Here is a 54,691-nt window from a genome sequence, read left to right on the forward strand (position 1 = left end):
ATTAGTATAGATATTCTAAATGTTAAAAAAAAATTGGTTGTTTGTAAAGTAGGTTTACGATCGAGATGTTTACGTGATAACATAATGCAGTGGCTGCGCTCGAGATGAGACGGGAGATCGGTCCGTCTCTCTCTCGTTATACCTGCGATCGCGCTCGTGAGGTTTTGGTGTGACACAAGTTTCTGAACATGTCACCCGACTAAAACGATTTTAAAAACGTTATCACGTTAATATTGAAAGAGTTGGTTGATAGACAGCCTTATTTCAGTACGTGGAAAATATTTTTCATTTAATGTGACACATGAAAGAGTAAATAAAGTACCTATCGATAATAGTTACTTGATTTGTCATTTTACTGATCATTTTTTATTATTTATTTGATAACCTTGGAATTTAATGAGCGAAACCTATCTATTCATATCTTCTACAGATCTCGTAAATAAAACACATCATAACAAAAATACGTATATTCCATACAATACAAACATCAGGTCACAGTTTCGATTTCATTTGCTTCACGTATATAACAGAGTGTCCGGGTGGGTGTCGTTGCGTTGGCCTCACATTCCTCTCAATGGGTGTACTGTCGTTGCCCTCCAATTGCCTCAAAAGACCCAGCTGCGAACAAATTGTATGGAAAGCAGTCAATCAGCAGTTAATCTAGGTATACTAATATTATAACGATTTGATTATTTGTTTGCTAAGAATAGGCTCCGAAACTACAGGGTGAATTAAAATATTCTTTCAACATCTGAAAGCTACATTATATATTTTTAAATAACAAATATTATAATTTATAAACACTAAAAAACACGCTTTAATAAGATAAACTCATAAAGTTATTTTAGGTACTGTCACCAAACCTTGATGAGTGTACAAAGTTTGAGTTAAATGTAAGTCAAAATCGAGTCTAAAGAAGTCGGTTGTATATTGTGTTCGCTGTTCGTTGTTCGTGTTTGTGTTTGTGTTTGTGTTTTGTGTTTGTGTTTGTGTTTGTGTTTGTTTTTGTGTTCGTGTTTGTGTTTGTGTTTGTGTTCGAATTAAAATTCGAGTTTGTGTTCGTGTTCGCTGTTCGCTGTTCGCTGTTCGCTGTTCGCTGTTCGCTGTTCGCTGTTCGCTGTTCGCTGTTCGCTGTTCGCTGTTCGCTGTTCGCTGTTCGCTGTTCGCTGTTCGCTGTTCGCTGTTCGCTGTTCGCTGTTCGCTGTTCGCTGTTCGCTGTTCGCTGTTCGCTGTTCGCTGTTCGCTGTTCGCTGTTCGCTGTTCGCTGTTCGCTGTTCGCTGTTCGCTGTTCGCTGTTCGCTGTTCGTGTTTGTGTTTGTGTTTGTGTTTGTGTTTGTGTTTGTTTTTGTGTTCATGTTTGTGTTTGTGTTTGTGTTCGAATTAAAATTCGAGTTTGTGTTTGTGTTCGTGTTCGTGTTCGCTGTTCGCTGTTCGCTGTTCGCTGTTCGCTGTTCGCTGTTCGCTGTTCGCTGTTCGCTGTTCGCTGTTCGCTGTTCGCTGTTCGCTGTTCGCTGTTCGCTGTTCGCTGTTCGCTGTTCGCTGTTCGCTGTTCGCTGTTCGCTGTTCGCTGTTCGCTGTTCGCTGTTCGCTGTTCGCTGTTCGTTGTTCGTTTTCATGTTCGTGTTTGTGTTTGTGTTTGTGTTTGTGTATGTTCACATTCACATTCACATTGTTCGTTGTTCGTTGTTCGTTGTTCGTTGTTCGCTGTTCGCTGTTCGCTGTTCGCTGTTCGCTGTTCGCTGTTCGCTGTTCGCTGTTCGCTGTTCGCTGTTCGCTGTTCGCTGTTCGCTGTTCGCTGTTCGCTGTTCGCTGTTCGCTGTTCGCTGTTCGCTGTTCGCTGTTCGCTGTTCGCTGTTCGCTGTTCGCTGTTCGCTGTTCGCTGTTCGCTGTTCGCTGTTCGCTGTTCGCTGTTCGCTGTTCGCTGTTCGCTGTTCGCTGTTCGCTGTTCGCTGTTCGCTGTTCGCTGTTCGCTGTTCGCTGTTCGCTGTTCGCTGTTCGCTGTTCGCTGTTCGCTGTTCGCTGTTCGCTGTTCGCTGTTCGCTGTTCGCTGTTCGCTGTTCGCTGTTCGCTGTTCGCTGTTCGCTGTTCGCTGTTCGCTGTTCGCTGTTCGCTGTTCGCTGTTCGCTGTTCGCTGTTCGCTGTTCGCTGTTCGCTGTTCGCTGTTCGCTGTTCGCTGTTCGCTGTTCGCTGTTCGCTGTTCGCTGTTCGCTGTTCGTTGTTCGTTGTTCGTTGTTCGATGTTCGTGTTTGTGTTTGTGTTTGTGTTTGTGTTTGTGTTTGTGTTCGAATTAAAATTCGAGTTTGTGTTTGTGTTTGTGTTCGTGTTCGCTGTTCGCTGTTCGCTGTTCGCTGTTCGCTGTTCGCTGTTCGCTGTTCGCTGTTCGCTGTTCGCTGTTCGCTGTTCGCTGTTCGCTGTTCGCTGTTCGCTGTTCGCTGTTCGCTGTTCGCTGTTCGCTGTTCGCTGTTCGCTGTTCGCTGTTCGCTGTTCGCTGTTCGCTGTTCGCTGTTCGCTGTTCGCTGTTCGCTGTTCGCTGTTCGCTGTTCGCTGTTCGCTGTTCGCTGTTCGCTGTTCGCTGTTCGCTGTTCGCTGTTCGCTGTTCGCTGTTCGCTGTTCGCTGTTCGCTGTTCGCTGTTCGCTGTTCGCTGTTCGCTGTTCGCTGTTCGCTGTTCGCTGTTCGCTGTTCGCTGTTCGCTGTTCGCTGTTCGCTGTTCGCTGTTCGCTGCTCGCTGTTCGCTGTTCGCTGTTCGCTGTTCGCTGTTCGCTGTTCGCTGTTCGCTGTTCGCTGTTCGCTGTTCGCTGTTCGCTGTTCGCTGTTCGTTGTTCGTTGTTCGTTGTTCGTTGTTCGATGTTCGTGTTTGTGTTTGTGTTTGTGTTTGTGTTCGAATTAAAATTCGAGTTTGTGTTTGTGTTTGTGTTCGTGTTCGCTGTTCGCTGTTCGCTGTTCGCTGTTCGCTGTTCGCTGTTCGCTGTTCGCTGTTCGCTGTTCGCTGTTCGCTGTTCGCTGTTCGCTGTTCGCTGTTCGCTGTTCGCTGTTCGCTGTTCGCTGTTCGCTGTTCGCTGTTCGCTGTTCGCTGTTCGCTGTTCGCTGTTCGCTGTTCGCTGTTCGCTGTTCGCTGTTCGCTGTTCGCTGTTCGCTGTTCGCTGTTCGCTGTTCGCTGTTCGCTGTTCGCTGTTCGCTGTTCGCTGTTCGCTGTTCGTTGTTCGTTGTTCGTTGTTCGTTGTTCGATGTTCGTGTTTGTGTTTGTGTTTGTGTTTGTGTTTGTGTTCGAATTAAAATTCGAGTTTGTGTTTGTGTTTGTGTTCGTGTTCGCTGTTCGCTGTTCGCTGTTCGCTGTTCGCTGTTCGCTGTTCGCTGTTCGCTGTTCGCTGTTCGCTGTTCGCTGTTCGCTGTTCGCTGTTCGCTGTTCGCTGTTCGCTGTTCGCTGTTCGCTGTTCGCTGTTCGCTGTTCGCTGTTCGCTGTTCGCTGTTCGCTGTTCGCTGTTCGCTGTTCGCTGTTCGCTGTTCGCTGTTCGCTGTTCGCTGTTCGCTGTTCGCTGTTCGCTGTTCGCTGTTCGCTGTTCGCTGTTCGCTGTTCGCTGTTCGCTGTTCGCTGTTCGCTGTTCGCTGTTCGCTGTTCGCTGTTCGCTGTTCGCTGTTCGCTGTTCGCTGTTCGCTGTTCGCTGTTCGCTGTTCGCTGTTCGCTGTTCGCTGTTCGCTGTTCGCTGTTCGCTGTTCGCTGTTCGCTGTTCGCTGTTCGCTGTTCGCTGTTCGCTGTTCGCTGTTCGCTGTTCGCTGTTCGCTGTTCGCTGTTCGCTGTTCGCTGTTCGCTGTTCGCTGTTCGCTGTTCGCTGTTCGCTGTTCGCTGTTCGCTGTTCGCTGTTCGCTGTTCGCTGTTCGCTGTTCGCTGTTCGCTGTTCGCTGTTCGCTGTTCGCTGTTCGCTGTTCGCTGTTCGCTGTTCGCTGTTCGCTGTTCGCTGTTCGCTGTTCGCTGTTCGCTGTTCGCTGTTACTTCGTCACAAATAATAAGTTTTTGATCCCATGGAATTTGGATCCAATGTGGTGCCTTCGATGGCGCCCAGTGTAAGCTATTGTGGTGGTAAATTATTATTTTTCTGTATTTTGACGATTGAAAAACGCTTCTAAGCGAAGTCCAGTTGAATAAATCAATATTTGAGTTTGAGTTCATCGTGTGGATGTGATGGTGTTCTATAAGGTCAGTTTGGCCGAGCGGTTATGTTTGTGTTATAATACATTGTGTTTTGACATCACGAGATAAATTACCGTACTCATTTCAAATGAACGTACGAGGACGTTTTGTGTTATTGTTTTACTATGGCCAAGCCGGATATAACTTGTGTTTTAACTTTTAATTATGTTCCAGGACTTATGGTTATCACTTGAGAGTTGAGATACAGATGAGATACAGAAGCCGCTGTTCGTAGCTGGAAAAACTCGTTGAGCTATCGAATCCTATGTAAATCACAATAATACTCGACAATGATTGCTATGAAGCGAAAAGTACAAGCAATTGCTAGACTACTATTGTGTCCTATGTACGTGTAAGAATAGTACCAAAGCCAAATTTAGATGACCGTGTTAGCGGTAATGGAAACTAATTATGATAATCGACTGCCACTTGTCTGTACGGGTCTTCTGTGACTTAGTCTGACAACTGGGCAGATAATAATACAATCGAATGCCACTTGTCTGTACGGGTCTTCTGTGACTTAGTCTTACAACTGGGCAAATAATATAATCGGATGCCACTTGTATGTACGGGTCTTCTGTGACTTAGTCTGACAACTGGGCAGATAATAATACAAATCGAATGCCACTTGTCTGTACGGGTTTTCTGTGACTTAGTCTTACAACTGGGCGGGAAATAATAATAACCTGATTGTCACTTGTCAGTATGGATCCAGACAGTGGTTTAGTCTGACAACTGAACAAAGAAACAAATAATTTGAATATTATGTACTTAAAACAAGTCTGAATGTCACCAGCTGAAGTGAATTATATCATTGATATTTTGAGTTTTGAATTACCGCTCAGAGCGCGAGCTTTTTTTCAGAATGGCCGTGTTAGCGCGTTTAATTTAATGATAAAATTATATTTTAAAAGTAATTCAATTGATTAACTTATTAATTATTTTAATAATAATTAAATGGATAAAAGTATTAATGATCATTTAATTATCAAATAATAATAATATTACATGTCATATTCAAAATAACGATCAAAACAACACAAATAACACCTGCGCTGACTCACACAGTCACACCACTCGAATAGTTGTTTTGATCGTCCTATAAATAACGGTCGTCTGCAGTTGCGAGTCATTCTTGTACCGACTTTGGTCGAGTGAAGATGTCTAAGAAATATTATACCAGTATTTAATTACGTAATACAACCACGCTCTAACATATATGTATATTTTTTTTTATCAATGTTACTCTGATCGGTATTTAAGTATTGTATTAACTATTTAAATTAGTAATGGATCTTTTAATGTACTATCAAAACGTGAATAGAATAAGAAGTAAAACTAACGAGATTTTCTCTCAAATTTTAATAGAGAACTATGATGTTATATGCTTTTGTGAAACAAATCTAAATGAAGGTATTTGCGATAGTGAGTTGTTTGACAATAGGTATACCGTCTTCCGTAGAGATCGCTATACGTCACAATGTAGAAAGGTAGACGGCGGTGGGGTTTTAATAGCGGTTAAAAAAGAGATACCCGCTGTGCGTCACCAGACCTGGGAGAGCTCTGCAGAGGACATTTGGCTATCTCTTAGAATAGGTAATGTTACTGAAATCATTATTGGTTTAGTTTATCTCCCACCTGATATACCTAAGCAAATCTATGAACACTATTTTGAAACATGTACACAGGTACTCACTGAAAATGATAAGCAGGTTATAATTATTGGTGATTTTAATATTCCAGAAATAGACTGGAGTCACGATTTAAATTTTATGCAAGGATCTCTATCTCATAAGGCTAAGGCTCTTGTTGATATAATGTCTATAGGCAGCTTACATCAATTAAACAAAATAGTTAACGTAAATAATAGAGTACTATGTAGATCTTTTCCTTACGAATATTATGGGATTAAAAACAGAAAATGTAGATCCTTTAATAAACGAAGATAGACATCATCCTCCTTTTAAGGTATATATTTCTACACCTAAAAACGTAAGTCTAATTACAAGATATCTGATTCTTTTAATTTTAGAAAGTGTAAGGCCCTTCGCTCATGGAGCTACTCAAAAAGAACTAGTCACAAACTCAAATTACTAACGAGTTGCCTGAGCGTCACAGCCCATACATGTTCTATGGAGTTTCGCACACGACGCGACTAGTTACTAAGGTCAGTAACGCGTTAGCAACCAATCACGCGCGACGCGTCGTGCCGGTCTCCACGCTACTGGTTTCCCGAGTTTCTTTGTTTTTTATGATAAAAATGAACGAGCAAACATTGACAAGTGACTGAAACCTTATAACTTGAGTAGCGTTGTATGCGAGATACAATTTGTAACTGGTTTGTAATCGTAATTACTGATTAGTTCAGTCATTTTTGAGTAGCTCCATGAGCGACGGGCCTAATTTTACAGAATGCAAGAAATTTTTGAATAATATAAATTGGAATAATGAATTTAAAGGCTTTATCGATGTGGACGAATATGTAAATAAATTTTATGAGCTACTTTATATTGTAATTAAAAATAATACACCTTATAAAAGATGCAATGTTCACGGAAACGCACAAACTCCTGTTTGGTTCAGTAACGCCCTTAAGAAATGTCTGAGAGAAAAAGAAAAATATCACACAAAACTTAGAATATTCGGTAATCCACGGGACTATGATACTTTTTCTCTTTTACGCAAGCGAGCAAAACGCCTTATCAAAACGTGTGAACGTAACTATAAGAAATCAATAGAAGAATCTTTACCCCAATCTACAAAACTTTTTTGGTCTTACATTAAAAACAAAAAACGCGCTTCGTCCGTTCCTCCCACGCTTACTCTGGGTAATCGTTCAGCACGTACAGATATTGAAATAAGTAATATGTTCGCAGAGTTCTTTTCATCTGTCTGGGAAAAAGACTCATCAGGTAATCACATTTTATATGGTATACTAGACTATATTATAAAATGGCGTGAAAAAAACAACATTGCAATAATAATACACATTCGTATAAGTGATAATTGTTTACCAAAAGTTTTATTCATTTTCATTGACATGAAACTTACTGCATGGTTTCAAGTTGAACTAATCAACGTTTTCTTTTTCTTTCGGCAGCATGTATGAGTTCTGTGGGGGTAGCATCCAAGGATGGGCCATGTATTCCGGCGACAAAACAGATATCGAATCTTCTGGCACCCTTGGTATAGGTAGTAGAGAGTTATATTGATTCCAATGAGGATTAATAAATAGTACGTGTCGATCGTTTCGTTCTTGCAGCGGTCTAAAGTTGCGGAGATTAGGTTCATCCCATGAGTCCCATAGTTTTCTAAATTGCTTCATCTGAAAACCAATCAGACAGAATTTATTCTCGTACTTACGTAAAAATAATTAATTTGTATTTGAACTCTTGATTAGATAGTTAAAACGCGATTTGATTGTAAGGAAATAACTCTGCTCTGTATCCGATAACAGATTCTTGCGGCCAATTTCTTACAGACAATCTATTGATAATAATATAATCAATTATTGCATACCTCTGCATTCATTCCAAATTAATTTCATAAAAAAAAAAACAGAAAGCTGAAGAATCGAGCAGTTGGATTGTTGTACTATTAAGTTGATGTAATATCAAAATTAATTAATAATAAAAATATATAGGTACATTATACACCTAGAAGTCTGGCCAGCCAAAGCTGAACCCAGTAAAGGGCGGCAAATTTAAAAAATATGGACCTGGTAACATCGGTTAAACATTTTGATACTTTTAATATTCATAAAGGTGATCATAGTATATGTATGTCGTGGCCATATCGTAGATTTGCTCATTTCATGAAATGGCCAACATAGTTTGATCAGATCGTTAAATCGTCAACGTTTCACGATTTGGTCATCGACATTTGGCCAGATATAGGTTAGGTTAGGTTAGGTTAGACTTTAATGAGATGAGGTGAGCAAGCTCTTTGAGCGCGTTTTCGCAGCTCGCCTCATCGACCATCTGGAGGGAGTGGGGCCGGACCTGAGCGAAAACCAATTTGGATTCCGCCGGGGACGGTCCACCATTGATGCGATTGCGGCGCTACGTGACCTCGCAGACAATGCAGCCGATGAAGGGGGAGTGCTTTTGGCGGTGTCTCTTGACATCGCCAACGCCTTCAACACGCTGCCATGGAGTTGCGTAATTGAGGCGCTCCGCTACCACAACGTGCCCGAGTACATGATGCGTTTGATGCAGTCCTACCTGTCAGAGAGGGCTGTGGCGTACCCGGCTCGCCGTGGATGGACGGAAAAGAAGATGTTTTGCGGTGTTCCACAGGGCTCGGTTCTTGGGCCCCTCCTGTGGAACATCGGCTATGACTGGGTCCTGCGCGCCACTTATATCCCGGGTGTTAGCGTGCTTTGCTACGCGGATGACACCCTGGTGACTGCGCGCGGGGCCTCGTATAGGGAGGCAGCCCACCTTGCGACAGCTGGTGTGGCGGAAGTTGTGCGCCGGATCAGAAGACTTGGCCTAGAGGTAGCCTTGGACAAGTCAGAGGCGATTATGTTTCGCGGCCGTCGGAGGGCGCATCCCGCTGGATCAGCCATCCAGGTGGGTGGTGCGTCCATCGGCGTCAGTTCCACGTTGCGCTATTTGGGCATCGTGTTGGACACTAGTTGGACATTCGTGGAGCACTTCCGTCGCCTCGCCCCCCGTCTTGTTGGGGCGGCCGGGGCACTTGGAAGTCTGCTCCCGAATCTTAGAGGGGCTGGGGGTGCGTGCCGTCGTCTTTACACCGGCGTCATTCGCTCCATGGCCCTCTACGGTGCGCCCATTTGGGCCGACTCTTTGAGCGCCCGTAACAGACCCTTCTTGCGTAGACCGCAGCGGGTCATGGCGCTCAGAGTCGTGAGGGCATATCGCACGGTGTCCTTCGAGGCCGCGTGCGTAATGGCCGGGACGCCCCCGTGGGACCTGGACGCCGAAATGCTGGCGGACGTTTATCACCGCGTCGCCGCGTCCAGATCGCATGGGATCAACCCATACCAGGAACAAGTCCGGCGATGGAGGGTTGATGCTCTCGAGCGGCGATTCAGGGAGTGGAAACGTCGGCTCGAAGAGCCCAGCGCAGGAGCAAGGACGGTCGAAGCCATCCGACCGGTCCTACGCGAGTGGTGCGACAGGCGGCATGGGGCTACCACCTTCCGCCTGACACAGGTGCTGTCCGGACATGGCTGTTTCGGGCGGTATCTGTGCAAAGTCGCCAGACGGGAGCCGCAAATGGCTTGTCATTGGTGCGACTGTCCGGAGGACACGGCAGACCACACTCTCGCCGTGTGCCCCGCATGGTCCGAGCCCCGTGCTCGCCTAGTCGCAGTCGTCGGCCCTGATCTCTCCCTGCCTTCCATAGCTCGTGAGATGGTTGGCAGCGACAGATCGTGGTGCGCGGCGGTCACATTCTGCGAGGATGTGATGTCGCAGAAGGAGGAGGCAGAGCGGGTCCGCGAGAGAAATCCCACCGCGGACCCGATTCGGCGTCAACGTCCTATTGGGCGTCGTCGCCGTGTTGCGGCCGCTTTACACGGTCGCAACTTGCCTCCTTGATGATGGGCGCCGGATGATGGAACGGGGACATAATCCATCATCCGGTGCGGAGAGGCGGCGTGAGAAGTGTTCCGTTCACGCCGCCCCCCAGGAAGGTAGAGCTTGCGGCCTCCCGCCACAGCTCTAAGACGCGTTGGGCCTAGAGATAGGCTGCCGCTGACGGGTCTGCGGATGCGTTCTAACGAATACCCGCGGCTCCGTCAATACAGCGGCACGGTGGAACACAGTGGAGTTTAGTCGGTAGGTCCCTGCATTCTGCAGGGTGAGTCCGACATAACCCAGGGCCCTTTCCCCGAGCGCTCTGGGTATGCCTAAATGCATTCTCCACTTAAAAAAAAAAAAAAAAAAAAGGTTAGACTTTAATAAACAACGCACGAGCCGAGCGAGCAAAGCGAGCGTGAGCGAATCTCTTTTTAAAAAAGAAACAAAAATGGTCGCATTTCGTGAAATGGCCATCCATGTTTGGCCAGATCGACGATCTGGCCAAATGTGGATGACCAAATCGTGAAACGTTGACGATTTAACGATCTGGCTAAACTAAATTGGCCATTTCATGAAATGAGCAAATCTACGATATGACCACGACATGTATATAGGTACATTAAGTACACATCACAGCAAGATTTAAACGTTATTAAAGCAAATCATTTGAACCGTTTTCAACAAAACTGACAACTAACTACGCAGAAACGCCATGATGACATTCCAGATACTGTGGCCGCTACAAAAAACACTGGGTTCAGCTTTGGCTGGCCAGAATCCACCCTTCGAAAAAATTGAATTGAAACTCTATCAACACATGAGAATTGAGAACAAAAACAAAGCTCAAAAGCTGTACAAATTATTTTGCGTCCGAGGGATGCGAGCGGATTAATAATTTTGATAGGGATTATATTATAAATAGCCCAACATTAGTAAAGAGTGGTAAGTAGGTAGGTACTTATATGAATACCAAAAAAAATATTACTTGAATGACGTATAATCACTACATAGTATAAAACAAAGTCGCTTTTTCTGTCCCTATGTCCCTATGTATGCTTAAATCTTTAAAACTACGCAACGGATTTTGATGCGGTTTTTTGTAATAGATAGAGTCGTTCAAGAGGAAGGTTTTAGTATATAATTTATTAGGTTTTAGACAAAGCGGGCGAAGCCGCGGGCGGAAAGCTAGTTATTTATATTTTTAAGGTTGTGATTTCATTTAGCTTTTCAACTAGCCACAAATATTTATAATTTTTTAAATACCTTCATAATATGAGACTCTATCTACACTCTACAGAGATAAACAAAAATTATGCATATATCACCCAGGCTAGGGCGATTATATTCCATTTTAAGATTATAAGTATTTAATGAAAGTATCCATATTCATGTATATTGTACATATCAAAGGCTGATTTATTTGCGTATTATCCCGTTTACTTGTGCGTAAGGACATTGCGGCCTTGAATCGGGTATGCTCATAATAATAACCAACATGTGTAATTTCTATGCTGAAATTTTTTGTAATTCAAGAGTTTATTCGCATATAAAATTGAAACCAAGCCAGAGCTTTCGAGCGTGACTTATTCATATGATAGGCACGTGAATCAATTACTTACACCACAACCTTTTTTGTTATTCGTGAACAAAAAATATAATTTCTATTAAGGATTTTTTTTTCGGGATGAACCAATATGATTGAATAGAGTTCCACGGGAGGCGGTGTTAAAATTAGTTTCATTGTAATTATTATGGATTAGGCCGGCAACAGTTTCAACAAACAACAACTAAAGGATATTAAAATAATTCATAATCATACTTTAACTTTAATAATAATAAAAGGGAAACTAATAAACAAACTTTTCTAGCGCTGATGAAATAATTTTAAACACAAACATTTATTTATTAACCCTACAATGTAGTCGGTCTACATGTGTAATCCAGTGATACAAAATTGCTAATTTCTAAAAATCTAATCGCTCCAGTTATTTCATTCTTCGTGTACTCTAAGTTGAATAATTGCCGTATGCACTAGTGCAGCGCAGAGCGCGTCAGGTGCGCGTGGTTGTGCAACAGGAGCTCCGCAAAATTCGCGGTCTACGTACATATGCCGCGCGACCAACAACGTAAGTTTTTTGTTGTGACTGTTTCATTTATTTTTAAAAAATGTTATATTGTGATTTTAAAAATAATGTTACAGACTTATAAATTATTAATTTTATAACGTATTTATTTATATTTGCAGGTAAAAACAGAGTTATTTAGATAATTATGGACAACAGACGAAAGAGACTGATCGAGGCTTGGTTGGCCGAAGACAATTAGACGTGATGATCTTGGTGGCGACTAGTCAAGTTCAGATAAAATTATGTGATATTACGACTGAAAAAGAGGTATTTTTTATTGTAGTTGTTTTTTCTAATCATAAAAGATATGGTTGTATGTTTTGTTGATTATTTTAGAATTGAAATTGAAATAAATAAACAGGCATTTTTATTTATTTGTGTACTTTTTCTTGTTTTAAAAATGGTATACCCTTGTAAACCACGCGACTCACACGTCACTTTTAGATACGCGACTACTGTAGGGTTAAGACATTGATGATTATAAATTTTTAGAGAATAGAAAAAAATTCGATCACGAGGCGGGACTCAAACCCGCATCCTTTCACGCCAATCCGGGGCACAAATGCATTAAAGCATGCATTTGAATGTCATAAAACCAAAAATATCAAATTCAACATTGATTATTATTAATTAGACTTCTTCTAGAAACACTTTTGAATCATCCTAACATAGTTTGACCATTTACCACCCGTTCGTAAAGCAGTTTCGGAGACGATCGACGACGGAGACGATCTAAGATTTAAGATTCTAAAAGCAACGTTACTTGAATCATTAAAACGTGCATCATGAATTACCTGATCTAAAGAAGCGAACAAAGATTTCCTCGGCACCAACCATCTGACTACAAAATTTTCGCCTCGTACTGTGTGCAAACTGCCCCAATATAGAAAATAATCTTCGTAAAACATTGGAAGCAAGTGCGACATGGGGTACGGGCCTACACGCGTGTGGGTTTGAGCTTCTTGGATCCTTGGGAAGCCTTCTATAATCCAACTGAGGCGTTCATCAGGGTTTACACCATACTGAAAGTATTATTATTCGTTAGCTAGTAATCCATGGCACCCATTAGCCACGCTTCGTACTCACAACTGGATACCGTTTAATTTTTATTCATCTAATAAGATTATTTGTCCAATCCTGGAAGGATTAGAGTTTAGATAAAGATAAGAGTTGCATACCTACAGCATTCATATAACTGTCCCTTAAGTGGTTTGACGTTTTTCTTTGTAAAATTTCAAATTATTAATGTAAATATCATTTTGATAAATCCAAAAACAATTACTGGTAATAAAGACGATGTAGTAAAAATAAAAAGTCATTCTTACTTTGATCATATAACAGACCATAACTACTCCGTCAGGATGTAGGAACGCCTCGTCCTGCGTCATATAGTCGGCTTTGAAAAACGTAACCTAAAATATATTATTATTTCAGATACTTTACTTCAATATTGTATTATTATTATTTACATTAGAGCATTACTTGGCTTAGATCGCCGTTTATAATTAATTTTAATGACATAATTGGCAATATTAATTATACCTGCATTTCACCTGGATACCGTCTCTTATCAACTGTGTGTTCACTGCCTTCCATCATATGAGCACCCCAATGAAAGTGAATTTGGGATAATACATGTTTCTCGAGGAAAGGGCCACCTTCTAGATATGGCCTTTCTGTTCGCCATTTTGCACCCAACAATACTTTAAAATTTTAAAATAACGGTAGATTATTAACCTCAGCCCAATTTCAACTTGTAAGGTGTGAATACATTAATTACTAGCTCATCAAAATCCGTTGCGTAGTTTTAAAGATTTAAGCATACACATATTACATAGTGACAGAGAAAGCGACTTTCTTTTATACTATGTAGTGATATCTTATAATCTTTTCTACCCATATCGGAGTACCCATTAGTAGCTGTTATGATGTTACGGGCGGGAACCAAAGCTAAAAATATTTTAAATGCAGAATTTTTTTTCATATTCATGAAAGAAAAGAGTCCTTTGACTGTCACAGACCTTTATCACAACCACCACGTGAAACTTAGGTAAGTTTGTTAATAGATATGTACTACAAAATAAAGTTCACGTGGTTTACATATTATTATAATAAACCTTACAAATTTTGACCTCACCGTGTACAAATAAATAAATAAATAAATAAATATTATAGGACAATTATTACACAAATCGACCTAGTACTGTACCTAGTAAATAGGGGTAAGAAATTGGTTGACTACAAAGTCTGGCCATCAGAAACAAAGGAAATTAGAGCAAGGGGCTCTTCAGCAGTGATATTATGTATTAATGAATAGAGTTCCACTGGGGGTCGTTTTAAAGTTAATCTCATTGTCGTAATTATTTTAGATTAAGGCGACAAAGAGGAGTTCAACATGATAATATGTATTTACATGCCAAAGCTTAGAAAATCTTATCATTATCATTATAGCTAATAAAAATGAACCGACAAATGTGATGCTGACCATAAAACTCGAGAACGGTTCGACCAATTTGGATATTTTTTTAATGCTTTAACGCTTTGTTAAGGCGCAAGGAAGGCTCATAAGTAGAGAATATTCGAAAAAACGGGCAATAGCGCAGAACAACATAATATGCTGGGACAGCTAGTACTATACTATATACTACTAGTACTACTACTATTATATTACCCGTATATCCAGTATTGGTAATTTTGATCTTATGCGGGTAAACGTCAAAGTTGTACCACTTCAGTTCGGGACACGTGTATCTGAGTGAGTCTGTAATAGAAACTTCGATAGGAGTTGGTAGGTTGCCTTCAAATTCACTTAAGTAATAAATCCATTCCACTGAACCAAGTGGAGGGATTACTTTTTCATCCTTTACAGGTGCAACTTCTTCCTCTTCTATAGGAAAAAGTCTATTTTAATCTTATTAATATTATGTTTGAATTTTTGAAGGTTTGTGGTAAAAATGTTTGTGGTCCTATAAGCCAAAATATTTACAGAAATAGGATAGTATGTATTATATTTACTAATTATTTACATTCTTATGTAAATAATTTGTAAATATTCGTTCGTTTACAAATTATTTACAATCTAATGTAAATAATTTGTAAATATAGATACTTCATAATATTACTTTTAAATAACAAGATCAATAATTAATTTTGTTAAAAATATTATGAAAACAAACGTAATGATTGATACCTTTTGGTATTACTACTTTGATCATAATTCACTTAAAATTTAATCAATTTTTTATAAAAAAATTTGTATTATTTATACATTTTTTGATTTTGTTTAATGTTTTGACAGTTTATTTATCAAAAATGAATAACGACTTTGAAGACATATACACACAGGTTAAATAAAGTCTGTGAATAAAGTAATAATTATTAATACTGTGTACACACAGTGTGTACACACTACACATGACACAATGGTATGCACACAGGGTATGCACTATATTACATGCATTGTGTAATTAATAAAAAAATACCGATGTTTTATTTTATTATACTGAAAATGTTCTGACGTTGCAGGCGTAGGGTTGTAGCGTGAAATAGCTGATAGACTTGTTGAAGCATTAAACTATTGAATATTATTGCAAAACCAACTGATAATAATCTAGAATTAGATCAATCCGAAAAGAAAAGCTTATGTTTGTACCCTGTGTTTGTACCTGTGGTTTGTACACACATATTTTGTACATGTAGGTTTATCAATAATTATTGTTTTGTAAAATTTTTAGATAAAGATATAAAAAATTAAATATGATTTCTATCGTAGTTTTACTGTTCTATGCACAGTTCTATGATTTCTATTGAATTTTTTTTTTCGATATAAAAATAGGTAAGCAAAAAACTAGAACTGATGCCATTATAACCGTTTTTGTTGCCAATTTCATTATTTATATGTCAGCATTCACAGTCAGCATTGCTCTAAATAAGAAATGGAAATATCAAATTACTTATATTATGTCAATGTAACATTGATAATATTATAAAAAGTACAAACAAACAAAGCACTGAAAATGAAGAAAAATGATAACGAAAAAAAATTTAAGGAAATTACAATCTACCCAGACAGAGAACTTCTAGTTTGGGAAAAATGGATTCAAATAAGAAAAGAGGAGACAAATCATTTAGCTGCAAAAACTAACAGACCACCAGCAGATTTAACAATGAACTTATTGGAAAAGGTTCGCGAGGACAAAGAAAGAAAAGAAGTATTAGAACATGCTCAAATTGAAAAGAAGCCAACTGTTAGAGGTTGCTTATGGGAACAACCTCTTAGATTAAAGCAGCGTTGTTACTGTGAACCAGTTTATGAGGTTCAAAGGACGAGAGCTGAAATGGGAAAACCCAGAATTATACAGCATGTTGGAGTACCCAAGTACATTCAGGAGACAGAGAAAGGTATCAGCGGTGTATCGAAAAGAAATCCGTGTTCAAATATTGATCACGAGTACAAAAAATATAGAGACGAAAGAGAAAAAAACCTTAAGGAGAAGATTGATAAAATTGATCCTTGCCGGTTCGTGCAATTTTTTATTAAAAAGATCTGTATAATTAGTTAACTGATCTTTTAGTATAGAATTAAATTCTTCAGTAGCTATTATTCGCCGGCAGATTATTGCCCTATTCATATATTATTTAATATAATAAAAAGAAAAATCTTATTTAATTTCAGGCCAGATATGCAAGAACTATTTGTACTGGGTCGTAAGCCGAAGCCTCCTCCACCAAAAAAACCCGACCTACCTAAGATTATTCTTTCTACAGTAATGAGTCATGGCAACTATGCTGTCAGTTCCATTTACGCACTAAAAGTTAACAATACAATTTTCGTTAAGGATATACCAGATCAAAAAATACCAAGTGCCATAACAGCTATGCAAAAAGAACCAGGACATGAATGGTGTAACTCGTGGTCATATTATTTTAATACACCAGTTAATAGAGCTGGAAGATGTAAACTGTTTTTGAAAAATGTTGGGACCGTAATGTTAAGATATTGTTGGAAAAAGATAAAGCGATCACTTCCCTTCATTCCGGAACAATCTTTTGAGCAAGTATTCTTTTTCAACAAAAATGAAGATACTATTTATCCTGGCCAAGAAAAAATAATTTATTTCACTTTCATTTCTGACAAACCAGGAATTTATAGTGAAATTTGGGAACTTAGTACATGTAATATTTGCCTTTTTGATACTTTAGCTGAGAAAATAACAATCAATTTGAACGCTGACTCCGTTGAAAATATAGAGAGAACTAGAAGAAAAGCATATAAATTAGATGTGAAAATTAAGCATGTTGCAATAAGAAACTTCGTCTTACATTTATTGGATGAAGTAATAACGAATGCCGTTAGCATACAACCGCCACCATATCCATACAAGAATTATCTTTTAGAACGAGAAATGTTTATTATGAAAAATCCTATTTATTTCTATCATCAAACCGAAGTTCTACATCTAAACGATTTATATACCGAAATGTTACCTGGACAAACGTGGGATCTCTCTATCGTTAGCTGGAGAGCCGCAATGATGGAGAAAATGTATGACGATAGAATGAAATACTTTGAACTTCTTAAAAAGTCACATCTCCATCTTTTAAAACCATGGCTAGAAGGAGAAGAGCTTTTGAAAGAAAAATATAGAGCTGTTAATTTGCTACTCGGTCAGTTAGCCGACAAATTTGACTCGGAATATTTAAGATTATACCAACTCTTGAGGCGCGATGTGTCTGGAGAGTCACATGTTGCTGATATGAGTACTGTATCTATTACTTCATTGGATTCTACTACAAGCTTCACAATTAGTAATATACTTTACGTACGAATGTACGAACATCTAGCGTCCACAGTAGAAATGTGTGCAGGGGCTTTGAGCAGTTTGGATTTGAACAGATGGATCCAATTTGATTTCTGTCGTTGAAATGTATGCTGAATATTATTACAAAGTACATTTCGAATTGAAAACCTCATGATAAAAATGAATATCATCATTGCTGTTTTAAAAATAAATATAAAATATTATGTAAAATCAAAATAAAATTATTTAGTATAAAAATTAAAATAATATTTTATATTATAATCCTTGAACAAATTAAATTCAAAATAATTAAAATAGTTATTATTTTGTTAAAGTTCTTTATTGGATGTCTGTGTGTCATGAAATTTAAAAAGCCTCAAACAATTATATTTGCGCGTAATATTCGAGTAAAATGTTATCTACATTTACGTCTCGTAGTTTTATAATTAATAATTTTTATCTCGTTCATAATATTATAGACATCTCGTCATAATATTATAGACATGAAACTACATCAAATAAATTATGAATATTCTCACAGTTAAAAATATATTCAAAGATTGATTGAAGAAGATTGATAGACACATCTCGTTATCTACATTTACGTCTCGTAGTTTTATAATTAATAATTTTTATCTCGTTCATAATATTATAGACATCTCGTTCATAATATTATAGACATGAAACTACATCAAATAAATTATGAATATTCTCACAGTTAAAAATATATTCAAAGATTGATTGAAGAAGATTGATAGACACATCATCCTTATTTCAGTACATGGAAAATATTAATGTGACACATGAAAGAGTAACGTACCTATCGATATAGTTACTTGACTAGTTTTTTACTGATCATTTTTTTACTATTTTTTACTTACAAGGTTTACTTTGATAGTATACCTTGGAATTTAATGAGCGAAACCCCAATTATCTATTCATATTATCTTCTACAGATCTCATAAATAAAACACATCATAACAAAAATACGTATATTCCATACAATACAAATATCAGGTCACAGTTTCGATTTCATTTGCTTCACGTATATAACAGAGTGTCCGGGCGGGTGTCGTTGCGTTGGCCTCACATTCCTCTCAATGGGTGTACTGTCGTTGCCCTCCAATTGCCTCAAAAGACCCAGCTGCGAACAAATTGTATGAAAGCATTCAATCAGCAGTCAATTTATACTAATATTATAACGATTTGATTTTGATTTTATTTGCTTGCTAAGAATAGGCTCTGAAACTACAGGGTGAATTAAAATATTCTTTCAACATCTGAAAGCTACAATATATTTTAAATAACAAATATAATATTTTATAACCACTAAAAAACACGCTTTTATAAGATAAACTTATAAAGTTATTTTAGGTACTGTCACCAAACCTTGATGAGTGTACAAAGTTTGAGTTAAATGTAAGTCAAAATCGAGTCTAAAGAAGTCGGTTGCATACAAACGTACACTGTACAGGTGAAGCTATAATAAAAGCGTGTTAAAAACGATGTCTTTCCGAGTGAAACTGGGACAAACAGCTATCACAAAGAACTTTGCACGTGATATTATGTATGAAAGGGAAGAGATATATCACGTCAAACTTACATTGTCAATAAGCTTCGATATACTGCAATGATGAATAGAAATACCGTTACTTATTCGAGAATAGGTACGATTTTCCTCAGGAATTGAAAACTTTACAAAGTTACAATCATTACTCTGAAGATTGATGTAAAGCTATGTAAAAGCACTAGCTTTTTTTTTTTAATACTAATTCATCGGAAATAGTGGCTTCATCATACATTCCTTACTACGTGACGATACGTGATATAACATTCAATAATTGGTCTTTGAATGATGGACTAAGGCTTCAATCATTTCCCCAATTTGATTTGAGGATCCTATGTAATTACAGGCCTGTATAATGTACGTATAATTACAATACGACCCTTGATTTAATTGAATAAACAACCTTACTATCCAAATGTGGACATACAACTACCACGTGAATTTCTATTTGAATGCTGACTCTGTTGGAAAGGTCATGATGTTATATTTAGCTAAATTGAATATTTGTATAAATGCTAAGCATGATATTCGTGGAACTCATTAGACAGTATCTAACTACAATGTTCAACTTTCAGCTTCTCATAGACATGTGTACCTAATACAAACTTAATTAAAATTGAATCTGTAACGCAGTCTGTGGATCAGATAAGCCACGATTTTAATAAGATTTTCACTGGAAAAAAGAGGAGGTTATACGACAATATATTGGTAGACTATCGTATCTCGCGATTGGGAATTACGCGGTAAAAACCGATCGAATATCACACTAGTTAGGAATATATATTCACCTGCTCAGTTCCAATTTGTACGGGCTTCTCATAGATGATCCATGTGACACATTCAGTGTAGGGCGGCGTGGTCAGCGATCCCTTGTAGGTGACGTAGCTGCCCGTCGTGACGTCAGCTCTGTCCATCCAGGATAATGATTCTGTAAGGAGACACGCGTTGAGCTTTTAGTGTATTGAAAGAAGTACATCATTTATTGGTAAGTAGAGTTATTGGAAAAAAGTTATAGAAGATTTGTAGCTCATAGAAACTACAAGCTACAGACTACTTTTTGATAATATCTAATGACAGGTAAATGTTTTTCATATTTCATTCTTGATACAATATCTTTTACATTTTATGAAGGTACAAAATTAGTGTTAATAGAACTAGCAGAAAATCAAAACAGTCACAAACATAAATATGAATATACGACATAAATATGAATAGAATACCTCATGTATAAAACACTCGAAATGATATGTAGTGTTTCAAACGTTAACTTTATGAGTACTTAACGAGCGACAATTTCATAAAGGACATTAAAATCTCAGTCAAGTGGCTTACTTGATATGTCGGCGTTAGCAAACAAAGTATATAAGTAGTAAAATATATGATGCTTATCGTAAACTTTATCGAATGTATCATTATTTATCGGTGCTTAAGTAATCGTTAAAAGTAGATATAATTTTTATTAAACAAACGATTATACCACACATAATATTGTTACCAATTGTTACGCTTCAAAGAACATATTACCTATACAGTATACACGTAGTTATAGGTAGTGATATTTATTCGTGCGTAGTTATAGTGCTATTTATTCGTAACTCAAAGGTGTGTGGTAGGAAAAAAAATACTTCGAAATTATCTGATTGAATATTTGGCGGTTACGAAAGGAGAACAGCTGAAGCTCCTTGCTGGATCAACTATTTGAAATCGATCACGTAACAGTTCTCAAACACCGAAGTAGGTTATAAATCCCACCCGTATGAAAACTTCTGTGAGCTGAAATAGCTCTTGATGTGTGAACTTGAACATTAATTTTGTTTGTGTCAGACCAGCAAAATTTTAGTCTGGAAATTGAACACATACTTTTTTAAACCCAACTGATTCGTAAAATAATAATAAAATTATTTTTGTTTCCATAAAAATAGAATGACTCAATGGTAAAATGGTTTAAAATGATTCGATGCATTGGACAGTGGACTCCGCCTACATAACAGAGAGAGAAGAGACTAGAAGTATGTTATATCGAATAAAAAATATTAAAAACTTACAAAAACGTCTACCCGAGCGAAGCCGGGGCGAGCAGCTTGTAATATATAAAACTTGTGTTAACTTAAATTAACTATAACATTATGATTTATAGTGTTTGGTCCAAATACAAATTTTACATGTAATGTACGTAATTGATAAGACTACAATATATAAAATCGCAAAAGCTCACCAGACGGTAAATGCACTGCATTATCCCGCTTCTTAATTAGATCCAGACCCTCGACGAACTGGTCAAAGCAAGGGTTTGGAACGTCTACAGCTTCTAGGAGAAATCCGACCACAGCCAGACCGTCTGGGTGGGCCACTGCTGCTTCCATGGATTCATATTTACTGTTGAAGTGCACTAAGTGACATTCTGCCGCGTACCTGAAAGAAATAATAGTTCCTTTTTAAAGGTTCAAAGACGTATCAAAAGAATATACAGATCCAGGTAATACTCCGACAATATTGCATTTTAAAACGGTATCGGCTGTTTATAATCGACGCCTCTCACACATAAAACAGATTAGTTACAAGTCACTCGCTCGCGTAGGCTGGCTACACGAGTCAGGCATTTGACTTTCGTATTGTGAAGCGTGTACAACGAATCTATACGTAACTTAAAACATTTTACCATTTAGTCATTCATAATGCATAGTATAAATATTCTACAAATGAGACCGCTAACATTAGCTATAAATATAATTTTGGCATGGCTATATTTTCCGCCTATTCGACACTATTTCAACGCATCTAAAATAGACGGGTTCGACAAGGGACATAATGAAGCGGCGATGACTCAGCGCGGAAGGCTTCTCACTTCAATCAGAGTTCGAGGGTTATGGTGGGTACACACGTACATACTTGCTAGTCGAGCAAGTCTCTTCGAACAAAGCTATAGCACAGACATGCTTGAACTCGCGTCTACACGTAAAAGCTTGCGCGAAGATCATGTTCAGTGTGCGTTGAAACTCTTCGAGCAATGGACGATACGTTGTTGTGTTTGGTGGGAAATTTTTTTCTTCTCTCTCCTCCAAGATGCCCTTAGAGAGTTAATTTTTTTTATCACTCCATTTCTGTCAATGTTTGGTTCCACCGTTTTGCATAATAAAATTAAACGATCATACGCAGCGTTTCTATTACCCTTGTCGCTGTACTCTTTTAACGTTGTTTTCCATAAACACTCTTCTTCTCGATACATGTTTATAAATTGTTCCACAAAATCACGAGTAAACGCTCTAAAGTCCGACATTTCAGCTGCGCACGCACAACCTTTTCGATTAATCACTCGCTCACGACTGACATGCTCGAAGTCGCAGCTACACGTACAGACAAGATTGCTTCGAACATCGAGCAAAAATTATGGAGGTTTGAATCTTGCTCGAATCGAAGTTGTTGGATTGAAATGGTTGGCTTCGAGCATTTGTCTTGAGACTTGCATGGTACACACGTTCGTACTTGCTCGAGATCGAGCAAGTTTATCGAGCATGTGCGTACGTGTGTACCCACTATTAGAGAGTAAACAAATGTGCAAAATGTGAATCGATTATTTACATCACATCTGCAATCGGTAAATTGACATGTCCGAAAAGTTATTCGACGACATGAAATCTACAAACCCGCACTTGATCAGCATAATAAATTAAAGCTTAAGTTGATGATGTTGATTATAATTTAAAATAAGGATGGACTAGGATATACTGTATTACTGTAACTCGTTGCGTTGGACGAGTAGAGGCAATCATTAAAGTGTAGAGGGCAAAAATGTCTTTAATCGACCGTCATCGTAAAAGTTTATTCATTATCGCCGTATTGGCGGCAAACATCGACGATTATTTTTAGGCCCAACGCTGCCCATTGTAAGGAGCGCCTGTCATGTTTTAAAGCCGGTCGTAATTTTTATCTGGTTCAATTAAAAATTAAATAAAATACAAGCGTAAGAGCCTAAGATGAGGGCGTTATTTGAAATCTAGTCTAAGAGCAACTCACCCATGTCCATCTAAAACGTGTTCACATCCCGTAAAATCATCGACTGACCAGTGGAAGTGCATCTGCTCAAATATATACTCGCCGATGAGTGGACCTCCACTGAGACATGGCCGTTTTGCGGAATCTAACGTGAAGAATGCTGAAAAAAGAAATATCCGCTTTACTACGTCCAATAAAACTTCAGCAAGAAAGACCACGCTGTAAATCTTCAATATACATTTAGTGTGTTTAAGGTCTTTAAATGGGAATAACAATAGTGTGACGATATTGAATATATAATTGGTAGGTACCTGTGCATTTTTCATCTGTTAAATATGCCTTGTTGCATTTAATTTATAGGTAAAATTAAATAATGTAATGCAATCTAAATAAGCATAATATAATATCTACTAAATAACCATCTATGATCCACCATAGAGCATAATTTGTTTTCCACAAATATACAAGATATTATATGAGAGAAATACATTTTTACATAAATTTTTTTAATAAATGGTGGTCCCTTCCTGGCTTTGAATTATTATACAAATGTCGAAAGATTGCGAGAGAGGAATAAACAGATAAGTTAGAAGAAGCGCTATTGAACACTCGTAATTTTATTAATGGTAATTTCCGCGCGGAATATTTTCCACAATGAAACACAGCATATCTGCAATCTGTATGGTGTACTTCGTGTAGGGGAGAATGAATGAAATAAATTTTATTACTGTAAAAATATAAGCACAGGAACGAAAACGTTTGATACCCCGAGCTTATACATCTGCCAACAATCGCTTGGCTAGCACAGTTTAGGATACCTAATACCTATGTCTCTGCAGGTAAGAGAAAATTGAAAATGGTAATTATCTACATATCTACATAATAAAGATATGAAAGAATTTAATAGTAGCGAACAATAAAATAATTTGTTCAGAATAAGATATAAAAAATAGATTATGATATTGCCTGTAAAACAACGTCTCCTAAAAGAACGAACACAAGATTAGATACACAATAATTAGGTACTAAAGCTAGCTATATTTGATGATCATAATTTGACTGGTTGAAGGAAATATAATTATGTAAAGCAAAATATTTGAAAGTTCATTGTAATCAGCTATTACAAACAACAAACTTTAAAAACGACTAAATGATAAACAACTCTTTGAAAAGTTCAAAGTAGTTGTTGTAATGTACGCTCCCGGCTAAAAACCAGGAATTTTAATTTTAACTTTATCCAGCTTGTTCGAACTTTCGCTTGTGCTATTAGTCAATAGTGAACATAATATTGCAGTATAAATATAAACCAGTATACATAAACACAATAAAATAAAATAAATATAAATAATCGTATTATCATAGACAAATATAACCTGTATTATGTTGATATCGTAACAGTAAAACGAGAAATTGTAACTTGCTTTTTATTATTTGTAATCTAACGTTGCTTCAAAACTTTGGATATAACGTACAATATCTATTGAACTTAGAAAATATCAAAATAGCTATTGATAATAGATATTAATCTGTTCAAACGTAAATTATGAATAAGGAAATATCACGATAAAGATTTATATTTATTTCTTGTCATATATCTGTTACCAACGCAATAGACATTTTAGTAGGTATAAAATCCAAAAGGCTCTATAATGAATTATGAACTTTATCTTAAGTGAATACGGTCAAATTTTCAAATGAACAGGGTTAAATAAAATTTGAAACGGTAACGTTTCTTGCCATTTTGATTACTCTGCAGGCTGTTGATTTAATATTCTAATATTCTTAGCTTCTCTTAGAACTGGTTCCATATGGAAGGAGAAAGAAATATTAAATTCCAAAACGTATAAAAATTAACTCAATACTCAATCAACATATTATTGTTTAAAGATGTAAAACTGTTAACGTAGCAGTTTGTTTTAAAAAAATATAATATTGATGAAATATAAAGTGGACTATAATTTATAATATTTTTTTTATTATTATTCTCACAGTGTTTGCATAAGGTAATGGGCTCAATTTATAATAGAGGGTCAGGTTGAGGATAGGCAAGGCAAAAAACTTTTTTAGGTCTTGAAAATGTATAAAAATATTTTAAGTGAAAATATTATTATCCATGGTTTTCGTAAACCTATTACATAGTTATTGTTCTAGTTTTTGTAAAAAATATGAACCAGTTAAAAATATTATATACTAGGTTTCCGCCCGCGGCTTCGCCCGCGCAGTCAAAGAAAAACCCGCATAGTTCCCGTTCCCGTGGGATTTCCGGGATTGCATCATTTTCCCGGTATAAAAAGTAGCCTATGTCCTTTCTCGGGTATCAAAATATCTCCATAACAAATTTCATGAAAAATGGTTCAGTAGTTTAGGCGTGATTGAGTAACAGACAGACAGAGTTACTTTCGCATTTATAATATTAGTATGGATAACATAAGTAATGGATACATATTAAACACTTGACCGTAATTTGAAGCTTACTTCATTGAGAAGGCACCTAGCTTTTTCCGCCTATTCTTCCCTCTCTTTCTGTTGTATGTATGCTATCTCTCTCGCACACCTCTCCACCAGGTGGCGGGGCGCACGATAATGTCGGGCGCTGGATGTTTTTCACTTAATAGCATGAATAAAGATATTTAAAATTAACGATACAACCGTTACATTTTACTTGAAATAGTAACTTTTCTTTTGAAATATTTCATTATGCAATATGTACTACTTAATTAATATTTGAATTTTTAATACTGTGAGTAAAGCTATTTTAACGGTGTTACCGTTCGGCTTTACTCGAATCGTTAATATTACTTTTGTGATTATTTGATATTACTAGATATATCAAATACCCTCTCTTTTATATAGATATTTTTAATATTTTATTTCATTTTTAATAATGTGTTTTTATTACAAGGGTACAAGTGAATTTTTCGTGGAAAAATTACAATTAATACTTACTATGGATATGAGCCAACTCAAAGCTTTACAGGCATACAATCCATTGCTACGACTTTATTACATTGTCGTTATCGCTAGGAACGGATCGGAATTCCTATCATAGTTTATTACTAAAAATTATCGAACGAGATGAGTCAGCTCCAAGAAGTCACGACATGTCAGAACATGTTGTGATATTATTTTATAAATCGTACGGGAGTTACCGCTCAACTGAATAATGATGGAATTCGCTCATGTATAGTAGATACGTACCATGAATGTTCCACACATTCAAAACTATCCGTAGTCTATACGTGTCCTTTTATGAGTATTATTCTGATCCGTTTTTATGTGAAAATAGACATATTACACACGGCTAATTTGATTGAAAATTACGTTTCCTATGTTCAAATGATGCAACTTTTTTTGTTAAAACGAGTAAGTACCAAAAATTTTACAATTAAATTTTTTGGTTTACTGAACTTGTGCTGAAAGGGTTATCGTATAATAATTATCGAGATATCTTACTATAAATTAGATTTAGATACACTTATTTCAAAGGATTTACAATTCACTTCTAACGTTTTAGAATAATATTATAAACTTGTACACCTTGACAAAAAGTAAAAAATTGCGGGTGAGTGGAGATTATTTTGTGCAATTAAATATAACGTCCTACGACGGTATGGTTGCGTTCGTGAATGTTAACGGATATAAAGCAACTAAATGTTACATCGATTGCATGAACAAAAATAAATATGAATCGAAGTTCATTTTAAAATTTTGTGAATTGATTTGAATTATGAATTTATTAAATGTCGCTAACATTGGAAAATAAGTTAAAGGACCTTGTTAATTGCTATATTATTTAAATGATTATTTACTGCTATTTTTATATTAGCACTAAGGTGTATTCTTGCTCGAAGCAGAATACATAAATGAGGCCACTACTCCTCGCAGGGGTTAGCCAGGTCAAATTCACCCTCGCAGGGTGTCTCTTAAGCATTTTTTGGCAGGCCCTACTTATTTCTAGTTACAAACATCCCTCGCGCAGCTGTCGCTCGCAGGGAAATGGTGCAAATATATATCGGCCCTCGCGGGGCTTTGATTACAATCGTACCTCACGGAAAAGATGGTGCGAATATATATCAGCCCTCGCGGGGCTTTGATTACAACCGTCCCTCATGGAGAAATGGTGCAAATATATATCAGCCCTCGCGGGGCTTTGATTACAACAGTACCTCACGGAGACATGGTGCAAATATATATCAGCCTTCGCGGGGCTTTGATAACAACCGTCCCCACGGGGAAATGGTGCAAATATATATCAGCCCTCGCGGGGCTTTAATGGCGATTGGTGCAAATATACAAAGGATTGATCATTAAAATGATCATAGATATTTGCTTTTGTCAACGAGGACCCACGAAAGAAGTTTTGGATATGACCGTATCGGATCTTCACTCTTCTAAGGTAGGTAGAAAAAGGTTTTGAAATCTACTTCACAGTGGGCAGTATAGTAAATGACCTAATAAATACAATAAAGGTTAGATACGTCAAATAATGGGCGCATGAAATTGATACTTCGTATCCTAAAAGTTTACGCTTCAGGAATCAGGAAACCACCATTGGTTTACCAATTATGGAAATTGGAATTGAACAAATTGTATTTACCAATGCAAAGCCTAATCACAACAAAGGAAGGCGAGTCGGATCAAATATCATCTCGCAGATGATTTGTGGCGGTGGTTTCGAGGATTGTCACCAAGCCTTGTGTCAACGGTATGTTTGGTATCGTAATTAAATGGCACTAGCCGACCAATTTTCATATACAAACATCGGAAGAGATTTTTTAATCGCAAAGCGATTGAATGTAACAAATGACGATTGATTACGTATAGTTGACCTCTCATAGGCCTATTTTAGTTGCCCGGTCTTGTAGGCAATTTATTTGACTCGTTTTTCAACCCATTTGACCTCATTATTGCACCCATGAGATTTTTCTTCGGGGCTCAAACAATAAATCGCTGAGGGATTAGGATAATCGTTTGTTAGACAAGTTTTTTGTCATCCCACCAGGATTATTATATTGTATAATAAAGTTATATACAACTATTAACGTAAAACGTTTAAGTAGGTACTCAACGAATGCTGAGAATACTGACTGTCGAGTTACATAGGATAGAGGATAAATAACGGAAAGTCAATCTTTCCAAACAAAAGCCTCTTATTATTAGATATTACTTGGAACCCCTACCCTTAACGAGAAAGCTCTGCCAAATGACTTCTCATTTCTTTGCTTTGAGGGGGGGGGGGGCAATAAATGAAATGTACAGGCTATACGGCTTTTAAAATATAAGTCTGGTAAGCGAACTAAACTTTGCTGGTTTAGTTCTTGCTATATCGCTATCCGTGCCTGCTTCTCGTGTTTACGGGTGAATTAAGTTTATCAATAGTCATAAATGCAATGCTATTCAGAGGATATACTGCATTTAAAACATGACAAAGTCTGGTAAGCGAACTAAACTTTGCTAGTTTAGTTCTTGCTATATCGCTGTCCGTGGCTGCCTCGCGTGTTTACGGATGAATAACCTATACTGTCATAATCTTAACACAGATTCATTCGACATAGCTCCCCACGAGCTCAGTTCTTCATTTTTGCACTCGCACAACTGTGGACAACACAAGAGCAATGCCTCCATTGGTAGCAGTTACAATCAAGGGATAACTAACCTTAGGCTAGCCATATTACGGATGTTGGAACAACCGACTATATTCAGGGCAATTTTCTTTGTTCAGTGTAACGTTTAGACTGTCGTAGCATTCCTACGGAACAAAGATGGGATCAGATCTGCATCCTTAATGCAGTTAATCGAAAGGAGATACTTTCAGACGACGATAGTATTCAAAACCCACCATATTCCTTAACATAATAGTGCATAGTTAAGCTTATAATCTCTCTTGCCATTATCCTGCAGCAGAATTCCTTGGCGATAATTTATCCTCGTTAGAACGAGCGAGGGTTGTTACGATAATATGAGAAATCCTAGTCAGTTAGAGACCTGAACGACGCGATAGAGTACCGCTATTTCAGTAGTAGTAACACCTAGAAGGGTGAAGGTATTCTGGAAAGCGGAACTGAAGGCCCGGTCAGCAGCATCAGCCACCTAATAGACAGTGTTCAGTGCTGCACCACTATAATCTGCAAAATGACTCTGACGGTATGAAAATGTGGAGTACATTTTCAAAATTATCAAATGATATAGTTGGAATAAAAATCCTATTTGCCTCCGTCTATCCAAAAGACATACGGAGTAGCTAGTAGTAGTTGGTTGAATTAGAATAAAGTAACTATAGTTAAAATCCTTTGTTACTGACTGGATAAATTTGGCTCTTTTCCTATCTGACGTTCATATAGCTGTTGACTGCCTAGTGTTGTGCACAAACACTATTATTATAAACTAGCGGTCCGCCCCGGCTTCGCTCGTGGTACTTACGTTTTCTCTACATAAAAACCATCTTTCACTTCAAGGAATAAGAATTATCGAAATCGGTTCAGCCGTTCTCGAGTTATGCGCTTACCAACACATTTTGCGATTCATTTTTATATATAAGAAGATAAGTCACGTTATGTAGTCCCGAGGCTTTCGGTATATAAGTTCTGATGGAAATCATAATTATATCTTAAAACCGAATTGATTAAAAGTAACGTACTTGGCTGTAGTAATTGCAGTTTTGGGACACAGATAAGCTCCTTATCATTTTAGTCTCTTAAGTTCAGTATATTTGTTTCCAGTACAGAGTTTATGACCTATCAGTTTTAAATAAATAATTCATGCATTGTACTGAAAGTACTAGCCATGTTTAGATTATGATTGGTGGCGTTGGCTCTAAACATTAATAGATACCGCACGGTTTGGTTGGATGTTAAAAATCTGTATTATAATTAAAACCGTTTACCTGTTTTGATATTTTATTGCCTTAATCAAGGGGTGACCTTTTAAATTTATTTCTGACCCCAAAAGTAAGGACCAAGTTCTCTTCTTGTCCGCTTGTAGCAGGTTGGGTTAAAACTGTGTGAGTTGAGACAGGTGGTAATTCTATGTTAAGATGATTCAATTGTGCTTCTACAGAGTTCTAATTGAATAAATAAAGGTTTGAGTTTGAGGTATTTTTGCCTCGTCGGGATCAGCTGTTGCTTCATTTTGTAAGTAACATCTAAATGCGTAATTGAAAGTCGTTACTGGCGCTTTCGCAGATTTACGCTAAAGATAGTGAAAATTGTAGTAACTTTAACCTTTCAAGCCCAAAAGGTTAACTAAGGTACGCTTGAACCAATCACATAAGTTCTAATACTTTTAATCATTATGATTAACTCTTTGGTTCTTATTTGATTAACTTTTCATCTGGGATTGTTAATATATTATATAATATAAAAATTTGTGTGATTTATTGGTAGGTATACTATCTGCACACCTTACTCTTTCAAATAAAGAAATAAGTAATTACTTATGTATTCAAATTCACATTGGCGTCCATATATTGTACACCAGGTGGGTAACAAACAGGTCTCAATGAAGTAAGCTTCAAATTACGGTCAAGTGTTTAATAGCTGTGTTTTACCTGAAAATAAAACACATATTAAATACTTACCTATATTTGAAGCTTACACTTAACGTCCACCTGTTGTGGATTTCGACTCAATGAAAAACATCCAGCGCCCGACATTATCGTGCGCCCCGCCACCTGGTGGAGAGGTGTGCGAGAGAGATAGCATACATACAACAGAAAGAGAGGGAAGAATAGGCGGAAAAAGCTAGGTGCCTTCTCAATGAAGTAAGCTTCAAATATAGGTAAGTATTTAATATGTGTTTTATTTTCAGGTAAAACACAGCTATTATCAAATGCCACCTTTATTTTTTATCAAAATGAACTAATTGATTACACATAAAGTGCAATGATCTTATAAAGAAACTTATCGCAATAACAACATTATCACGAATCTAAAAAATAATAATTAAGCGCCAATTTAATTATTTATTTTTAACATAATGCGTCAGTAAATTAAAGCAATATTAAAAAAAAAACTTGACCGACTCCTTGGTACAGTGGTTGACACGTAAGCGTAGAACCGAGGCGTCCTGGGTTTCTATTCCCGGGGGAGATGAAGAAAAAAAATGTGCATCTTCCCCTTACCCCACTAGGCACATGGGACTTCAAATAAAAGCTGGACTTTTTGTTTGTTTATTTGTTGCGATTTAATTAATAAGATAACTAATTAAATAAAAAACTACTTCATTTTTTAAAAAGAACTTTTACCACAAGAAAAGTCGGTTTCTTATCTTTACGGTGTATAATATTATGTACGTATTAGCTGTAAGTCTTTTTTTATCGGCTCAACCCAGACGTATTAAACGGGAAATCCCTATAACGTACGTAATAATTTACAAGATTATTCTATATAGAATGTTACAAGAAATTTTGTCGTTATTGATAGCATTGTATTTCCTTATATTTTATCATTGTTATCAGTAAACTGGTTCAACGGTTAAGTTTTTATTGAATCATGAGTCAGCGTTAAATGAATTGAACATGAAAATCTCATTCCTATGGGAATCCGCGGAAGGCGCGGGCCGTGGACGGATAAGGCTATGAAGCGCTCACGATAAGCTTTTATTGTGGAAGCTACATACGTACCTGATAGACGAAGGTTAACATTTTTTACATTGTAATTAATATGGACATAATACATTAATAAATTATTAATGACTGTCTATTAAAATATTTCATCTGAATACGAATATTCCATATTCCACGAAAATGCGACGTGTAGTCTAGCTCACGTTACCAAAAATCTATATATATAAAACTCAAAGGTGACTGATATAGAGATCTATCAACGCACAGCCCAAACCACTGGACATATCGGGCTGAAATTTGGCATGTACGTAGATGTTAGGACGTAGGCATCCGCTAAGAAAGGATTTCCCGAAATTCTTGCGGGAACGGGTAAAAAACGGGGATGCACGTACGAAGTCGTGGGTGGAAGCTAGTGATTAATAAGTAACTTAATATATTCTCAACAAAAAGCAATTAAACAAGTCTACTTAATTAAATATTCTTACCCGTTTGGCCAGTGTTCAAGAGCACTCCAGTCGCCTCATTGTCCCAGTAGCCTTTGAACTTTAAAGGTTCCAGAGACGACCACGTGGGGCAGCGGCTGACAGATATGGCTATGGGCGACTGTGACGCTCTGAGCTTCGAAATTTGTTCCGCTGAAACGAGATTATAATTATATTTTTTGGGTGAAATTTGAAATAGCGACTATTTGGAAATTTTCTGGAACTGCGCAACAATTTAGTTGTTAATAAGTTGTTGTTTTAGTTTTTATAGTTACTTGTAAAGGTTTACATAAAGATTACACGTGCCTGAAACTGAAGACTGAAGAAAGATTGAACTATATTTTTCAAACACGTGGAAAACATAAGATAAGTAACAAATCTGATTTTTCAATCTTTTTACAATTTATCGTAAGGGAAAATATATTCTGTAGGTATAAAAATTTCATTAAAACTATGCCTAAAATGTATCCAAAAAAAGTAGGTAGGTACTTTATTAATTAATATTCCAATATTAATCTTAGAGCAGTAAAAAAAGTACGAAATCTATTTCCCATTATAAAACTTCTGTCGTAGATTATCGTATCAATATTTGATAACACCTTATCCTTTGTACACCAACTATTACATATTTGATTTACATAATAGTTTTGCTACGAGATTATTTCTATACGAGTTTATTAATAAAATAAACCATTTTCATATAAAAGTAGATATTTATATGTTGCTTAAATATTGTCACAATTTTGAAATCAAAAACAAATACATACACCATAGTGGTGGACCGAAAAAATGAGTCTAGATTGAGATATTTTTTCACAATACCCTTGCAAAAACTACTCAGGGTGAATTTAATCATTTGCAGGATGGGAATAATCTGTCTATTTACCAAGATTTCAATTTTTTATTTTAAATGTTCCCTCCATTCTATCCTACTTACTATTATACAGGCGAAAGTTTGTAAGTATGGATGTATGGATGTTTGTTACTCTTTCACGTAAAAACTACTGAACCGATTACAATGAAATTTAGCACACATATAGAGGGTAACTTGGATTAACACATAGGATAGGTTTTATCCCGGAAATCCCACGGGAACGGGAACTATGCGAGTTTTTCTTTGAAAACGCGGGCGAAGCCGCGGGCGGAAATCTAGTAGTTTAAATATATTATTAAAATAGAGCTGTTGTCATCATCATTGCTTTAATATTTGCTGGGTTAAACAATATTTTTTTTATTATAGCTCTATATTATAATTTATGGTAAATAGGTATTATATAAAATTAAAAGAAAATGATAACTATTATATAAATCGATGGACGATTGTTAGATAAAATTTGTAACAATATCTCGAGATCAATATCGGAATGATACTATTTATATAAAGTTATAACTATATCAATAAAATCCAATTTTAGGATAATATTGATGAAAGATCAATCCTATCGAAACTTAGTCTTTAGACAAGTGTCAGAGACGCCAAAGAATAGAAACTGCTATCGCTAATTATTATTGACATATGCTCATGACATTCTAGTAATGGTTCAGTCACACTACCAACGACGACGACGACCACGACCATAATTCCCATCCAGCCGAAGTAAATTTTTATGGATTTCTTTAGAGTTATTCTATTCTTCTACCATTTGTCTCGGCTTGCTGGCCCACTGCCTTAGAATCAGAAAAAAAAAGAAAAAAGAAAAAAAAATACATTACCATCTGATGTAGCGGCTGTGTTTGAAGGGAATACTTTGGTGTTGCTAACCGAACTAACAATTTTGTTACAATTCATTTTCACGTAATTATTTATTCTAATAATGTATGCTACGTCTGCTTGTGTACTGCGAATTTAAGAAATTGATTCACACTCAAGGTTCTATCTAATCTATGATAAAAATTGCTTTATCACATTTTGATTAACGACTGCCCATGCTAAATTCCCTTATCGATATGTTTGACAAAAACAATTTGAGACATTATTTGCGTGAATATATTTTAATCCGAGATAGTGAAATTAACTTGTTCATGATTAGAATAGAAGTTATTTTGTTTGCCGCGTTTCCGCATGAATTCGAGCTTTTGTAACAAAACGATACTGACGATACGTTTAGTTTTAGTGTGCCTAGAGCCTACCTTTTCACTAATTACTAGTATGTAAGACTGTATATTAATAGATAATTATCACATTTAATAAAAAATGGCAATTTAAAGTATTAAACTGTTTATTTAAAATACTTACGTATTGCTTATTTTTATAGAGATCGAATATTAATTAAAGGACGTAATTTTATAATGCATTATTTTTTCTAATATCAAATTTAAATCATACATTTTCAACGTCAATATTATGAAACAATAATTAATAAACAAACCAATTTTAGTAAAATCGCGGTTACTACAAATCATAATCTCTGGAATTTGAGTGAAATAATGCTGTTTTGATAATGAATGTGTGTACATGAATTCTGATAAGCGCCTTTGTAAATCATAATATCAGGTATTCAGAATTTTGAACAAACACTACCTATATATTATTAATTATTAGCACTAATTTTGGCTGTGTTTCAGTTTATTTATCAAATTGAGCTATTAAATTTGTAAATAAAGTCTAATGGTGTATTTTCACATTCGTGAAAATCACAAGGCGATCAGCGAGGCGAATAACAGCTAACATATTACATACGTGTACATAGCATAATATGTAAATAGCGCACTCGATTTCGCTATTTGTGTTTAAAGCGGTTATTTTGGACGAACACGAACTTCATTTACTACTTATGAATGTATAAACGGTGGTTCGTGTTCGTGAAACAAGTGAATGAAGAGGCGAATGGAGAACACGAATGTGTAAATGCACCATAATAATATTGTACACGGCACATTGAGATATACATATATGGAGACGACACCGCCTACATCACTTATGTTCCGCGTATGTTGAGCGGTTTTTTTAATGGTTTTAAAGTGAAACGCATCAAATATGCCTTCGTGTGTGTTACGATATTGCACAAATAATACGGAAATGTGCAAAGGAATAACTTTCATGGGTAAGAACCCTAACTAGCTGATAATAATTTTTAAAACTTAGTTAGAGCAAAAAAATGGCGCACTGATTTTGTTCGTGGTGTCTCCTCCATACGTATAGTAATATTATCTCAATGACACGGCATAATTCGGCCATTATTTTTCGACGATCTAAGTGCGTGGGAGAGATGACATTGCCCAAGTACGCGCTTAAACACAAATGCACTTATATTTAATCAATCTATAAACTTGGAAGATCTATTATGAATGAAATGTGAGAACATAAAGAAGTAAAAAAAAATTACGCACGAGATTTCCCAAGATACATGCCTGTATTGCCAACAGACGAGCTAGTGATATTTCTTTATTAATATATTATTGAGCGGAGCCTCCAAGCCGAAATCGTTTCATATGAACACGCGTATTATCTTAGCCTCATTATTTTGTTTAGGTATAGGGATTTGACTAGAGTGAGATTAGTTCATAATATTATAGAATATAGTAACTATATGTCGAGCTAGATGATAAGTGTGTTCTCACAGAACGTTTGCAAGGTCAACTAGTATAAAGATGTAATTAACTCACCAAGATTTTTCGCATTCATGCTCTGTTCCCGATATATTCTAGGATCTATCTTATGTTCACTTTCGGTACTTAAATCTTGGACCACAGTTTTTGATTTAATATCACCATCACTTTGTTTCACACAAAATATATCACTATGATTATCATGGTACGTCAATACATCTTCTAATGTATTATTTACATTACCTAGTGTCAAAAGTTTATGCTCTTGCGCTGACTTATCGAGTTTAATAGAAGATAGTTCTGTATCACTCTTACTGCAATCTTTCTTTAGTTGTCTAGTAATGTTTTTAATTATTTGAATTTCAGATTTAATGTCTCTCAGTTCTTTTCGTATTTCGGTTATCCTATCTTGTTGGTTCATAGCAGATGTTTCAGGATACGCCATGATGGTCTTGTAGATGTATCTTGATACATTAATGAAATCTGGTTCTTCTTACTTTCTCTTTGGCACTCATAGAAAGGGAATTTTATTGAATACAATTATTTTGAACACATTTTACACTTCGCTGACTTCATGTTAAGGAAGAAACTGGCTGGCCACTAAATAAATAGGTCACAATACTGATTCTTATACAATTTCTTACAATACAGTATTTCTCACAAATTTAACTCGTAATAAGGAAACGTTTATTCACATTGTACGCAAGTTCCCATTTACATTGTTATACAATATACGTGTGATTTAGAACCTTAACAGAAGTTTGCGATTTATAGGCCTGTTATTTTGGATAAAAGAAGTATGAAAATGGCTTTAAACTAAGCCATGACCTATAAAAAGGACGCAAAGTATAAAAATAATAAGTTATAAGTCATATTTGACGTCTATCGCTTAGATTTGTTATGAAAATAGATTGACTATGCAGTTTCTATACACATGACGGCTAAAAAACATTTTTTGCAAGTAACAAAAAAAATCTTATCTAATAAACGCATACACAAAAGTGCATTATCAGAGTATTGTATTTCAGTAATCTTATCTTATCAACAGCAACAGATTTTATAATCCTCTTTCAATATTTACGTTTCTTCAACAGTACCTTTGAAATAAAACCACTAATAATAATTTGATATAAATCATGTAAAACATGACAAAAATGTAACATCAATAATACTTCTCGAATAATTCACAAAAAAAATTCCGTTATTTTACTCCAGAATAATACTGCAAACCAGACTACTTCCTGACCTCTCAATCAAATTTTCTGAGTGCGGACGTTAACGAAAACAAAGTGGCACTTTAACAACTGGGATTAGTGAAACGATAAATAGAATTCCTCGATAAATTGATAGATGGTGTTCGTCACAGCGCCGATTAGATAACTGCTGACTTCCACGTGCTCGGGCATTGCTAGTTTCGATACACACATAGTTCATACGTACAATATATTCGCTTAAGGGGCATATCAATTTTATATTTATTATGCAATAGCTTTATTCGTCTGTTTTGTTTTTTTGTCAGTTTCACATTATTTTTTATTATTCAGACACCAAGCGAATACAAATTCTTCAGTTATAAATGGCGTAACATGAAAATTGCAAACTTAATGACCACCTAAAAGTCACAAGTTTTACTACAGTTTATTACATATTTTAATTCAGAGAGACAATCAGTTTATGAACAATAAGAAAATAGAAAATCATACATTTTGTTTAAACCAACGTTTAAACGAATGTAGTGTTATATTATATAGTGTAATCACTGGTCCTTCATTGTTAATTCTTCATTTACGTACCTGTTTTATATTTGATCCGTATTTTCCGTAGCTTAATAAACTTTTCCCTCACTCTACACTTGTAATTACTGTCGAAGGTTAGATTCGAAACAACACTTTGTACGATCATCATTAGTATTCCGGAAAGATACTGTATTAACAAGATTTGCTTATAATTAAATAAGCCAACCTTAATTCATGGTTATATAGAATTAAATTGGGAATTTCACCGCAGACGTGACGTCGTAGAAAACCCTGATTAATGCTCTAGAGATAATATCATAAATTTGTGTAGAAATTACTGTATCACATTCATTAATTAGGAGGAAGAAAATTGGGGTTTGTTGTTGTTTGGGAAGGACACAATTTTCAACTAGTTGATATTGGAAAAAAAATAGCACGAAGCAAAGTTGTAAGTGAATATATAAAAGAAACATAGATTACATATGGTTCCCATTTCGAGGAAAAGTATATTAGAATCTTTTTCATCCTAGAAACATGTAAGATATTAATCATCGCATATTGTTGAAAAATAAATAATTAATTAAAACATCACAACCGAGATTCGCCTTAATGAATAGCGAAAACATTCTTGTCTTGTTATTATACAACGCCTCTATCAAGTTTAGCGATAAGGAAATTGACGCATTCTTTATTTACACATTTATGTCTTAGATCTTAAGTTCACATTAGTACAATAAATGCATATCGTGATGTATCATGCTGTGTTGCTATCTGTACCGCAGTGCATTTTCTAACGATCGATGGTGACCTGCATTGATTAAAAGTAATCGTCAATAATTTATGTAATGAACTCAACGAGTACTTGTATCATATAGTTTATGATTTATTGATTTATAATATTATACGGTCTATTTAAAAAATGTTTTACTTTAATTGGTACGTATATTTAAAATCCCTACTATCCCTACAATCCCTAACTACTATCCCTACTTTATAATATTATAAATGCGAAAGTAACTCTGTCTGTCTGTCTGTTACGCTTTCTTGCTTAAACCTCTCTACCGAATATTTGGCACAGACAAACTTTAGACCCTGAGCAAGAACATAGGCCTTACATCCTTATAACATACCTACCTTTTATCAAAACACCACGCGGGCGAAGCTGCGGGCGGAAGCATAGTAGGTACTTTATAATTCCGGTTTTGACATACATTGACATGCATAATATATGAATAGCACTATGCTGTTGCATTTTAGCGTAATAGCATACCTCCAGGATTTTTATTTTTATGATATTGGTATTCCCAAAACCATATTATAAAAATTAAGAACGTTTTACTCAATATTATATACCTAACTACTACAGATAAATTGGTTGCTAATATTTTGGATTTTAGAAAAAAAATCTTACTTATTACATCTACTTATTAGGTAGGTACATTACAAATAGATTTTAAATTTCACATTAGCTGCTGAACCAATCAGCTATCAAATTACCATGATATTTTTTCGGGTATAAGATACTCTGAAGTTTTGAACAGAAAAAAATATTATTGAAAAGTTAATCATGCCATTTTGTTTAACATACCTTTTCTTTAATTAAACAAATATATCTTGCGATCGTTCAAAGGTTGCGTTTGTCGCAGGAGGCTCCCTTGGTACTCTTCTGTCATCAGGTTTTGTAAGGACTGAGCTTCATGCTAAAAGTAGAGGGTAATAAATATGTGGTTTAAATATTAAATTGAAACTATTTCTACATAGACATCGATAAACATAATAATTTGATAAAATTTCAACTAAATACAAATATTTTTTTTATTTATATAATTTGTATAACTGAACACCTTTATAATAAAATTTATTTGAAATATTATTTATAGTTTATTCAATAAATCATTTCTCAAGCACAAATAGCTATCGATTTTGGGGGCTCTACAATCTACTCGTGCTAAGTACCGAAGCGTCCACTGATAAGAGAATTGAATTACTTCATGTTATATATACATATATGTATGTACCTATATGCTTTATTCAATATTGACCGCAGCCTTGGTTATTTCAGGAGCTTAGAACATATTAGAGCCTTAACATTTCAGGTGTGAAGATGTATTGATGACTAACAATTAAATGTAGAGCATACCATAGACAGAGAATCACCTAATTTTCCGTTTAGAAAATCTACATACATTCTGATAAAGAAGTGAAACTACCACCAAAAAAATATGAATCTTCTCAAAACCAAACGAGGAAACTTCACTCGACGGATGAGTACATAATGACTACAGATAGACTGTTTATAGTTTTAACTTAATAAGGGCCGATTTTTCAATCCTTGGTAAAACTTATTCATCGAATAACGTATTAAACTACCATTTCAAAAATGTATTCAAATTTTCCGTATAATATAACAGTTTACAGGTGACTTTTTAAAATGTTCGTGTAATACTTTATTGGACGGATAAATTTTAACCAAGGATTGAAAAATCGGCCCTTAACCTATCTATATTTTTTAGCACTAGCAACACTTATTTCCCAGATTCGTTTATATGGATTTTATAAAAAAGCATTTAGAAAAGAATTAACTTACCCTAGTGATCGGTAAGCTTTTAGCTCTTATAAGCCACAACACAGCTTCCGTGCAAGGTGGAGCAGTCAGCGATCCTTGATAGCAAGCGTATTTCTTGAATGGTGGATTGAAATAACTCAAGGGTATTGGAATCGTAGAATTAAACCTTCTAGTCTTCATGGCAATGATCATTTCTTTAATTCCACGTTGAGTTCTATTTTGATACTGTAAAGAAGTTATTTATTAAAAGATTTCATGAGCATTGAGTTACTATGTACTACGTTCTAGAGAGGCCATCGCTACTACACTTTTTCTAACACGAGTTAGAGTCAATCGTCTCAAACCATTTTTTTTTTTGTTACATTGATTGGTTTTAATTTATAAGTAATAAAAGGCAGAATATTTGCAAATTGTATGACTCACTAGCCGCCCCGCGCCGCCGCGCTTGTCGCACAGATTTTGTTCGTGGTGTCCTCTCTATAATAATACCTCAATGTTCATGAGTTATAATATTATGATAAAGAACACTAATCCCTTGTAGTTCATTCATCAATCACGTTAAACTTAAAGATAAGGGAAAGGATTATGTCGATTGTATACGTGTTGATATTATACCTACTAAGATCATAGTAAGGAGATTAGATATAGCTCCTCAACATTTTACAGTCAAATAATAAACCTCTTATAAAGTAACTTTTTACGTATAAAAATATTAAAATTATCGCATTTTAAACTCCTTCACTGCATCATAATAACTTATAAATATTATAAAATATTTAAATATTATGTTTAAAAACTGGTTAATTCCAAATCGCATTTCTTCATCATCACAATACCTACATTGGTTTCAATATTGACTTCTCACCTACACAATACATTACAGTCGATTTGAGGTCAATGATTCTTCAATAACACATTTTATATTTCCTATAAGTATTTTTCACGTGTTATTTTTACATTAGAGAAAAGCCAATGGCATTAAATGTTCTCAAAAGCTGTAGTAATACTTTCAATGGCAGGCAATAAGATAAAAAAAGCAATGCAATCAAATTATCATAATAATATTGTAAGAACCTTATCGCTCGCTGTTACATGTCAAGTTAAAAGTTATTTTAATTTTCAAAGAACGCTGTAATACTGTTATTAGACTAAATAATTGGTTGCTTACAAAAAGTAACACGGGTGCGAAATATAACTGACAACACAAATCACTTTCTAAGCATCAAAATCTTTTGAATACAACAGTTGAAAAAATTAATTTGTTTGCGAGTACCTTCTAGAGCCCAGGATAAAAATAAAGAAATCTTTTCACAAATTATGGAGCTGACAAAAAGTTTGTCGAGACATTAATTTTAGTATCGGGATAAAGGTGATCACAATCAGCAATCTGGGCGAGGATAATTGTTTGTCATTTCCATTAAGTACGCAAAAATGAAGAAATTGTTTACACAGATGTTTGTGAGATATCAGTAATTGGTACGGATCAAATTATATCGTAGTGTTATTTTCAATGAAAGCCACTTAAAAAGAAAGTCATTATTATTAATCTCGCAACTTTATTACTTTTAAATACTTTTATTATAATAAAATAATTTATGGAATTCATTGTTCAAGGAAGATTATCATGAAAAGTGTGGAAAATTATATTTTAAGCGTGCTATCTTTAGTCCCGAAGGAATAAAAAGGTCTATGAGTAAAATGTCCAAAGCGGAAATAAATATATGCGGTACAAGGAAAATTTTACACGCTGAAGCTGAACACATAATTTATTTCCTTTTTTCTGGAGATTTCATAGGGTATGTTATGCATATGTTATTACATTTATGAAATTGGTAGATCGTAAAATATAATAAAATATTCTATAAGTTTGCATGAAGCATATCATTAAGATGAGAACAAGATGCAAAACGTATGTCGCATCTGTGACCCAAAGTATAAAATAAAGTTACTCAGTTGAATCTCAATAAGGATATATTTTTCGCTAACCAATGCACGCAATCAATTCATTAGGTATCAATTCTATATGTATTCCCCTTTTCCATCAAGATTATCTATCAAGATTATAAGTCTTTGGAAGGACATCGATTAGTGAATATAATTGATACAACCGTATGTTTATTCATATCAAGGGCACATCTAATAAAAAATATGTAATTTTGGCAATATGCAGATAATAATGTACTTCCTTGTCCTTGAAAATAATCAATCCGTGTAACAGATAACAATTAACAACTGTGTTTATCTCATATACACAACGGAAGAGAAGCCTTCTATTCTTTTAACGCAACTAACTCTATATAAAATAATAAATCGTCGTATAAAACTATATGATTAACAAACCATAAACAGATTAACAATTCCAAGAAAAGCCAAACGATCCCTCGGTGCCGCTGCTATCGCGTCACCCATAGTTCTATACTCCGCAGAGATGTGCAGCACCTGCGTCTCCAGAGGGCACTGTACTCCTTCTATTCTATGTTCTGAAGGCCAACGTAGGGACATGGAGTGGAAGAGGTACCGGCGACTGTGGGCAGCACCACCGTATACCATTGGCCAGCGGTCTGGATCCCATAATCCGAATAGGATGACTGAAATGGCACAGTTATTTCCTGAATGATCATACATTTAAGGATGATACATATGAATTGGAAGTTTAAATTCTAGTTTTGTTTAAAGTTCTTAAAACGTTACATCTATTTTGCATACTTATTTTACGGTCATAACTTTTTCTAATAATTAATAACTTATTGATAATTATAAGTAGGTATATATTCATAGTATAGGGTTTTTGCCTTTAATTGGTAAGTAAATATCAACTTTTATATAGACTGGATTTTCCTTGTATAAAAGAAAATGACTTCCTTATTACGTGACGTATGTAGGAACCAAAGCTCGTTAAAGCGTGAATGAGCGATGAATCAAGCAGAGTTTTACGATAGTTCAGTTAGGGCTAGCGCATACATACAATTTTTAGTAGAACAACTATTTTTTTGTTTCTCATAACTTATATTAACGCGCGCATACTATCACCTCGATTGTAATTGATCGATAAAAAAGTCAAAAAGCTGTAACGATTCGCTTTTGATTGAAAAGTTGGACAGCTATCGATCACACGCTCATTGTGTATTGCAACGCATATAGGTAATTAACTAAACAGTTGATCCGAACTCAACTAAATAGTTCAGTCGATACGAAAATTATATGTAGGTATGCGCGATCCCTTAATTTGTCCAATTGGGTGGGAAGCGATTACATTTATCTTTACAATAAAACGGCAATTTTATCGTTTCCCCAAAGACATTTTACATTACAGACTTTAGACCGGGAGATACTGACACAAAATTTCGAGTCATTTGTAACAGGATGGCGGTTCTACAGGGTTCTTAGTACGCAATGACAAAAAGAAAAATGATGGTGTGAACGCTGGTACCGGCGGCTTAGTCGCGTGGGCGTTAGTCGAACTCGTCGGAAAATAGCGAAAGTCAAACGATTTGTAACAGTATGGCACTTATTTTTCCTGTAAGTTTGAGGATCAACGAATATAAATACAAAATTTCAAAGATCTAGGTGTTGGAAATCTTCACTTATATAAATTAATAATAAATTTATTTTTCAAGTATGACAGCACTTTTTCCCCCTACTAGAAGTATGGCAAATATAATAATGGTCACATTTTATCAAATACTCTCCAAAAAGCCAAATGCAATACTGGTACAAAAAGATAGGCGAAATAAAAAAAATTTGCAGATTTTCGGCGGTATGGCGACCATTTGGAATCGTCCGAAAAGTATGGCATGGCGATTTTCGTAAATGGCTGCACGACGATGGTTACCTGTGCAAAAGTTAGCTTGGTACAAATGGTTGAATAATTGTTTTTTTTAAATCAACACATTCGCGTCGGTATGGCGGGCTGTAAGTCATACCGGAAAAGTATGGCATGACACTACCGCCTACTTCTTTTTTATGGGCTATCGGTAAATTCTAAAATTTTTGTGTTACAAATCGTTTGACTTTCGCTATTTTTCCGACGAGTTCGACTAACGCCCACGCGACTAACCCACCGGTACCAGCGTTCACACCATCATTTTTCTTTTTGTCATTGCGTACTAAGACCCCTGTAGAACCGCCATTCTGTTACAAATGACTCGAAATTTTGTGTCAGTATCTCCCGGTCTACTTGGTTGCTTGGTTAAGGAATCTTTTATTTAGCGCCGACTGTAAATGCTAATAATTTTCAACCCTTCGCAATCGAACTGTGTTATCAAGAAAACCGTTTTCTTGAAATAATATCGTCGTCTGGGGAGTTTCTTATTTAATTATCAACAATTCAATTTAATAGTGTCTGTTCAGATATTTATAATATCTAGCGCCGATATTGGAAAGCATTTTTTATGAAATAAAATTTTAAATATTAAAATCTGTACAAATAACATTATTGCAATAGATTTTCGATTTATAAATTAAGTCCTCTTTCCATTATTTCTTTACTGAAAGGATAATAATCTGTATTAAATTCAGGACCAAACGTAGTTCAAGTTTGAGAATGGGAATTATAACAGTACCTAAAGCTTTCAAGTTAAAAGGGTTTTTCTATCGAATTACTGTGTCATTGATAACTTTTCTACTTTATTGCGAGTTTAAGATATTTTCCACGAGCTTTTGATAAAAAAAATTCCGAGAAATGACCAAATTACTGGATACGAATCTATCCTTTTTCTACTTTCAAAGCGAGTGGTTTTTAATTTTCTATACCTATTATCTTGTCGCCCTCTTTTACATGAGATTTTTTTTTCAAATTGGAAATATAACCAAACGCAAGACTACACGTCTAGCTTGCAAACAATTACCTAATAGGAATAACTATTGCCTATTTTTAACTGAAAATTGACTCTTGCAATATTAATGTTATGTTTTAAATTATCACATATCATTTTACAAAGCGATAATTTATAGACAAACGAGTCTACTAGTAACTAGACAAATATAAGAACATAAGTAAAAATAAACATCATAAATAACTTACAACGATCTTCAATATAACGTAAATTGTAACTATGTGGGCGCAAGTCATAATTAGCGAAAATCAGGCTTCGACTGTGTTTCGCTTCTATTAGACCCTTTGTTGGTATGTTGATAGGTGACTGCGATCGGCCATTACACTCAGGATAATTTTGAAACCATTTATGTTGATCTAAAATTATGAATTTAAGCTAGTTATAGCAGAAAAACAAACTTTTCAAAAGCGAAACATCTTTATAACACGCTTTTATTAGCTTCAAACTTTGTACACTTCTACACTCAAGGATCGGTGATATTACAATAAATTCGTGAGTTTAAGCGTGTTTTTTTTACATTATTAATTACAAGCTGTACTCCGCTCCTGTTAGTCTTAGCGAGATAATATAATAGCCTATAGCCTTCCTCGATAAATGGGCTATCTAATACCGAAATAATTTTTCAAATCGGACCAGTGCCCGAGATTCAACAAGAAAGCGTTCAAACAAACAAACTCTACAGCTTTATAATATTGTAGTATAGATTTCTTGTATAGAAATTTTTTACACTTGAAATGTTCACACAATACTACAGAAGTATTTCCGAAATTATCACTCACTCTCTGTAAAATTATTCGTGCTGTTTATGAATGCTTGAATGAAACATTGGATTGTAGCAATTATGAAATTTAGCTGGCACAAAGAATTTAAATAGGTAGGTAGTTTTATAGTATAAATGGGATAATAATGGCTGGTTGAATGAAGAGTCTACAATTAGGTATGCCTATCTTGAAGGAAATTCATTATTCAGTTTGAAATAGATTGCAGTCTCGGAAATAGATAAAGATTAAAATATATATATAGATAAAGATTAATAATAGAGCTCACTCTTGTTCATTTCATTAATTAATGTTTTAATATAAAACATATTTTAATATTTGTTTTATATACAAAGAAATTAACTAATTATTATTTAACGTTTAAAACATGTCACCGTCTGTAAATTTCGTTATTTATTTCAAAATAATAGATCGACGAATATATGAATAGTTCTTTATTTTTCAGTATCACAGCAAGGTTTTTTGCTAAATTCAAATAAAATAATGAAATATGAATAACAATAAATGAAATGAATTTGAACGAATTAATAATTGCGTTTTTGAACAGCTTTAATATTTGCCGAACATAAATCAGTATTAAATCTGACATGTTTTGAAATTAAGCGTGCGAGCTAAGTACCGATAAATGATTGGAAAAACAATAATATCTTTTAATTCTTCCATTTATATGAATAATGATTGTTTTAAAACATGTTTGTGAACCCTTTTTAAATAAATCCAGTAAGCTCAATTTGACGGGATTTTCTTTTTCAAATATTTAGTAGGACTTGATTCATAACTATAGCCATAAACAGAATATTCTTTCACCAAAGACTACTTAAGTAAGCCGTTTCAGACGTAGCAAATAAGTAGTTCTATATAAATGCATAATCTATTTACCTTTATAACTCCATCTTTTGAACATCGGTCCTGAAAAAAATATACTGTTTTTTGGTAACTACGTAAACATAAATACGTAAATAAAAACCGTAGAACATTACTAATATGGGGTATTTTTACCTTTGCGGTCCTTGTTTATATTATGGTCTTTGTATTTACCCTTCGACATTATCTAGAAAAATAATAATTAATGTTGAATTAAGAAACTAAAAACTTACAGAAAAGTACTTCAAGTACCTACGAAAACTAGGTAGGTACGCGTTTATTAACTTACATGAAATCGTTTCACCAGATTTAATGGACTAGTCAGTATTTCAGGGAATTGTGTTGGTAAATGAAACACCCAAATAGTTTTTGGCTGAAAAATAGTACATAAATATTACTTATTATACTATTTAATAACTTAAACAAATATTAATTGAAATTGTAATATACGAGATAGATCTTGTTTTACAATAATTTAAATATCAAAGAAATCGTGAAAAGGACCTCCCTATATTTTGCTACACATAGTTTTGTTCTACTGGTATATCTAGACATAGTTTTATTTCCCAAATTAATGCAAAATATAATTGTTATCCGGAAATCATAATAAAATTTTATCTATTTTATAGATAAGAAGTCTTCCTCTACCGTGAGCATTGGTCTTTCTAACTTTGATTGTTTATCTAAGATTGTTGAGACAATGTAATACTATATGATATATTTCTTAACGCATATATTATTTTCGCAAAAATAAATCTGAGTTAGAAATAGAAAAACATGTGATAGCAAAATAATCTTGAAACAGCTTAAGAGCGCTTTTCCACCAGAGATGTGCAGCTATGTTGCGAAAATGTATATGACTATAATATTATCTGTGATAATAGCTATGCTGTGAAACTATGTGACCGTTCCCACTGATGCCAATCTCTGTAGCCGTGCGTAAAAGATGAGATAAGCATAGCACATCTCTCGTGGACAAGCACCCTTAATCATGTTTAGTATATAAACGGGATTTATCTTAAAACTAGCGTCCCGGTTTAAAAATTAATTAATATTTTATACATAGTCCGCTCTTAGTCACCTGGTCAAAGCAGGGTAAGTTTGTTAATGCCAAGTCGTTTTCCTTTTCACAAAAGTGGATAATATCAAGTTTTGTTTATAAATGTGATTGATGATCGGTTACGTCCTAGCGAAGTATTGACGAAGTATAGATTTAGTGTCAAGATTGATAACCTCACTTAGATGTTTAGTTAGAGAATGTTATTTGCAATTTGAACCTTATGTTGTTTGGGTGCGGTAACGTTTATATCCGGATTTAGATTGAGGCATTTCCAAGATTTAGTTCGCCTATTAGTCACGTATTGAAGGAGAGAAGGAACGGGTATATATTATATCCTTGATAATCAAGGTAATTTCAGAGACCAGGTAGATTGAAGCATTAACTGTTGAGACTTGTAGATTTGAATGTGTCACGTCGTTATAGACGGTGTTATTTACTTATAACGTAAGGTCGCAATTACCGAATCGTATATCAGCTATAGAGAAATGTTCGTAGAACAGACCATAATGAATATTTGAATATAGTATAGAAATCATCTATAAAATAGATAAAATATAATATTAAAAAAGTAAACAGACTTTATCCCATTTTTCACACACGGTTCAATAGACTCAAATGAAATTTGGCTGCGTCAGTTTCTTGCCTGAATGGATAGTTCTAATCTACTAGTAAATGGCGTCATTTATCAGTTCGGTTCAGATGACTAGTTTTATATTATAAGGCGTAAGAACCTGTCCATATTGAAGTCGATCTCGTACTTCATTGTCCAATTGCCTTTGTATATCATCAGCGTCGTCCAAAAGAGTATTGGGCCGAGAAGTGGTCTGATCTTGTGTGTAACCTGTTAAGTTCATTATACAATTTAATATAGTGCGTTTCATTTTATGGAGTGTTTTTCTGGATTACAATATTTTTCCCCTAATCTCGAAAGATTGGTACTCCAAATAACATTTATATAACATTCATTTTCTTTGAATGGAAAATCTATAAAGGCGGACTAAATGCTTCTTAAGAATTTCACACAATAGGCACAGTTTAGTACTAGGTACAATATACTACTTAATACTGAACATACTTTTCGAAGCCCAAATCAACTCTTATCTATTTGCCTATAATCTAGACCCTAGATAAATAGATGGGATAACTTATTTCAAGTTGATCGCTGTTGTATTTTTTGTCCTAAGGTCGTCGTAAGTAAATAAAAAAACATTTAAATTATTCCACACAAGGTTATGGTTGGGTTAAGCGTATATTTTTTCAGTATTAACGTAAGAAACATTACAGTTCGCTTATCAGTGTAGCTTCAGGGCTTTGCGATTTCATTTGTGAGGTTTCAACTCGCCTAAAGGAGATTTACGCAGACCCATACATTACCATGCTATTATAGCCAATATACATGCAGTAGTATACTTAGTATGTATACTTAGAGCATTAAGTTGGTTAAATGCTCTAAATATGTATACTTAAGTACATTTCGGTAAACTACCTAACTTATTGCTTTTATATCCATCTGGAATTGAATAAAAAATACTTATAAATCCTAATAATGAACATATTGTTTCAAATGCAAATTCGACAATTATTAATAAAATGTATTAGCGGTATTGCGACTTTATTTATTTATTTATTTATAATACTTCATTGTACAAACATGAATGGACAAAGCAGAAAAAAAAGAACAAAATTACAAAGGCATCATTTGTACAAAAGGCGGCCTTATTGCTGAACAGCAATCTCTACCAGGCAACCAGGTAGGAAAGGAAATGTAAGAAGGTCGTGGGATAGCGCAAAATAAATGACTATAATTACAATTACATATAACAATACATTGCAAATAATGTAAAATAGACACATATACACACATATTAATATAAACTAAATATTACATATTAGGTATATACTTCAAAAATATGTAGGTACATACTAAAATACATACATAAAATATTACTAAAATACATACAGACATACAGACTTTACATAAGTACCTGAAAATATCACATAGTTTCTCGTCAACAATAACAACAAAAATATGGTTTTGCACATGTTAATCCACTTATTTTAATCTTGAACTGGTTCAAATAACGCTTTTATAATATAAAATTATTGTGTAATTTTCAATACATATCACTGTTTAAAATGACATAAATTTAACAACAATTACTCATGACATTGATGTGATATTATTTCGTGTCTATAGTAATTATTTTTGGTGTTTCACAAAAGAGTTAACAAGTTGAATGTAGTTATTGTTCGTTTATAAATTAAATTATATTACTCATGAAACATTTTACCAAATAGCATAAATAATTCATAATTACATCATTAGCTTACACTTACACAATTTATTTATTTTATATTATCTCTGAAAAATTGAACTAACTATTGAAAATATTTTATATTCTTGTGCTTTTAGATCAAGAGCCCACGACGGCCAGACTTTCCTTTCTTTCGGAAAGTTGAAAGTTTCTCTGTATATGTCTCCTATACAGATAAGAACGACCAGCGACTATCAAGTTTGGGTTGTGGTTACTTTGGCAGAAAACAGGTAGTGAAGGTGTATAAAATAGTACCTAACTTTCATTATAGTTTAAAAGCTAAATTTTATATATGTTACTTGGGGACCTATAAAAAGACATTACCTTAAGAGCCAGACAGTTTTCATGGTTCTTACATCAAGCCAGACACATTTAAAAAATAACTAACATATCATCAAATTCACATAACTACCTAAAAGCGTAACAAATATGAAATAACCTACTAAAACATTAGTTAACTATAATTATTAAAAAGATAAAAGTATAATATATAAGTAATAAAGTTATTACTTATCTTTTACGGGGGTTTATGTTGATGAAATTTCACGTATCTCGATGACACAATAAAAAAGTCATCGGGATACGTGAAATTCCATCAACATAAGTCTAAGTAAAAGATAAGTAATAACTTTATTACTTATATATTATACTTTTATTTTTTTAATAATTATAGTTAACTAATGTTTTTAGTGGGTTATTTCATATTTGTTACGCTTTTAGGTAGTTATGTGAATTTGATGATATGTTAGTTATTTTTTAAATGTGTCTGGCTAGATGTAAGAACCATGAAAACTGTCTGGCTCTTAAGGTAATGTCTTTTTATAGGTCCCCAAGTAACATATATAAAATTTAGCTTTTAAACTATAATGAAAGTTAGGTACTATTTTATACACCTTCACTACCTGTTTCCTGCCAAAGTAACCACAACCCAAACTTGATAGTCGCTGGTCGTTCTTATCTGTATAGGAGACATATACAGAGAAACTTTCAACTTTCCGAAAGAAAGGAAAGTCTGGCCGTCGTGGGCTCTTATATTATTTGCTTATGTGTTTACGTACCTTCGAAACGGCTTGACCGATTTGTCCTGTTTATTTGTATGTTCGGAAGATAGTAAACTATTATTAAAGACTAAGTAATTAGGGTATAATGGCAGAACAATTTTCTTTCTAGTATTAGTATTGTACAAATTACTGTTCGCGTTAATAAATTTATCTGGCACTTGTGACAAAACTTTTAAAAATAGGTACACGAAAGCCAACGTAAATTTCCGCCAAGGAAAGTTTTTTCTGAACCAACCAAACGCTACATTTAACTGAAAATTTACCAAGTCCATAAAAGTTTATCCACACAAAAGTGTTTTTAGTCCAGGAGGAATCGGCGCATGAGTACCGAAAACTATTCCACCTCAATTTTTTTTCGTGATCCTCTTCAAATTGCCCTACTGATGATATAAATGCATGTTGCCATGGGGCAACCCGGTGCCATATTGTTTAAACCGAAATTGTTTAAACAATTGCAAGGAATTGTTATTTTTCAACCGGACAAATTTTTTTTATATTTTTTATCGAAATACCAATAAAAAAGGTCCAATTACTTTTCACGATAAAGTTAATATTTTCAAAGATATGAATTTTTTAAGGTTTGAAAAATCTCAAATTTGGGTACTTTCGACCCATGAAAAATATATTTAAAAAAAAAATAATATATAAGTAATATTTTTTTTTCAATTCTCTATACAATAGTTAATAATATTGTTAATAGAGATTTAAGAAAATTTCATTGTTTATATCTGTTTTTTAATTGTTAACTTCGCGCGCTCACAAATAATATAAGTTGCATACTTCTATGTGGTTGTGATTCAGAAGACTGTAAGAATATAATATATAAAAATAATATTGATAATAAATAAATACTTATTTTTAAATCTTGTTTTATTATTTCATACTTCTCCATCTATAACTTTCGTTTGAAGAAGTTATTCAATGTAATTAATAAGGTAAAAGACCTAGTTATTGACACTTTAAATTTTATTTTAGTTAAAAAAAAAACAAATCAATTCTAATAAATTAATAAATATAATTTTTGAATTAAAAATTTTAAGATCTTTGGTTTTTTGAGAACATTTCATTCTTTTAATTAAAATCAAATTGCGAGTGTCAAACAACTAGGCCAGTGTCAATAACTGGGTCTTTTACCTTACTTGCTGTTTCAATAACAAAAAAGTAATATAAACTGACAAAAAAGTAATTTTAATTACATGTTTCAATTTATTTTTTTATTTTTTTTTTTAACTTTAAAAAAATTGATTTCAGAAAAAAATATATAAGAAACAAATTGTAGACAATTTAATTATTAATAAGATTGCTCTCTTTAGAAATCTTGATAAAGTTGATAGTTTTTAAGATAAATGATAAATAATGATTCAAGACACAGAGAGGCCGATGCAGCGCATGAGTAAGAGAGAGACGGCGATACTTAAAGGTAAGCGGCGCGTACTTGTGAGCGCGCGAAGTTAACAATTAAAAAACAGATATAAACAATGAAATTTTCTTAAATCTCTATTAACAATATTATTAACTATTGTATAGAGAATTGAAAAAAAAATATTACTTATATATTATTTTTTTTTTAAATATATTTTTCATGGGTCGAAAGTACCCAAATTTGAGATTTTTCAAACCTTAAAAAATTCATATCTTTGAAAATATTAACTTTATCGTGAAAAGTAATTGGACCTTTTTTATTGGTATTTCGATAAAAAATATAAAAAAAATTTGTCCGGTTGAAAAATAACAATTCCTTGCAATTGTTTAAACAATTTCGGTTTAAACAATATGGCACCGGGTTGCCCCATGGCAACATGCATTTATATCATCAGTAGGGCAATTTGAAGAGGATCACGTAAAAAAATTGAGGTGGAATAGTTTTCGGTACTCATGCGCCGATTCCTCCTGGACTATTTTGAAAGAAGCAAATTATAAGCCGAGTTTTTTTTCACCTTCTCCTTTAATACCTTTCGTCAAATAATTTCAACACTAAAACTAAACTTGTATATAATATGTATAAGTATATAATATTACGATTGAGTTTCTCAAAGTTCCTTAAAACTAAATTTTACAACATGCACTTATTCTGTTTATTCCAAAATGTAACTAGGTAGGTACGCAAAATAGAGAGAGCACTTTCTCTCTACAATATTAATTTGTGAGCGCACAATTAAATACATTATTAAATAATTATAGTTTAAAAACTTAAAAGTAACTTTCTTCCATAATTATAGTCAAAATATAACAACCATATAACAACATATAATATACCAAATGAAAGCGTAATCTACGCTGAGCGTAAAACCGTGCAAATTTTAATGTAAAGTTTGAGCAAGTCACGTCCTATAGATCCCTGTCTAAGATACCTCGAAAATAAGACGCTATATTCAGGCGGTGCTGCCTGAAATTCTGCATTAGGCAAATATATTTGTCTTTTGTATGTTTGTCATGCAAATTTGCAATATGCAGTGCAGTTCGCTTCGCAATCTGGCAGAGTGCCCGAATATTATTTATTTAACTATTAAGCGAGGTTAAATAATTTGTTATTAGATTTCCTGTAGGTATTTCACTTTAGCGAAGGCTTTCATGTTATGTAATATAATTTTAGAGAAATGGTTTCACAATGTTTTCTCGTTGAGTTGTTTCAAGCGCTCTATAGAAATTGAATTCCTTTGGCGTGGAAAGCTGAAATGTTATTATGTTTCGGTTACCTATCTTTTAGTAGGTATTAAAGTGTTAACGTAGCAATAAAGCCAAGTTAAGTAAGTATTTAACGTATTAAGTATTTCTTTGTTTTTTTTGTGGGATAATAATTATTTAAAAGGATAGCAATGCTGATATCGAAGTATATGGACACATACAGTCTATTAAATAGACAAACATTAAATATATTATGCTGTATCGATTATAAAATGATAATCGAAGAGTTAAACAAGTGTGGGGAGTCCAGTCCATAATTACAGGTTTGTTTCAAGTCAACACGATTTTGTAATTGAGTACCTAACAAATTATAAATTGAGAAACTCATTTGAAATCGATTTCATTTAAATTACGAATAGATGGAATAGTTTTGATGACGCAAATCCCACTCGAGTTTAGCAGGATTTTCAGAACCAATTAAAATTGATATATTAAATAGTTAGTTAAGTACTAATATAAGTTTAAGGATTACCCAAATTGCTGGTATGTGGAAAATAGTTGAAAAGATAATATAACGAAGTATGGCAACAATGTGATAAAGGAAAACAGACTTAATGACCGACCAAATATATCAACGCACTTGCCAGACTACTTTGATGAGAAACTTGAAAAGTAAAGAGACTAAAGTGGAAGGACGTATGCGTACCTTTTTTAATACATATTAAGCACAATAACCATGATCCGTGTTATAATGTGTCGTTTTTTCGTCGCCAAAAATTTTATGTCACATTACGGTGTTGAAACAATAGGATTTAATATAAAGATACAGTGAAGTTACGTATCCATGAAATTAAAATCTATAAAGCCAATAAAAGTCGGTGAATTAACGTGATGTGATTTTTATGTACATAATATAACCCAAGAAGCTTATATCTAATACACATGAGATTTCAGTATGAACATTAACTTGTAACAAGAAAATACCACCCACTTGGGTGTGAAAGGGATAAAAAACATACAGGCGTCATTCAAG

The 54,691-nt window shown here is 34.7% G+C and overlaps 4 protein-coding genes across 9 annotated transcripts; 1 reads left to right on the forward strand and 3 right to left on the reverse strand.

Moving 5' to 3' along the window:
• Positions 1–7,257: 7,257 nt before the first annotated feature.
• On the reverse strand, positions 7,258–15,077 carry LOC149905228 (putative carbonic anhydrase 3). Its single transcript, XM_090106549.1, has 6 exons — positions 15,053–15,077; positions 14,534–14,749; positions 13,405–13,565; positions 13,188–13,274; positions 12,657–12,884; positions 7,258–7,512 (listed from the first exon to the last, which is right to left on the reverse strand). Exons 1-6 carry the CDS (start codon positions 15,075–15,077, stop codon positions 7,258–7,260), a joined length of 972 nt encoding a protein of 323 aa, XP_089962675.1.
• An 801-nt stretch (positions 15,078–15,878) lies between these two features.
• LOC149905229 (uncharacterized) lies at positions 15,879–17,786 on the forward strand. The gene is made up of 2 exons (XM_090106550.1): positions 15,879–16,381; positions 16,538–17,786. Exons 1-2 carry the CDS (start codon positions 15,879–15,881, stop codon positions 17,784–17,786), a joined length of 1,752 nt encoding a protein of 583 aa, XP_089962676.1.
• An 855-nt stretch (positions 17,787–18,641) lies between these two features.
• LOC149905230 (carbonic anhydrase 13-like) lies at positions 18,642–37,180 on the reverse strand. Of its 6 annotated transcripts, none has more exons than XM_090106292.1 (7): positions 37,048–37,180; positions 35,875–36,417; positions 32,272–32,421; positions 23,245–23,383; positions 21,446–21,642; positions 20,019–20,158; positions 18,642–18,807 (listed from the first exon to the last, which is right to left on the reverse strand). In XM_090106292.1, the coding sequence occupies exons 2-7, from the start codon at positions 36,260–36,262 to the stop codon at positions 18,682–18,684; spliced, it is 1,140 nt and encodes a 379-aa protein (XP_089962418.1). In that variant the 5' UTR covers positions 36,263–36,417; positions 37,048–37,180; the 3' UTR covers positions 18,642–18,681. The 6 variants fall into 6 exon arrangements, with proteins under 6 accessions (XP_089962418.1, XP_089962415.1, XP_089962414.1 ...); XM_090106289.1 differs by having other exon boundaries at positions 37,028–37,180; XM_090106288.1 differs by having other exon boundaries at positions 36,990–37,180.
• Positions 37,181–39,148: 1,968 nt separating this feature from the next.
• LOC149905231 (carbonic anhydrase 3-like) lies at positions 39,149–48,511 on the reverse strand. Its single transcript, XM_090106551.1, has 7 exons — positions 48,389–48,511; positions 46,887–46,970; positions 46,733–46,784; positions 46,613–46,642; positions 42,460–42,707; positions 40,141–40,344; positions 39,149–39,253 (listed from the first exon to the last, which is right to left on the reverse strand). The coding sequence occupies exons 1-7, from the start codon at positions 48,509–48,511 to the stop codon at positions 39,149–39,151; spliced, it is 846 nt and encodes a 281-aa protein (XP_089962677.1).
• Between the last annotated feature and the right edge of the window lie 6,180 nt (positions 48,512–54,691).

Source organism: Colias eurytheme, chromosome 10, assembly GCF_061535395.1.
Source record: "Colias eurytheme isolate Ceu_HAF_F1 chromosome 10, ilColEury1 Martin Lab GWU primary, whole genome shotgun sequence".
NCBI lineage: Eukaryota > Metazoa > Arthropoda > Insecta > Lepidoptera > Pieridae > Colias > Colias eurytheme.

What these genes read in the sequence shown, in the direction of transcription:
- LOC149905229 (XM_090106550.1), top strand. Translation starts at nt 15,879, where the DNA reads ATGAAGAAAAATGATAACGAAAAAAAATTTAAGGAAATTACAATCTAC. An exon ending in GATAAAATTGATCCTTGCCG is followed by an intron (nt 16,382 to 16,537) that starts GTTCGTGCAATT and finishes ATTTAATTTCAG; the next exon opens with GCCAGATATGCAAGAACTAT.
- LOC149905230 (XM_090106292.1), bottom strand. Translation starts at nt 36,262, where the DNA reads ATGGCGTATCCTGAAACATCTGCTATGAACCAACAAGATAGGATAACC. An exon ending in TGCAGTGCATTTACCGTCTG is followed by an intron (nt 20,159 to 21,445) that starts GTGAGCTTTTGC and finishes GTCTCCTTACAG; the next exon opens with AATCATTATCCTGGATGGAC. An exon ending in TACAAATTGGAACTGAGCAG is followed by an intron (nt 18,808 to 20,018) that starts GTGAATATATAT and finishes ATTTGTTCGCAG; the next exon opens with CTGGGTCTTTTGAGGCAATT.
- LOC149905231 (XM_090106551.1), bottom strand. Translation starts at nt 48,511, where the DNA reads ATGAACTTAACAGGTTACACACAAGATCAGACCACTTCTCGGCCCAAT. An exon ending in ATCTGGTGAAACGATTTCAT is followed by an intron (nt 46,785 to 46,886) that starts GTAAGTTAATAA and finishes TTATTTTTCTAG; the next exon opens with ATAATGTCGAAGGGTAAATA. An exon ending in AAAGCTTACCGATCACTAGG is followed by an intron (nt 39,254 to 40,140) that starts GTAAGTTAATTC and finishes CTCTACTTTTAG; the next exon opens with CATGAAGCTCAGTCCTTACA.
- LOC149905228 (XM_090106549.1), bottom strand. Translation starts at nt 15,077, where the DNA reads ATGATCAAAGTAGTAATACCAAAAG. An exon ending in TACCAATACTGGATATACGG is followed by an intron (nt 13,566 to 14,533) that starts GTAATATAATAG and finishes AAAATTTTAAAG; the next exon opens with TATTGTTGGGTGCAAAATGG. An exon ending in TGGTCTGTTATATGATCAAA is followed by an intron (nt 12,885 to 13,187) that starts GTAAGAATGACT and finishes TAATACTTTCAG; the next exon opens with TATGGTGTAAACCCTGATGA.